Source organism: Alnus glutinosa, chromosome 6, assembly GCF_958979055.1.
Source record: "Alnus glutinosa chromosome 6, dhAlnGlut1.1, whole genome shotgun sequence".
NCBI classification, from domain to species: domain Eukaryota; kingdom Viridiplantae; phylum Streptophyta; class Magnoliopsida; order Fagales; family Betulaceae; genus Alnus; species Alnus glutinosa.
Genome location: NC_084891.1, coordinates 24,045,144 through 24,106,091, shown reverse-complemented (window position 1 = coordinate 24,106,091; position 60,948 = coordinate 24,045,144). Strand labels below are relative to the sequence as shown.

The following is a 60,948-nucleotide window of genomic DNA, read 5'->3' as shown; positions in this document are numbered from 1 at the left end:
ACAAAAATAAAAAAAATAAAAAAATACCCCCCTTCCCTTTTACCATTTTACGCTTTCACGTCTGTCGTTTTGGATCCTTTAACCCTAAATCTAAAATTATACACTCAAGTCTCAAGCCTCACTCCACTCTTCGGTCTCTTCTTCTTTGTGTCCTGTTCACTCGACTTCACTCATCTCCGATTCTCCATCGCCGCCGTTCAACTTCAACGCCCCCAAGCCATCTCCGTGAAGGCGTGAATCCGCTCAACTCCAACGTCTCCGTGTTTTTGGATCAGTTTGATCTCAGTTTAGGTGAGTCTCTCTCTCTCTCTTTCTCTCCATGTGGGAAACTTGTTTTGATTTTTGGATTCATATTGCATCCATGTTATTCAAAGATTGAGGGTGCTTAATGGAAGATTATGTTTGGAATTGTGGAAGATTATGTTTGGAATTGTGTTTTGGTCTTTGGATCACTGCCCTTCTTCTGGTATTTGGAATTGTGTTTACATGATTGATTTTTTGACGGTTATGTGTCTTCTTGTTTCTGGCTAGTGGCTGAATGTGTGGTCTGATATAGGGCTTGTGCGCTGGAGTGGGCTTGTAACCGGAATTACCCGGGTCCGGTCCCGGTTATTGAAAATCCAATAACCGGGAACACGGTTCCGGTTCCCGGTTTTGGCCAAAAACCGGGAACCGGGACCGGGTTTTCACCCCTATGTTTGAAAATGTTGTAGTTGGCTTTGCTCCCTCAACCACAAAGATTTCAAGTCAACCTTCAAAACCAAGGCATTAAGTCAAAGTTAAATTGATACACACACTGGAATGTGGATGATCTTTATAGTGCTTGAACCGCTTGAAACTAGGCATCTAAAAAAATTGGGAAAGAATGGTAATTACTAATTAATAACAAAAGTTGTCTAATGCTGTGATATGAAATCATGAAGTCCGTATTAACCAATCGTCTGCATTAACTGAATAGAAATTATAAACCTTAGGGATGCAGTACATTTCAAAAGATAAACTCAACCTATGTAAATTGATCCAGATGGCAATAAAGACCGTGGCTTCTCAAATGGAAACTTGCAAAGGAACCGAACCGAAGCACTATACAAGCGATGTCCTTTCATTTTTCTTTTTCCTGTTCTTTTTCGTTGCTTAGAAGTGTATAACAAAAAAGTCTATGATGTAACCTATGTGTACCTAGAAGCCAGTCAATCCAGCAAAGTGCTTACTCATGGCACGGTCCTTCCTGTAATGATTGCTTCTACCCCCTCCCCCTCCCCTCCTTCCCCTGCCTCTGTGATTCCCCAAATCCCCCCTCACTTCCACCTCAGAAGCATCAGACTGCTTATCTTGCTCCTCATGAGACTCTCTTGGTCTTCCCCCTCCCCTTCTTCCCCTGCCTCTCGGGTTCCCCACATTTCCTCTCCCTTCCCCCTGAGAAACATCAATCTGGTTATCTTGTTCCTCGTATGCCTCATTCAGCTTCCTCACTGCACCAAGAGGAAGGTTGCCACCTCGTCCAAGGCCATAAATCAATTCTTGTTGCGCCTGAGACACTAGAGATGCTTCGCTGCTATTTGCAGCTGCAACTGAACCTGCAACTTTGTAACTGTAGTTCTTACCATCCTTGACAAAGAATTGGGGCTTCTTCCTGGAGCCCCATTTTGAACTAGAAGCATTTTGAGCAGAGCTTTCAGTCTGTGTTCCCCAAGATTTCCCCAAATTTGAGCTCATTTTATCACCCAGTATCTCATTTTGCTCCACTCCCGTCTCCCCTACATTCAGACCCAGGTCATCAAAAGAGTCATCGTATTCATCTTCATACTCATACTGTGAAACAAAAGCACCAGCAATTGCTGAATCCTTTTCATTTCTGGTATCAAGGATATTAGAATCAGGCAACTCAGCTCGAGACTTCCTAACATATCTTCCAAGAGAAGACGAGGATGAAAATGAGGGGCCCTCAACTGGTTGCTCCTTAATCACAGACACCATGTTAGTAGATGATAATGTTCTAGATTCAATCTTCCCTTTTTGTGATGTAGATTCCACTAGTTTCCCTTTCCCTTTATCATTTGAGCTCACAGTTGAAGCAGACATGGGCATTGGGATTGAATCTAGTGAAGTGTCCAAGGACTGCAGATCTTCATGGAGAGTTCCTTCTAGAATCCTCTGAATCACTTCTTCTGGATTCTGGTTATAGACTTCAAGACAGGCAGAAAGAAACCCTTTACCATAATCAGGGAAGAGGTCCTTAATCTGACAAATTTTGGAATCCATTATTGCAGCATCTTCATCCATCTGCACTTTGTTGTTCGCCAGAGGGGTTCTTGAAGAGGGTAGCTCCTTAATAATTGCTTTTGGAGAATGCATCAACCCAGATAGATACTGAAACTGTTCTTCATCCATGAAAATCCATCCTGCAAAAATTGTTTCAAGGAGTGCAATCAAACTTGAAAATGGCCCAAAAAAGAAATGCTGGCAGAAATGAGAGAGATGAAGCACGTATGGTGAAAAAAGTTGTTATATACACAGGATGTGTGCATCAAAAATATTCCGAGTGAAACAAAAGGGGCAAAAATGTTACACCAAATGTATATATGATATTGGCAAATGGGGCAGGTTCTTTACACATGTTACAAAGAAAGCGGAAAAAAAGGTATGAATTGCCTACAAATTATCTAAATAAAAGACCAATAATTTTATTATGTGAATTGAATCAAACAGGGGAAAAGAAAAAGAGTATCATAGTTTTGTGAAGAAGGAAAGAAAATGTGTTGTGTATTTTGCAATAACATTGATAATGGGGCAGGTTCTTTACACAAGTTACAAAGAAAGCGGGAAAAAAGGTATGAATTGCCTACAAATTATCTAAATAAAAGACCAATAATTTTATTATGTGAATTGAATCAAACAGGGGAAAAGAAAAAGAGTATCATAGTTTTGTGAAGAAGGAAAAAAAATGTGTTGTGTATTTTGCAATAACATTGATGAAGGTCAGATTCTAAATAAGCAAAGAAATGATCTGCAATCAAGCACTGAAAACATTTGCCCAGCAACCATGTCAAAAATATTGCCCATTCGTTTGGAATACACTTGCAGAAATGGCCACATGCAAGCCAGCCAAGTCAATTCTTATGTATTTTGGACCTTCCCATACAATGCACAGCAACTTAATTTATAAATTGTCGGTCAAGAAAGTTCAAACAATGTCTATGCTCCCTTTTCCACGAGTCAGTCTCCTTATAAGGCAGGCGAACAGTACATTTGAATTTCTCCCATATCAGCAGGTTCCATGGTCTACTATCTCCCTCATTAAGGTGCTGTTCTAGAATCATCATCCCATCCAATAATTGGAATACCCACTCCCCCATGCATTCTGTTATATTTTCTGGTGAATACGCCAGCTAATCCAATTTGAGGAAAACCCAACACTTTTCGTCAAACAAACAAATACAGCAACCACTGGACACTTTCTGTGCCAGTAAGTTGGTGTACCTTCAGTTAAAATTTAAGTTTGTAGATACATGTTTGCTGCATAATTCCCTTTCTCATCAGAACATTCTCATACGAAAATGTAGAACCAAACAAACCAGGATCACAGTTAGTCCCATCCTATAAAACAAAAAAGATGAGGAGATGACAAAAAAAGAAAGCACATTTACAAAGTCATAATATCACCAAGACTCTTACTTAGGTAAGTCCTTGTTCCATGACAGATTAGTTATGTTTCAAACTTAGTTATATGCATAGCATACACTTTTGTTGTCTGGCCCTATCATCAGCAGTTAAGCATGTTCGTCTCTGTTATCTAAACCAAGTAATTCTAGATTAATAATTAGTACACATTGCTGCTAGTAAAACAAAGGTGAAAATATGATTTTAGCGTTTTGGTAGGAGCAGGAGTTTGGTAATGTGAAGAGACAAGACAGGCTTCACTTGGATGAATTATGAGTGTTTGATGGTTTGGAGGAAGAGAGACCTTTATCTGTTGATGAATAGTTGAGAAAGGACATAGTTATTAGTGATTTGGAGAGGACTATTTTGTTGGAGGAGATGAGTTGATGGCTCTATGGTTGAGAGAGGGTGACAGATGCACTAAGTATTTTCATCAAGTGGCTAACTCAAATAGGAGAAACAACTCCATTGAATCATTGTTGGCAAATGGCTCAGTTACTTTCGATCATTCTGAGATCAGGGAACATATTGTGCATTTCTATGATAGATTGTTTTCCAAACAATTTAGTTGGCGATCCAAGCTGGATGGCCTTCCATTTGATTCCACTGATGAGGAGGAAGGCCACTTGGTTAGAAAGACCATTTGAGGAGAGTGAGGCCCGTGAAGTGCTAAATGGTATGAACGGGGATAAGACGCTAGGCCCTGATGGTTTACTATGGCATCTTCCAAGCTTGTTGGGATGTGCTTAAAGAAGACATTATGAGTGTATTCCATGAGTTTCATGCCAGAAGCAAGTTTGAGAGAAGCCTTAATACCATGTTCATTGCTTTCATTCCGGAAAAAAAACTTGAGGCTATCGATGTTAAAGATTTTCGCCCTATTAGTGATGTTTACAAGATTATTGCCGAAGTTCTGGCTAACAGGTTAAGAGTGGTTGTAGAGAAAGTTATCTCAAAGCCCCAGAATGAGTTTGTCAGGGGTAGGAAGATCCTAGGTTCCATTCTTATAGCTAACGAATGCTTGAATAGTAGGATCAAATCTGGTGAGCCAGGTGTGCTCTGCGAATTGGATATTGAGAATGCTTATGATTATGTCAATTGGGGTTTCTTGTAATATTTGTTGAGGTGCAGTTCTGGGGAGAAATGGCGTACTTTGATAGCGCATTGTATCTCTTTGATGCTTTTGGTAAATGGCTCTCCATCCGGCTTCTTTGGTAGTTCCCCTAGTCTAAGACAGGAAGATCCTTTGTCTCCTTTGTTGTTTATCATTGTTAAGGAAGCTTTAAGTAAAATGATTGCTGCTGTTATTGGGAGTTTCCTTTCAGGCTTCTTTTGTGGGGTCTAGGAATGCCGGTGTGCTTAACATCATCTAACCTTCTATTTGTAGATGATACCTTGATATTTTGTGGGGCAAGCCCAAATCACCTCCGCTATCTATTTGCCTTGTTCTTATGCTTCAAAGCTGTATCCAAGTTGAAAATTAATCTGGCTAAGTCAAAATTGGTTCCCATGGGTAATGTCAATAATCTTGATGATCTAGCTAGTATTATGGGCAGCGGGGTTTCTTCTTTGCCTTTGAAATATGTTGGTCTTCCATTGAGAGCTTCTTTTAAGGCCAAATCTATTTGGGATGGTATAATTGAGAAGATTGAGCGCCATTTGGCTTGTTGGAAGATGATTTATTTGTTTGAAGGTGGTAGGCTTACCTTGATCAAGAGCACCATTTCCAATTTGCTTGCTTACTTCATGTCTCTCTTTCCCCTCCCTGTTAGTATTGCCAATTGTTTAAAAAAGTTACAACATGATTTCTTATGGAGTGGGCTTGATGAAGAGTTCAAATTTCACATGGTAAGTTAGTCCAAGGTTTGTTCACCAACCTCTGAGTGAGGGTTGGGGGTGTGAAACTTGCTTTTGTTCAATCGTGTTGTTTCAGGAAAGTGGCTATGACACTATTTGGATGAGAAAGAAGCCTTATGGAGGGTCGTAAAAGGAATTTAAATATGAAAGCTCTTGGGGTGGGTGGTGTTCTAATGAGGTCCATGGTACGTATAGGGTGGGATTATGAAAAAAATATTAGGAGGGACTGGGGGGTGTTCTCTAGTCATGTCAAATATGTAGTAGGTAATGGCTTCAAGATTAGATTCTGGCATGACATATGGTGTGGGGATCAAACACTTAAGGAAGCTTTCCTGGATATGTTCAATTTTGCTTGCGTTAAGGATGCTTCAATGGCAGATCACTTGGAGTTGTCTAATGACTCTTATCGGTGGAATGTAAGATTTATCAAAACGTCTCACAATTGGAACGTGGATGTCTTTGCTTCATTTTTCAATTTGCTATACTCTGTTAGATTGAGATGTGGAGGTGAAGATAAGCTTTGCTAGGCCCCTTGCAAGATAGGATCGTTTGACATTAGATCGTTCTATAATATCCTTATTCACCATGAGTGCAATCCTTTCCCTTGGAAGAGTATTTGGTGAAATAAGGTCCAAGAGTTGCATTTTTCGCTTGGTTAGATGCCCTTGAGAAAATCCTCACAATAGATAACCTTAGTAAGCAGTGTGTCTTAGTAGTTGATTTGTGTTTGGATCATCTTCTTTTACATTGTGAGATTGCCATGGCCTTATGGAATGCTTTTTCAGCCGCATTGGGATATCTTGGGTTGTCCCAAAAAGAGTAGTAAGACCTTTTCGCTTGTTGGAGAGGGACGGGTGGCAGACTGGCAATCTTCAGGGTGCAACAGTGTGGAAGATGGTTTCCTCTTGCCTAATGTGATGTCTTTGGAGAGAGAGAAACAATAGAAGTTTTGATGACCGCGAGCGGATTGTGGCGGAATTAAATTATTTCTTCTTCAACGCTCTACCACTAGACAACTGCTTTAGACTATATTAATATGCCTAATTTTCTTTCTCAAATTGGCTACATATTTTTCTTGCATACTTCATGTGTACTTGAGTTGCGCCTTAACGAAAAAAAGGGGGGGGGGGGGGGGGGGCATTTTGGGCCACATGCTGACATGGCATGTTGGACTTTATGCTTGTCTTATAAAATCAAAACAGAGGGAGACACCTGACATGCACATTAGGGACCACTGTTTTCTATTTATTTTACAATTTCTTATATCCATATATTAGACTCACATGTCTACATGTATTCTAATTTTGTGAAACCAAGATATATCACGTCAACAATACAAGGACATATGTACAAAAAGTGTCTGTCACATCAGAAACTATCATTTGATAGGGATAGTAACATTGAGGCATATTTAAAACTTCAGGTATTAAACTAGACTAATCGAGACTTCATAAATTAAATTAGTATCTGACACATATTTAAGGACTAAAATCATGTATTGATCCAAAATAAACTTTGCAAGTATAAAAAGCACTAACCAGTATTTTGTAAACTCTCAAGTTTGCTCATTGCATTGTGAACCTTCTCAACATTTTGAAGAAATGTTTCCTGGTGTTCATTCTCCTGAAATTGTAGGGAAACCCCATTTATTTCCCTAAAAGTCTGAACTATAATATCTGCTCTTATGACAGGATCCTCCACATTGGCTGGAAACATCTTTGTGGCAGGAGGAATGGGGAAGCTATCTTCAAACACTTCTTCACTTAGATGGCAAATTTCCAATAAATTCCAACCGAACTTGACTATTCTCAATGATAACATCTTCAAGCTTATAGCAATGTCAGATATCATTCCATCTTCCCTTGCTTTAAGGATGATTCTGAATCCCCGTTGTAGAGATGGTAGCAATGAATCATGCAATCTCACAAGGGTGTTTAGCAATTCCTCATTCCCAGAACTGCATGAACAGATAAACTTTGTATTAGAAGGAAACAGAGCTTTCTCTTTCTTTCTTTCTTTTATCTTTTCTTTTTTCAAGATAAGTACAACTTTCTTGGAACCATTCTCCTCAATGTAGAAACTATGACCAGAAAACAGATCACTCAAGGAGATTAGCAAGGAACGGAGGAAAAAAAAATATATGTATATATATAAAGAAAGTGTAGCTATTACCCTTGATATTAAAACCACTAACAGCATAGTCTTTTTCTTTTTTTGGTACTATATTAACAGCACTATCATTCAAGGAAGAAGCTACCATATAATCTGTTAGAATGATGAGGTATCCCCTTCTAGAAGGTGGTTAGGTGTCTCTATGAGGTGTCATGCTGTTTTTTGATGAATAATAAGTTTAGGGAAGTAATACATGCACTACAAGTGCACAACTCCAAGGTGCATTGGGGTGGGGCCCATGTGGGTCCCCCCCAATGCACCTTGGAGTTGTGCACTTGTAGTGCACTTGCTGTAATTCTAGCATTTCCCATAAGTTTATTGAAAGAAAAGGGCAAAGTCCTCGTACACGAAAAGTACACGAGAGCCAAACACGCTATAGGCTTCTACAATCTTCTTCTTTTTTTTATAGGTAATTAGAGAAATTAATCAAATCTACCAAATCCACTAAGGAAAAGTTAAGAACATGTACAACAGCCCAATCCAAAAGAGATCAAAGAAAAGAAGATTTTTGAGAAAGCACGTTGGACGTCCTCAAAGAGGCGCCAACTCCTTTCTCTCCAAATGTTCGACATTAAGAAAGTAGGAATAACTTTCCAGATTGCCACTTTGGGATGTCTCCGCCCTTGGAATTTCTAGCAATGTTCATTCCAAATGAGATCAAAGAACAGAAGATTTTTGAGAAAACACGTTGGACTCGTAGTCCTCCTCAAAGAGGCCCCAACACCTTTCTTTCCAAATGCTCCACATTAAGAAAGCAGGAATAACTTTCTAGATTACCTCTAGGATTTTTTTTTTTTTTTTTTAATAAGTAAGAAAACTTTATATATAAGCGTAAGGCGTCCCTAAGTACACCAAAATATACACAGGAACAGCCAAATACCTCTAGGATATTACTAGGAATCACCCAAGAAACCTCGAATAAGTTAAGAACCAAGTGCCAGAGATCACTATTGTACTCACAATGGATGAGAAGGTGATTTAGTCTTCTCATGCAACACCAGTTAGCTAGAGAGAAACCCCGCCTTCTAAGGTTATCAACTGTAAGGATTCCACCCTTTGTTGTTGTCCATAAGAAGAAAGCAATGCGAGGAGGAGCCTTAACCTTCCAAATACTTTTCCAAGGGAACGAACAATGCTCACTTGTCCGTAACGTTTTATAATAGCTCTTCACTGTGAAACTGTGGCTGCTTTGGGGTCCACAACATTCTATCCACTTCTCTCGGATGAGTTTTCGAGAAGTATAATAGATTGGGAAAGGAGTTAAGAGATTCTAGTTCCCAATTCTAGGCAGCCCTAATGAACCTCAGATTCCATTGGATAAGAGAACGGAAGAGATCCAAGTGGTCTGACACAAAGGTGTCTTTGTTACAAGCTATAGAATGAAGTTCTGAAAATGAATACGTTCTTAGGGGGTAAGATGGTCTCATGGGAAAAGTAAAAAATAGATTGTGGTAGCAAGATCCAACACACAAACAGAGTACAGAGCAATGGCTCACACAACAAGTGAATTAACATGCTTACAACTAACAACACTTCCTCCAAGAAATTGGTTTTCCAACTCCTACTCCTATGCTAATATTTTGTGATAACAAAGCTGCCTTGCATATTGCCTCTAATCCTATGTTTCAAGAAAGGACTAAGCATATTGAGGTTAACTGTCACTTCATCCGAGAAAAGATTCAGAATGGAGATATATTTTACATCATTTGTGAAATTTGGGAACCAACTTGTGTATATATATATGCTTTGATAAGTAATCGAAATATCATAAAAAGCGAAAAGCGCTACCCAGGTACACATAAAGTATACAAGAAAAACACTTAACTAGAAGGAGAAAAAAGAATAAGAAAAATCATGAAAACTAAGAACACTAGGACTTGTGGATATATTTACAAAGTCTTAGGTGTTTCGAAGACATGGAGAATTCCTTGGAGGATATTGTTGCCTCGTTTCTTCATATGCTGTATCTTTGGACCGTGGCCTTTTTGTCACTCTTGTCGATTAATTATTCTGATTTTCTTGTTCGTTTTTCTTTGCCTTCTTAGGCGTTTCCTTGTGTATACTTCCAGTGTACTTAGGGGCGCCTTACGCTTTCAATAAAACTTTGTTTACTTACAAAAAAAAAAAGATGGAATTGATTTGTTCCAAGCTGGATTTATATCACACCCCAATCCCACATTGAAAAGATTAGGTGGTTTATAAAAACACTCATGGGTGCTAAATCCTACACTGGTTCCTTACTAGTTGAGACTGGGCTTTATAAATGATTTTAGGAAACTTCAATTGCAACTTGACTAATCCTTTAGAATGATAGCACAAATATGCCTAGCGCTTTCCTTGCGTCGTTACAGCATATATGATATATATGCTCCAACTTTTAGTACGAGTATTAGAGTGATGAGGTTCCCCATCTAAAAGGTGGTTAGGTCTTCCTATAAGGTGTCATAGTAAGAGGTGTCCCATTGAGTTGTCCTAAATCTAGAACATTATATTTACTCCTATAAATACTAGTGTACTAATAGATGAAAGAATGAAGGATTTTAGAATCACTTTTCTTCACATAATCAACCAAATAAATAGTTGTACTTCCCTCATTCAAAAGGTTTCACCATCAGATGCATTGCCATACAAGACCAAGTGAGGAGACAATCACAGTTTTTCCTTTCCTCTAACTAATTGTTGACTCCATCAACACTTTGCATTGGGAAAACTCAAACCAACCCCACACAAAAACCATAGGTCTATGATATAAAATATTCATGATCTTTCACACACTTAAAAAAATATATATTAACAATTCTAGTAGTAAAAATGTACCTTAACTCAACAGGGCAAGAGAAATATACAGCCGCTGGTTTGTATGCAGTTACAAAAGCATCCATGGATACAATTGCATCATTTATGAAGTCCATCACCTATCAAGCAAAGAAAATAATTGAGTAGCATATAATCATGCACCTGCCCTTTTGTCACAAAAAGTAGAAAGAAATGGATAAATCTAAGGCTCTACTTGCTGCATTGGAAATCAATCTGTGACAAGAAAAGTATATTTTCCATCCACTTACTTTACTAAATGAGCAGCTAAACCTTGTTTCATAGAAATATTTTAACATATTATACAGCGTATAAAGCTGTGACAACATTTTCAATTAAAGATTTGAGTGGCAGTTAATTTGACCCCTTTGTCTAGCATGAAGCAAACTACAAGTTAAATACATATGGTTTGAAGCTATGTTTTATTCTGCATCTCTTCAAGGATTTTTTTTATTTTTTTATTTTTTATAAGCATCTCTTAAAGGAAATTATACAGCTCACAAGAAGAAGCTACATTCCCTTAAAGATAGAATTAACGAGAATCACCTCTAAATAATCAGCATGAAGTTGACTGGATCCCTGGTCTTCACAGCTTCCAGAGGAAAATAGGGCCTGTTGTAATGTTTGGCAGAAACTTTCCATCATGAATTACACAGATATCTATCACACTTGACTTAAAGATACACTAGTGAGAATTCCCACGAGGAAAAGAGATCATGGCAAACAAAGATGTCCATCTACATTAGCATAACTAGAGCAGTTTAAACAATATTTGTTGTGCAAAAGTATGAAACCTGATCATGGAACACTAAAATTCTGACCTACCAATTTATATTGCATTTACCTACTGATAACATTGAAGAAAGAGGGAGGGAACTATGGACTCTACTATTCAGCCAACTAGTAAGCATCTTTTGTAGTAAAATACTTATCTAAATCCTAAAAGATATATAATTCAAGTAATTGAATATATTAATACTCCTACCATTAATCAGCCTACAAGGTAAGAATCCAGAAAATCAGAAAGAAATTTAGCCCTAAGAGGAATTTAAAAATAAAGGCATCTGACATGGTTTTTAAATGATAACTACAAAAAAATTAGTATGAGTGAGATTAATACTATTAACATTTTTTTCGTGCCACAAGGGATAGTAGTAGAATTCAGATTAAAGAACGCCATGCAGCAGGACTTATTCATGCTGATGCTCAACCACTTCAATAGTGTTATTATTTAGCTCAAATATTTGCATCATTATACCATAAGAAAGTCCAGGTGGATATAAAGAAAAATGATGTATCTAAAACAAGAAAATTCTATTTCACTGAAAAAGAACCTTCAAAATTTTCCATGATCTTTTCCCAAAAATTACAAGAAAATAGAAACAACAATGGGTCAAATGAGCTTTATAAGTCTGATGATATGTTTGAACTTTTCATAGGCATACAAGCTTAGAAATTTCCTGAACACCATATCAACCTCTAAAGTTACAAAACTAACATGTAACTCATGACTGATGAGATATATATGCAATACATACAAGAGCTCAACAAGTCTGCAAGCACAGCCCACAGCAAATTATACACAACATTAAGCAAAAGATATAACAAGTTTGGGAAATTCACTTTAGAACCTTGGCTGATTTGGAAAGAATACCTGCAAATGTGAGCTGCAGCGTTGATTCATCGTGTGGACAATGCTCAGAAAATGTGACATCACTGCAGTTAAGTTATCATGGATCCTAGGCTGGGCTTTCAAAGCATTTGCAACCTGGAGAACATAATTATAACAGACTATTGAATGAAAAATTATCTTTTTTATTTCTTTAACAAACATTATGTTGAAAGATCTCCAGTCAACTCAGATGCTGGAGGCTTCTCAAGCATAAAGTCTAGCCCAGTTGACAAGTTTAGAACAAACAAGACTTCAGAGTTTAACTGACCTTGTTGAGGGCAATCGAGCCAATGTAAATTATACTCATTCAATTTGAAAGCAGCAGGCTTTTCAGATATATATCCCAGCCCAGTTAAGATTTTTCTTTTGGTCAGAACAGTTGACAGGTTTAGGGCAGCAAGAGTTTATACCAACCCTAGGACATTTCAACACATTGAGAAAGATTTCTTCAGTAACTCATCATCTTTGGAGATTTTCACACTTAGTTTAATCAACCAACCAATAAAAAACCCTACGTTGGCAAAAAGAAATGGACTTTTTATTCATATATAACCCTATTATTAGCAACCAGATGTTATTCACATCGTGATGGCTTTGTTGTATAACTTTCTCTAACTTAAGGATCTGGTCCATCGCTCAGAATTTCTCTATTCTTGGATATAAGCACACACAAAAAAAAGGTCTTAACTAAGACTATATATATTTATTTATTTATTTATTTTTAAAGCAGGAACAGAAAAGACATAGCAGTTGACGACATTATTATTGTTTAACATCATTAAACATTTAAGGCAATACTAAGCAAGAAAGGGTTCGATGCAATAGAGTATCAAAGGAAAGGCAAGCAATATAACACTTTTCCTGGTCAAATCTGGTCAAAACTTTGTTTTCATGTGTATAAGAAAGCAACATACTGAGCAATCTTCTGGTCAAATGCTTACCAATATTCTGGTCAAATCTTCATTTTCATGACCATAAATGGCACATATATCTAACAACTTAGGCAAGTCCAGCAACTTCTTTTCCTGCAAAATAACTACATGCAGAATTAGTGAACAAATGTGTATCTCAAAACAACATCGAAAATAGAAAAATACAAATAAGAAATCACACCCTAGACATCCTTAAATGTTTTCAATGAAATATGTTAGTTATTAGAAATAGCATTACATACCCAAGAAAAAATTAGAAATAGCATTGAAGCTTTGGCATTATTAGTTTATTAAAGAAACGATACTGCACAGTTATTTTGGATGATACGACAAAACTGGATACGGATAAAATGATTTATAGACATCAACATACTGAGAAACTCCAACTGATTCACAGAAGTATTTAGCATTACATGCACATAGATTTATATATTGACGTAGACATTAAAGAAATATGGGATATAATAACCAAAAAAGAAGATTAAAAAAAAGGGTTGTGTTTTGATCTGCATCTGGGTGCACCTTGTTCATGAGTAGAACCAGGTGTGTGTCTCCATTGGACTCTTCGGCACTACAATGCTCGACATGCCAAATCACATCATTCAATGAAACTATAGAAAATGGGCACAAAGCATACTGCATAGGAATCACCTAACAAGGCCTTGTCCAAATGATTAAAGGTATGCTAAACCCACCCTCTCTCACCTAACTTTTCAGTATCTTTGTCAACTAGAAAACAGTTGACGTAAAAATTTCAAATTATAAGAGAGAGATCCACCTCCATGATCTTTTGGACTAAGACTATCAGCAGCCCGAGCACCAGGATCTCTATTGGAAGATCTGCAACAAAAATAAATTCCAAATAGTTGATGATAAGAACAGATAATGTGGAAACAAACAAACAAAAAACATATACAATGATCCAAAAGAGACCACTTAAAAATTGAAACTTACATTCGATACAATACCATAAAGACACGGCGGCTTAACTCGAGCTCTCCAACAATGACCCCTGCAACTATTCCCTTGGCTCCATGATGGGGGAAATCATGCCATCTGCTCCTAAACTGTAGGAAGCTATCAAGAAATTCATGCAAGGAAGTGTCCCTAGCCACTGAGAAAAATAGGGAGGGAAAAAAACAGTGAGATTTACCCAACAAGATAACAAACAAGACCTTCATACTGATTATTGAGACCCAAACATATTTCTAGGTGAAACAACATAATCTCTTCCAGAGCATGGAGCCACAACACTTAAATATTCAATATGGTAATGCGATTGCAGTAACTGTTACCAAACGAAGGCAGATAATACCCTCCTTTTAAAAGCAATCAACTCCAAATGCAAAACAACTATCGAGTAGAACGTAAATAACAACCAATTAATAAAATGACTCATAGCCCCATTAGGATTTTCAGTACAAATCAAAACACCCAACCATGATCGATTGCACCAACTTGAGAAGTAGCACTTGCATCAATGCCAATATTAGTATCAATTTTAATTCAAACACGCACCATTTCATCAACTATACATCAAGAAACAAATATTGTACAAATAAAAACAAACGAAACATACAAACACAAAGTTGATAGAATGCAAAATTTTCTGAAACTTCAAAAAACGCAATGACAATAAGCGCTACCTTCTGTCCAGAAGTTCCTAGGGCTCAATTTGAGCAACCGAGACAACTCTCTGTTCAAAAGATCCACGACTCTCTGAGACTCCACGGGGTCCAATCCACCTTCGTTGGCGCCGAGCCCAGCCGCCACCGCCTCGTCTTGGGGCAAGTAATTTACGAAATTGCCACCCTGAGCTCTGCCGGATACCCACTCTCCGTTCTCCCCCATCCGAACCCTGCTCGTCGTCGGCGCCCCGGCGCTGGAGCTCGCCGTGGCGCCATCCGATTGATTCGAAAGCGATTGTCTCAGAGAAGTTGAGAGTGTGGGATTGGAGTTGGGGTTTGGGTTTGGATTCGGTTCTTTTGTGCTTGAGCTCTGATTTTTGGGTACGAATTTCTTCTGGGTTTTGCCGAAACCCTCCTTGTTTCCCTCTTGCCTGTTGCTACTGTAACGATTCGACATTTTTGCCCGATCAAATTCAGTCGAGAGAGAGGGACGGAGTGAGCCGGGAAAGGCGCGAAGGGAATGCTGAAGCCGGTGAATATGGAAAAAGGAGACCGTGTGATGACCAAAATTTTGATTCTTTGTTTTGCGAGCCACCCCAAACCTCCTTCTTTTTTCTTTTTTCTTTTTTTTTTTAAAAAAAAAAAAAAAAAAAAAAAATTTGAAGTTTTTAATTTTTAAATATATTTATATTTTTTTATTAAGACCGACACATGTCGCGTTTTTATTGGACTGACATAGCAAATTACGGTTTCTGTTGAGCTTGTGGATGGAAAACGACTTTAGGAAGTAATTTGTAATTTTCGTCTACCACAAGAACCTTATAATTATTTTGTATACTATATGGAGTGATTTGTAATTTAAGTCAACCACAAAGACTAATGGTGCAATGTTTCTAAAAATAAACTTAAGATAAATCCTAGTCATGTGCCTCCTTCCATGAATTTATCACAAATTTAAATTTGACCATTCTATGAAATTTCTAACCATATTTGAAACGTTCGTCATGCCAAATCATCAAATTGCCACGTATGTAGTGACAAAGCACTTTTTATGCGAACATCCACTTTTAAAATCGATCCCATTTATCACCCTTGACATCAGGGGCGGAGCTACCAAGGGGCTTGGGAGGCCTACCTCTCCCCACCAAAAACAATAAAATAAAATTTTATTCCTAATTTTTTTTTTTTTTTTTTAGTTTTACCCCTCAAATTTTTTTTTTTTTCAATTTGGCCCCTCCAAATTCCAAATGCAGGCTCCACCCCTGCTTGACACATAAGCCTCAAACGTGTGTTTAGTGAAAAAATGAGACATTTGAATGAAGAATCTTATTGTCTTTAGTTTGAGTCGAATGATGAACATAAAGAAAATAATGTTGGATGAAAGGAGAAAGAGAAGAGAGTGTATCTCCAACGGAAAGTCGAAAAATGTAGATGAATTTTTCTCTATATTTCGTTTACGTTTTATGTTCATTGTTCAACCATGCAATCACCGTCACAGGCATCTTCTCCAATATCGTTGGTTAGAAGGAAATGGATGCAGGGCAATGCAAATGGGCTTGTTTGGCAAGTGACATTACAGAACAGAACAGGATAGTGGGTTGTTAATTTTTGACATTAGTAAAAAGTGATGATGTGATATAAAAAGTGAAAAAGTTTTGTATTGTAGTGAATTTTTTTTATTTAAATAGTAATAAAAAATTATTGATGTGATATAAAAAAGTGAAAAAAGTGAGAATGTTTTGATGTTGATTAGTAGTGAAAAATATAAAAAAAAAAAAAAAAAAGAGAAAAAAAAAAAGTACATGAACAGTACTGTAATGTATTGTTCATGGACAAACAAGGCCGTAGACTTCGAGCCCCGTTGAGAACTACCTGAACGGAGGCCAATCCTAGGAGACGCTTCCTTGGATGTGCCAGGTCCGGCAAAAAAAAAAAAATGATAAGTGAAATACTTTTTTATGTTTGATAAAATACCTGATTTACCTCACCACAATCTGTACACAAAAATAACAGTAAAAAAAATGGCGTCAACACAAAATTGAACACTCATAAAAGCTCAATACAGATCACAGCAGGAGATTGAAGTGAATAACTGAATTTCATAAGCTTCTAGTCAAATTCTATATGCACATATGACTTGCTTTCCTAAGTCAGAACTCCATTCTGAAAGTGTTGAAGACATCATAATCTTTGGAGATGAACAGCTCTGCTCTAAGCTTCCACCCAGTCAAACTATGAATGTTATGCCCATTCCAAGTTTGTTTCCTTGGGCAAAACCAAAGCAATGAGGCAATCAGACGGATTAGGAGCTATCGAGAGCATGGAACATATATCATGCGAGTAGGGGAGTATGAAGAGAAGCCTTGCCCATATGGACTTCACAGCTGGAATCTTGATTACTCCTGCACATTCCCTCTGCTTCAAGTATGATATGAAATCCTGAAACTGCAGAACAACATTTTTAAAACTAAAAAGTTTTTGCACCTACATCTATCTAACTCGTATTACAGAATCTGGGTTTCCATTATGCTTCATACTTAACAACACATTAGATCAGGACACTGAGCAAAGCTAAGTAGCTGACTGAGTGCTTGGTGAATGAATGCAATATAACCGATCTCTCCTAGCTAAATAGACAGTAAATTTAGGAAGGCCAATTATGAAACTAGGAGTTGCAAAAGTACAATTAGGACTCTGATTTAAAGTTTTAAGAGGACAGATCAGAAATTCTATATGTTGACTGTTACCTAATTTTGGTCCTCGGGTATCAAAAATATCTTAAAAGATCCCCAGGGTAAGCTATTTGTCCAAAATGGTTCCTATCTTCAACCTTTCAAAGGAAACCATTAGATGCACACGTGGATCCATGTGACAGCCAATCATCGATTGACATATGATATAGCTGATGAGTCGGCCATGGCTGGGGAGATTTGGATATGGTCTACTCCTACCTTCAGCATTTCTGCATGAAGTGGCCACTCCCAAGAATCGAACCCTTGGACTAATGCTTAAGACATTGGCAGCCTATCATAATCTGAGCATCATATTTGGCAAGAGCTTTTATTGTCACATTTGGTTGCTCTTTGGGTGATTCACGCAGTCTAAATTAATTTGACCAAAGTAACAATTACAACCGAGTCTCCATAGACATGATTTAATTAACCACTAGACAGAGAGAGAGTCGCTGGCTTCAAGGTCCAATTACTTTCATCAAAGAACCACAGAACCAAGATAAATAATCAGATAACTTACGCCTTTATGGTCGCCTGCAGAAGATGGGATCAGCTGACATACCTCCCTCTGCATCACATGTCAAAGCCAAAATAAATTAAAACTTAAATTATAAAAAGAAATTAACGAAATCAAATGTGCACAACAGTTTACTCGACAGGATTCCCGAAGTTTTGAATATTCAAAGACTCACTTTATGTGGCGGGGTACTAGTAAATGTTGATTTCACATGCCGGAAATCTGTGCGTTTGGTCATGTCTAATTTAGCAGGCCATCTGCGCCAAGCATTAGCAAGAAAAACTATTATTATAAATTAGTCACGGTTCAAACAAATTCATCCAATCAACAAGTAGATAATGGGAAATGAAGTCCTTACTCAGCTGGCTCAGAAATGGGGTTTGAATATTTGCAAAAATCGGAGTCCAATCTATGTGAATAAACTGTGCAGTAATGAACCCCACTTTTACACAATGTACCTTGCCACTGATATTGTGGACCCTGTTCAGAACTTTCCATATTGGACGGTTCTGCGACAGGTGGAAGTGGAGGGGGAGAACTGGGTGGAGGAGGGACTGAAGGTGGCTGTGACTGAGGCAAAGGAGGTGGAGATGGAGGCAATGGAGGTGGCAATTCAGGCTGAGGAGGTGGCAGGGACGATAAAGGTGGTGGTACGACAGGCAAGGAAAACATTTGGTCAAAATGCTGCATTGGAGTTCCTTGTATCTGCGCAAGTGGAGTCACAGAAGCAGGTACAAAAGGAGCTGCAACAGCATTACTGTGAAAATTATTAGGCATTACACCTGGAGAGACTGGGTTCAAAGGCATATGATGACTTAGACCCCGTGCATCCCAGGAACTGTTTGGAGGTAGGTAAACAGGTCGCATAAATGGAGATGACTGAATTTGCTGTGGTGGTGGAATAGGAGGTCCCTGTGTTGCTAAGGGTATACATGGAATGTTCACTGGAGCAGAATGTAGCTCGATTTCAGGTTTCTTATACATCCACATTTGTTCAGCAGAACCAGAAACAACATGACCACCTAAAATAAAACCATTCCACAAAGAATCCTTCAGTAATATGGGGGTAAAAATGAGAAAGACCGACTATTTTTAAAAAATCTATCAATAAAATATCACCTCCTTGAGAAGGATCCAGCACCATGTTATTCTCATAACCATCGACTTTTCTCACCCCAACTTCAGACATCTCTACACAGCTAGAAACTGCCCATTTTGACTGAAACGAATACCCACCCTGTGCTGTGTTTGCATGATTATCGGGTTTTATTCTGGGGGATACAAGTTCCATAGAGCTGCTCTCATGTTTGATTGAGAAAGGATGGTGCTTCCCTGGTTGACTGTTCAAAGGAGGAAAATTTACTAGGGCTTAATGAAAGTATTGTCATCTCATTGAAGAACTAAAAGGGATGTAACAGGAAACATAAGCATAATTCCAGAAGTTCAAACAATAACTCCTAGCAGATCTACATACCATGCATTGCTTACAAAACCATCAAGTTTCTGAGCAAGACAGAAATAATCAAGGGAAATATAAGAAGAATGTATTCCCAACGCAAAATTCAATAAATATTTGAACTCTTAGGCATACTTCAGCACTTACCTCGGTTAGCTAAGGCAGGGAACAGGATAAATTTAAAAGGGGAAAATAGCAAAGAAAAACAGCATTGAAACAAACATACCAACTGAAACGTTGGGGTGCAAAACATATTAGAACAAAGGAAAGCAAGATACAACTTCCATTTAATATTAAAGCCTAAGGAGGATCAACAGGAAACAACAGATTCCAATTGTAACTGAACATACTCAGGATTTTGGTTTTTTGTTTAAATTTAGTATGTTACCCGTGCACTCAGTGGATCTTGAACCCACAACCCCATCCCTCATCCCATTTTTATGGGGGGAGAAGTTGCCATTCCGGCTAGGTCTCATTGGCTGCACAGAATCAGGAATTAGAAGAAAAAAAAAAATATATATATATATATATATATATATATATATATATATATATATATATATATATATATATATATATATATATATATATATATATATCATTCAGTGTCAAGAGACCAGATTTGTTAAAGCTCCTTGGTTCTTGCCCAAAAATTAGTTTTTAGATTATAATGTTGCCATCTTTCAACCCATAAGCATCTATGACAGCATGACCACCTGGGCAGCTAATCCCCAGAATAGTCCACAGTTTACGAGAATGAAAACTGACAATACAGAGGACATAAACATCTACTTCCACACAAAGGATTTAATGTAATTATTCCTTAGATTAATATAGTTTTTTGATTGGTAAGTTACACACCCGGTGTTCTTGAAGCCACAATCTCTCACCTTCCAAAAAAGTGGAGGAAGTACCATTTAAGCTTAAAGCTCGTTGGCCATAAGTGAAAGGAACTATGGACATGCATCACTAACTTATATGACAAAACAAAGGCACATGCTAATAAAGGATAAGGAAAAACAATAAAAAAGTATTCTACTTAATTCTGCAATAATGATTCAGTACTAAAAGATTAAAATGAAAGAACTGCACAGTGACTCCAAACCTGAATTCTATCTGAAAGAACACTCCAGGACAACCACGGAGATTCTTCAAAACTGTTATTGCCGCATCTACACTGCTGCATTCAACAAACCAACCACACCCCATCTGCATATTTGCTTGTGTCAGCCTGATCACAGACCCTACATTGCCGACAGCAAGACTACAAATGCCCATTAGGTCATCATCTGTGAGGAATGGGGAGCTAGTATTTGGAAGATTAATCCAGAGAGTACTTGATGGCACTTTATCTTCTTCTCTCATCATAGTAGTACGGCTGTTTCCAGATATATAATTGTCAAAATAGCTTGAGGTTTGATTGATATTATATTTTGTACGTAGCGATGAAAGTAAGGAAGATAAGTGAGACATCCTCGTCCTACAGCTGTCAGCAGGGCTCCCCGGTATGGTTCGAGTATGAGGTGATCCAATACTACTGCCAGACATGTTTCCAAGATTATTGCTTCTGATGTCAACATGGATAGACGCAGATCTTGGACCATCTACAAGAGGAACTGCAATGTTAGCTGGCCCCACATTTAGAGGCACCCGATAATTACATCTTTCCTTACGATGCTGTCTGAGATGGGCCATCACAGAGGCAGCTTCTTCAGGAGATTCAAATTCCATTAGTAATGCACCTTCACTACTAAGCTCAGTAACCATGTAAGGACCCTTATTATAAAGCACTTTCCTTGATTCATGCAGAATCTCATCCTTGGCCCATTGGCTAGAAATATTTCCTACATAAACATGCAAACTAGAACCAACCGCAACACCATTCATAGCACCCCTAGTTCCCAATCCTACATCCACGAACTTTATATGCCATGGATAATGCCGCCGCGTATACTCCCGAGCCTTTATGGCATCAATGATGTTTCTATACTCAACCAAGGCAAATCCTTTGATTGGAAAGAAAACAAATTGTTCTATAGGACCAAACCTCTCAAACTGAAACCGTATATGAGCTTCAGATGTATCAGGTCCTGAAAAACCCACCCAGAGCTCTTTAGAAGCAGAGACAATATCCATAGCTGCAGGGTCGCCGTCAGAGTACCAAACAATTTGAGTTGACGTGGAAGTACATGGTGTTGCCAAGCGATGTTTAGGAGATGCCAAAGCATTATGTATGCCTCCACTGGAGGACCTCATAGTAGGTAAACTGAAATCCATATTTGAAACCTGATTCTTCTCAACTTGAAAAAAATTACTTCTCCCATCAAATGAATTACTCCTGAAGTCTAATGGTGTTCTTCTGGCAGGTGAAAATATGTCCCTGGAAGACCTGCCATGCGACAAATCTCCATGCTCACCAGACTCAGAATCCATGGACCTCGGGCCTCCAATATCATGAGCAGAACCTGAATTTGAGTGGCGATCAGATCAAAAAGGAATTATTGAGGTGAAAGGTTTGAAATATTTATCTGAAGCTTTATCAGCAAAGATATCAACGCATTGCCAATCATGGACATTTAGTGTACCTTTTTTTCCAGATAGATCACTGGAGTGTTCATGTTGATTAGAGATCCTAGGCACAATATATTGCTGATTAATATACTTTGATGGATCAGGATCATCCTCATCACAATCTACCAGACTGTCTTCTATAGACATTACTTCTTTAAATGATTGAATGATTCCTTCCATAGCAGATGTAATTTCTGAAATAGTATTAGAAAATGATGAATTAGTTAACTTCTTGTACTTTGCGAAAATCCATCTCAGCAACGATCGGTCTTTTACCAGAACCTGCATAAAAGGAGCCCCAGTGAAAGGCATTATCATTCAGGAGCATAATTACAATGGAACATGCATACTACAAAGTCAACAGAAACTCCGAAAATTATTTAAATTGTCTTATTTTCAACCACAATTTGAAATAAACTGTGTTTTTCTCCTATTCAATCAACCGTACTGCAAAACCAAGAAATATATGATATGCACCAAAGCAAGGTCAATGAGTTTTTCCCTCAGAAAAGAAGAAGAAAAAGAAATAAGTTAATGATAACATACTAGTGGACATAGGGGCAAAATCATCATCTTGTCAATTGCAACAACAAGAAGCCAACTAATTTTCAGAAACCAATCAGATTTAGTAAAAGAAAATACCTTAGAAGTACATATAATTTATGCACATTAGAAATATGTAAACAATATATGAGACATCTTATCAAATAAAAGATACAAACAAATTCAAAAAAAAAAAATTGTAGTCATGAGCAATTCCATATTAATACATTTGTCCAAGCAAACATACTTCCTCTTTCAGGTAAATATGGAATTGAAGATCAATTATGCCTAGCTTAAGGTGCAGCAAATTCATTTTTCCATAGGATTTACCATCCATTATAGATACAAATACACATTCTCTTGAAGTCGTACAAACTCACATATGAATCACAACTCACATGAAGGATGTATCAAGCCGTGTCTTTCTATGAAAATCACTATATGAAAAAATCAGAAAGAGAAAGGAACACATGCAATGAACCAACAAATAAAGCTTTAATGAAGCCATCAAACTGACACTTAAGAGAAGACAGAGAGAGAGAGAGAGAAATCTAAAGTGCTACATATAGCAAAACAGTTGTCTTTACCTGTAGCAATTAGTTTAGATTCACTATTATTTTATTTTATTGTTATGACGAGGAACCCCTCCAAGGCATGGCCACTTCGTATACCCACCCCTGTAGGGTAAACCTCGGACCCGTGCAAAGCGCTATTTCCATACGGATCAGGTAGTACTCCGGTTTCGCCGGTGGGCTGACCCCAAGGAATTGTTTGCACCCAAGGGTATTCAAACCTTAGACCTGATGGAAATGACTCTAAGACCAAGGTTCTTACCACTTGAACCAACCCCTTGGGGTTTCACCGTTATTTTCCTTTGCTGAGAAAAATAAAAAACTTCTACCAGAATACTAATGTACATATGTTTATGTGTATAATCAAAGATTTAGGTAGTAAATGTCGGCTGGCTGTAAGTGAGGCATTTAAGACTCCCAGTAGGACCTATTATTTGCACTTAGCTTTTTTTAAAAAAGAAAAGGAAGTAATGGCATTTGAGGTGCGATAGCGCAAAGAAATGTAAGGTACATAACGAAAATAAAGCCCTAATCTAGCAGCCAAAAATATTTTTCGCATAAAACAAGAAATAAGAATTACCATAGCCAACAAGCAGTTCTTTGGAACAGGTGATGCATATCCTGAAACATGGTTGACATCTGATACTAGCTCCTGACAACTATACTCGCTGCCTCTGGTGCTTTTGTCAAAAGAACCTATGCATGATTTAGATTCATCACTAGTTTTATCCGATACAGGAGCCACATCTCCGACAAGCCTGCTTGTCACCTGACTCAGAAAATACTGGCCCTCTTTGTTAACTGCCTCTGATACACTGGAGTTGAGGGGCTCAAAAGAGGCAGCAAGCAAGTTTTTAGGGCAACAAAAGAAAATCTGTAGTAAACTTAGAACACGGAACTTGGATAGTTTTATTAATGAAGATACATCTTCATCTGAAAACTTTTGCTTTAGCTTAGCAAAGATGTCAGCAGAATCTTGCATCTTCAAAATTTCCTTATCAACAATCTGAAAGATATCCTTTCCCTCAAGAGAGGATATGAAGAAGGTAAGCACATTCTGAAAAACTGCAGAGCAAATGCCTCGGATGACAGATGATGTTGGTGCCTCTGAAGAAGCAGTGCAACAGATATCTACTAGACCAAGGATACAGGTTTTAGCAGTTTGAAATGCAACCCCATCAGAATCCTCTCCTCTATTTATCACTGCCAAGCACCAGTTATGCATGTTGATAACAACTTTTGCTGCAGCTTCAAGAGCAGTTGGACAATGTGACGCATATCGAGGAATGAGATCAGCCACTATACGTTGTACACTTGTACAACCTGCAAAGCTAGCAATAAACATAAAAGTAGTCAGTTTTTTTTCCTCTTCTTTTTTTATTGGTTTCTTTTCTTTTCTTTTTTTTTTGGGTGGGGGGGGGGGGGGGTTTGGGGTTTGCAGACATGGTAGATATATATTGATATATCAAAACCTCTAGTGCAAGCTCAGAGATTACTTAGGTTGATTTGGCTGAAGGAAGAATCATTTTCATAAAACAATGCCTAATATTTATTTTATTCAACCCAAGTGGGTTCAGTAGTCTATTCTCCCACTAACAGCTTGACAGGATGATAGACATGTGGGCCCCGTTTGGCAAACCCCCCTCTCCTCCCCTCCCTTTTTTTTTTTTTTTTTCACTTTTCTCAAAAAAATCTACTTCAAAACATTCTAACTTTTTTCACTTTTTATATCACATCAATCATTTTTTATTACGATTTAAATAAAAAAAAAACCCACAACAAAACAAAAGTTTTTCACTTTCCCATAAAAAAATTCAAACTTATTTCTACTTTATATCACATCAATCACATTTCATTACAATTCAAAAAAAAAAAAAAATCTCCCACAATGTTTACCAAACGGGGCCATGATGTAAGCATATTAATGCTGATAGATGATATAGGCAATCTAGCACCAATTACCACGCAACTCATTTGATATAATTTGATGCAAATTTATGCAAGATAATCTACAAGTACACAAAAAAGTCAACATAGCTAGTAGAGACAGCAGGTGAAATGGGCTTTGAGCAAAGGAGGGCCCAAGATTATAGCTGCAAACCAAGGTGGGAAGTAAATAATGCCCTTTGACAAAAATAGTTAAGTTACAATATTATTTAGAGGTTCTTAACAACTCAGGAGACTAGGGGCTTTTTTTATACACGATTTTTGTTTCTTGTCCAATTGAACCAAAGACATTGATGCTAGTTCATATTCGTAACAACGGACTCTAGCACTTCTCCAAATAATGTTTCGGATTATAAATGATAGCCAGCTTCTATTGTCCAACGCCTGAGGCCAAAACCCTGAGTTTCAGAAAGTATTAAAGACTATGATTTTGCAGGACACTTCCCTATTGAAAATTTGGCATCTCAGAAAACTGAGGACATAACACTTGCATCTACTTGTACCCAAAACTCTTTTGAACCCTCACAATAAAAACCACCATCATTGAACTAAAAAGAGCGCAAAACTTTGAGGATGCTATCCTTTTTATATAGGGGAAACTATATTTACCCCCCACTAACTACCAACAAATTTGCAATGTCCCCCCATTCTACCATTGAGGTTGTAATGTCCCCATTTTGCCACCCAAAATGACAAAAATACTCCTGATAAAAAATAAAAATAAATAAATAAATAAATAAAGAAGAAGAAGAAGAAGATTTTTTCTTCTTTTTTTTTTCTAATTATTTTACCATAGTTATTTTCGTCATTTTGGGTGTGGAAGGGGGGACATTGCAGCCCCAATGGTAGATTGGAGGAGACATTGCAAAAATTGAAAGATTGGGGAGCATTGCGAATTTGTTGGTAGTTAGAGGGAGGTAATGTACTTTCCCTATATATATATATAATTACTTGTCAGTATAATTGTGCAATATGTGATTCTTATGCATATAAACAAGTAAAATGCAGATACACAAATAAGTTTCATTTTAAATAATTAAAGTCTTGATTATTGGCTTTGCCACATCTGTGTTCAAGCATGAAACTCATGAGCATGTCTGCAACTGATAAAATAAGGCTCATGTGTAGAGGTACTACAACGGAAGTTAAAATTCTAAAAAATAAATTCTAGACCACCACCATCTTCCCAAAAGAGAAGCAGGCACCATCAACAAGCCAAATTCTAGATGTTAGCTTCCCTATTAAAGCAGGAAGGTTTGGAATTAGGAAACTAAGTACATTTAATTATATGTTGTTGGTTAAGAGCTTGTGGCATTATACAGCTGAGAGAGGTCATCTTTGGAGTTGCCTAGTGGAGTTAACTATGGGCAAGAACAGGGACCGTGGATGTCGGCTATTATTATGGCTACCCATGGTACAGTTATGGAAACGTATTAGAGGAGGCTGCAAGGAGTTCGCAAAATTTACAAAGTTTGAATTGGAAATGTGGGGTAGGTCCAATTTTGGCATAATGCGTGGTATGCAAATGAGCCGCTTAAGATCCTTTACCCTGAGTTATTCCAAATAGGACTTTTGAAGGAGTAGAACTGCCTCTCAGGAGGCTTATTGTATAAGTGATGTCTGTTGAAGGCGGTTTTTCTTCCACATTTTTGGACCCTCAGGGTTCTTTACATGTATATTTGTAATTCTTTGGGTTCTCTACCAAAAAAAAAAAAAAAAAAGAACTTAATCTTATTGAAAGAGGGTCTCGTCCAACTTCTTATAGTATGCAAAGCACAATGTGCAATCATCCAATTATTCATTTCCCAACAAATAATAGAGTTCCGTAGCAAAGTAATTTAGGAATTAAAGAGGTCAGGAGCCGAAGGGGTTACCCGCACATCAACAGAATCCTAATCATGAAAGTTTCAACAGAAAAGCTCCCTAATATTATACAAGGATTTATCAAAAATGAATTATATATTAACCCTCGGCTTTGTTGCTTTGGAAATGGGAAAACAAAAGAAAAAACAAAATGCAAATTAAGTCAAAATAATATGCTCACCACCAGTATATTTACTAACAGTAATGCGAGAACAACAAAGGCTGCCTCAATTAAGCTTCATCCCATCTAATTTTTATTCTCTTTCCTTTTATTTAGTTTCTCGGCAACCAAAAGGAGCATAATTGATACTCAACATTTCTTCCACCAAAACAAGCTCCAATGGCGAATTTGAAGCTTCACTCATTTGAAGTAACAATATCTTGCAACCAAATTCACAACAATAAATAGGGGAAGCAAGAGGGTAAAACCCTAACCTCTGGAAGCGGTAATGAGAGAGAGATAAGTCTGCTCGATGTCAGGCATGGAAGCAGCGTCTTTCCGCGAGAGGCAAATCCTAATTCGCTTATAGCATTCATAAACGCTTCGAATCTCCTCTTTGTTCCTCCGCCTGATCAGAATTTCATCCTGAGACAGCGGCGGTGGTGTTGGCGGTGGAGCTACGGCGATCTGCTGTTGCTCGTCTAGGGTCTGTTGTGGCGGTGCCTCCGACGGTGATGGATCAGGAGTTTCTGATAGGGTCTCGTACAGCCTACGTTTCTTCGGAGGCTGCTCCACCGAGGCCATGGCCACAGAGAGAATTTGAAAGATCGAGAGAGAGAGAGTTCAAGCGCAGTATAGGAAGATATAGCCAGAAATTTCTTATAAATTGATTTGGATAAAATTTCGTACGACCTATTCATAAGATTAACTTATGCCATTTACACATATGAGAAATATATATTTTTTTTATTAACATTATTAAAAAATGTTAATATCACTTCTAATAACAAAAATACATTTCATAAAATTATTAAAAAAACTAAAAAATTATTAAAAAAAACTAAAATAATAAAAGTTATACAAAAAATAAAAAACCGGGTTTTTATTTTTTATTTTTTTTTAAAAAAAAACGTTCTTTTTTAATTTTTTTTTTCTTAATTTGTTTTTCGTTTTTCTTTAATTTTTTAATTTTGGTCTTTTAAAAAAAAATTGTTTGTCATTTTTTTTTTTTTAGTTTTAGTTTTTTTTCACACTTTATAAGGACATTTTTGTCTTATTGAAAAAAATTTAGTCATTTTTATTTTTTTGTTGGTCTTATGGGGATATTGATATTTTTTAGTAGTCTGAGAGGAGATATTGACACAAATACACCACAATTGATAATTTGGAGGATATTAACAATTAAGTAGTAGTTTGAGGGAGATATGTATACTTTTCTCTTATTTTCAATTGAATTTTGTGAAATTTTTTTAAGAAAATATGTCACATGTTTTGTTCATTTTATTAAAATTATATGTAAAAATTTCATTCTAAAAACAATGTCAGTTTAAAATATTTTAAAAATAAATATCAATTTAATATACTAAAAAACAATAAAAATACTTCCCACCTTTTTTTAAAAAAAAAAAAAAATTAAGTAAATTAAGTAATAAAAGATTTTAGTAGAGAGAATGAGGTAATTGAAAGAGAATAAAGTTGGGATAGTTTTTGTATAGGGAAAACAATATCAATATGGATGAATGAATGACAAAAGGAGAGAGCCAACAACTAGAGCATATTATTCTTATGAACCAGTTTTGGGTCGCCGCAATTAGTCTCGCTGCTAATGAATGAACTTAAGTAAATCTTATACTCTTTTGAGAGTTAGATATGGAGCAACGTCTGATAAAGTAAACGTTACAAATTTAAATTATTTTTAGAACCAAATTTCCTTATAAAATAAAGTATAAATTTTAGGGTTAAATACGTTTTTAGTACCTGAGTTTTGGAAACTTTATTTTTTGGTACCTAAGTTTCAATTCACATCACAAATAGTACCTCTATTTTGGGAAGAGACCAAATTAGTACCTTAGTCAAGTTTTCCGTCCAAAAACTAAGGGTCCGCCATGTCATTGCTATTTAGCACCGTTAGGAACACGACACGTGTCCCTTGCGACACGTCAACACCTACATAATTGTCAAATCATCGACATCTTTAAAAATTAATTATAAATAAAAAGAGGGGTGCCTGAGCCACTCTCTCGGCCAGTATGGGGTGGCCGAACCACCCCATGGCTAAAAAAAAAAAATGAAGGGTTTTGGCCCTCGAGGGTGGCCGAAAAAAAATTTAGAGGGTTTGCCCATGGGGGTTGGGCCAAAATCCTTCAAATTTTTTATTTTTTTTGCCATGGGCCCCATGGGGTGGTTTGGCCACCCCAAACTAGCCAAAAGGGTGGCTCAGCCACCCTTCTTCTTCTTTTTTTCAATTTTTATTATTTTTAAATAATTTTTAAATATGTGGGTAATTTGGCAATTATGTGGGTGCTGACGTGTTGCAATGAACAAGTGTCGTGTTTCTAGTGATGTTAAGTGACAGTGACGTGGCAGACCGTTAGTATTTTTACGGAAAATTTGACTGAGATACTAATTTTGTCTTTTTCCAAAATGGAGATACCATCTGTGATGCAAATTGAAACTCAAGTACTAAAAAATAAAGTTTCAAAACTTAGGTATTAAAAACGTATTTAACCCTAAATTTTATTATGGACACAAATTTCTAGCAAACCAACCGTTGAAAGTGACACGTGTCTTGTTAGGAAATCTTCTCAATAGTTAATAGATGAGTTTATCTAATCCATACGAGCCCATCTACAAATATTAATCCTAAAAAAGCCTGCTACATTAGAAGGTTGAAGCCAAGGCCCATCAAGAAATAAATGCTAAAGCCCATCCAGGAGCGACTTGCGAGAAGCCAGGAGTATCTCGGAAATATCAAATCCCGAGATACCTAGATTGTACATGGATCTTGGATAGCCCGAGATCACCCCTCAGAATCAGAAAATCGGTTCCCACCGTATCTGGAGTTAACGATTAAAGTCTCCTTTATAAATATGTACAAGTTATCAAGTATTCTCCAGTTGAGATTGTTGATTATAAAGACTTGATATAAACTCTCCCCAAAGACTGACTTAAGCATCTGAGTGGGACCAACTGGCACCCTAGCAAGCTTCTTTGCTGTCATTACTAATATTTATTATTTTACAAAGAAGAATGAAGAACTTTCTAGAAGCTTATGCCATCGTACAAAAAATTGCATGTTTTTAAGTTTTAACAAGTGGAAAATACATTTTTTTTTTAATAACATATGCTTCTCACCTGCTTTTTTAATAGCTTAAACAACACATGTTGCCTTTAAAAACTTATTTTTATAGAAGCTTCTTACAAATCAATTTGTATAAAATTTCTGTCAATTTATTATTGTTTGTTCTTATATATATTTCTTTAGTATATATTATATCCAATTAAGTAGTTTGGAATAATTTGGATATGTACTACATGCCAAGCTATTGAGTTGAAATTGTGACACTAAACTCAAGGTTTCAAATGTATATAATAAAATAGAAGAGTCAACCTTAAGCTTTTTTTTAGTGAGCTTAAACTCAGTTATAAAGCTTAAATTAAAGTCACATACACACAATTTAAGTTTAAGACATTTGATCTAACTACGTATACATCATTTTGGACTGTTAAGCATATTCTTAAAACTAGACAGGAGTTTGTAAGTTTGTCCATAAGTCTTAACCATGAGCTTAAGCAACTTAGGTTTGACTTTATTTTATGAAAAAAAATATAAAGTCGGTGAAGCAAATCATGTGGTATAAAAATGCTATCAAAGCGCATAGTAAATAAGTCTCTATTATCAAATAATGTTCAAAAACTTGACAGATTTCGTTATTGTGCCACGTCGGACAGGTGTCTAATTTAATTACTGACTTATAAAAAAAAAAAAAAAAAGACACATAAGAATTTCCATGTCACGTACCTACACCACCTATCTTTGCCATGTCATATATTCTGCCACGTCAGCAAAATAAATTAAAGGAGAAACAAAAATTTTCAAATTTCACCTCGCCGTACGTTCATCTTCTTCGCCTAGCTCTTTCACCCAAATCACGGTTCTTCACCCAGGGACTATGACTTGTTGGGTGAATGGTCTCCGTTCGTCCTAATTAATGGCAGCTTTTGCCTTGCCGACCATCCCGATATATCACCACCCGTATTCTAAGTTCCATTTTAATGGTAAAAAAACTATGGTTAGTTATGGGTCCAGTGAGGGAACTCTTTGAGATGGTATCTTCGGCATGTAAGGGATCTCTTTGAGATGGTATATCTAGTGCACTGGTGCAATGTCCCTTCCTTTCATCGGCCGCCCCGTGGATCGTCTATGAAGTATTGTCGTTGTATACTTGTATTCTTGCCTAAGATGAAATGAGCTTGAGGCGTTTTGTACGTACCTTTTACGTACAATTAACAAGATCTTTAACCCAAATATAGGTGAAGAAGATGAACGGCACGAAATTTGAAAATTTAGGTTTTTTTTCTTTAGTTTACCTTGCTGACATGGTGGAATGGATGGTGTGGGATAGATAGGTGGCTTAGATACATAATGTGGAAATTTCTACGTGTCTTTTTTTTTTTTTTTGAAGTCTATAATTAAATGTGTTGTAATCTCATTAGATCCGATGTAGCACACTAATGTAATTCGTCAAGTTTTAAGACAAAATTTGATAGTAGAGACTTATTTGTTATTTTTATATATGACATGGAGCTCTCGTAATTAACATTTTTATACTACAATGAGCTTATTGCAAATCAGTAAAATCAAAGGAACTGATTTTACGTTTTTCCCTTATTTTATCTTTGTTTATTGCATTCTATGTTATTGTGTCATCCTGATACACAATATTTGGAAATAACTAATTTCAATATTTTGGTGTAGGCTTGGGATAAGCAATTAAAAATTATTACTTGGCTAGAGTACCAGCCTTTACCCAAGAGATTTCTTTTTTAATTAATTATTTAGATTAACGTTGTTTGTACAGTGAAACAACATTAAATAGTCTCGTTTCCCTGTTCAAACAACATTAACAGTTTAGTGTCTTTTAAACAATCAAACGACCACTAAATTGTTAGTGTCGTTTGAGCTCAAACGACTTTAATTATCACCGTTTGAACAGTAATCGGCGCTATCCATGAATTCTCAACCCTATGTTTAGCAAATAACATTATTCAAACGGCACTAAACGAATAGTGTCGTTTTTTTGGCCATAAACAACATTATTCAAACGACACTAAATTACTATTTTTTTATTTTTTTTTTAATTATTATTTTGTTTTGGTAGTGAACTCTTAAACATTGGTTCTCAAATCTTCTTTTTATAATTAGTTATCAAATCTCTTCTTCTTTTTTTCTTTTTTTTTCTTTTTTTCTGTTTTTTCTAATACACATATTTGAGGGTCAATTGGGGATCATTCATTTGTAGATGTGTACGCTATATATTTTATAATTTGTTTTCAATATTAACATTTGAAGCAATAGTATTATATTTTACCAAATAAAATGGTGTATTAAAAATATTTCATTTCCTAAGATCTTGGATATATAGTTGCTTCAATTGGTAAAATAAAAAAATAAAAAAAAAATCATCTTATAGCCATATACTTTGATGTTGATACTATATATTAAAGATGTTTTTAAAAGTTGGTAAGTTGATCTCCTAAAAGGCTGAAAAGATATTTCTTTGGTTCTATTCATCTTTTGTGCTAAATATTAATTATAAATCATCATTTAAATTGTTTACTATATAAATGATCATTTAAATTGTTTTCAACTTTTGAAGTTAGAACAATTGTTTGTAAAGTCCATTTATTAGAAAGTTGGACTTGATTCCACTTAGTTTGTTAAGGTATTTGTATGCTTGACTTTTGTGTGCTTGTTTGTTAAAAGTGTGTGACAGATTAAAGCTTATGGTTCTAAAGTTGTTTTCACTAACTTGTGTGCTATATATTATAAATTATCATTTAAATAGTTTTTAACTTCTAGAGGTGGAACAATTGGTTGGAAGGTAGGGAGTTACACTTAATTGATTCCATTGGATTTGTTTAAGAATTTGTATACTTGAGTTTTGTGTGTTTGTTTGTAGTAGAAGTGTGTGCCATTTAGGACATTCGAATACAACTTTTTGTTTTGAAATTGTTTTCATCAACTTTTGCACTATATATTTTTAAGCATCATTTAAATTTTTTTCAACTTTAGAGGTGAACCAATTGGTTGGAAGGTCCATTTATTAGGGAGTTGCACTTAATTTATTCCATTGGATTTGTGTTTATAAGAATTTGCATTTTTGAGTTTTGTTTGCTTGTTTATAGCATAAGTGTGTGACATTAAGGACTTGTGATTAAAGCTTATGGTTTTGAAGTTGTTTTCATCAATTTTTTTACAATATATTTGTATACTGTTGAGATAGAGAATGATGCAGACAATTGACAAGTTGATCTCTTAAAATGTTGAAAAGATACTTTTATGATTCCATCCATCTTTTATGCTATATATGTCAAAATCATCTTCAACTTGAGGTGGAACAATTGTTTGTCTCCTAAAAGATTAAAAAAAAATATACTTTTATGATTCCATCCATCTTTTGTATTATATATGTCAAAATCATTTTCAACTTTTGGAAGTAGAATAATTGTTTGTGAAGTCCACTTATTAGGGAGTTGCACTTGACTCAATTATATTGGTTTAAGACTTTGTATATGTACTTGAATTTTGTTTACTCATTTGGAGCAAAAGTGTACGTATGATCTTGTAGTTCTATATTTATTTTCAATCAGGTTGTGGCAAAAATTAGGCATTTTTTGCCTTCCAATAAGAGTTTTGACATGTCAGTTTATAACAAAAAAATGAAATAAAACCAAAACACCTGATTATCTTATTTCTTCAACGTCTGCTACAAAAAAAAAAAAAAAAAAAAAAACCCCTTGGTCATCTCCTCATATTTTCTCACTCTCTTCATATTCTCTGCTTCTTCCAACTTCTTCCATGGTAACAAATCCAAATCTTCTGCTTCTTTCAGTTGTTTTGTCATAAATCACCTGCCAAAAAGGCAATATTTCCAAGAAAAAATTTAATCAAAAAAAAAAAAAAAGGGCAAACCACTAAATCCTGCACCCAAAAAAAAAAAAAAAAACAGTGGGGAAAAAAGCCAAATTCGAGAATCAATACCTCGACCATTTCGACATTTCCAGCGCTTTCGAACAAACCGGTGAGTTGAGGATTGTCCACACTGAAAGGAAGATTACCCACGAAGCAAAAACGGAAATGGGCTTGCAATGAAGCTTGAGAGAAGACAAGAAGAGGGAGAACAGAGAAACCGAAGTGGGTTTGGGATTGCAGAGAAAAGCAGCTTTGGGGGTGAGCGAAGGAAGAGCGAGAGAAGACACTGTGGTAGACATGGTTTTCACAACAGATAAGGTTCGAAGGAGGAGGAGAGTGTTGGAGTGTTTTAAGAAAGGGAGACGAAGCTAGGGCGATAAATGAAGAAAGACATACAGTTGGGGTTCGGCCTGGGCGTAGGCGGCGTGGTCCAGTTCGGTCGGTGGCGGTAGCGTTCGGCCTGGGCAGTGCCACGGTGGGGCTGTGGATTTGGGGTAGCGATGGGTGCAGATCTTCCAGTGGGGCGCTGATGGTGCAGATATTGTGATTTCTTCAACATCCAGTATCGTGATTTGGGGGTTTTCTTTTTGAAAGCCCCTTCTGTCCGGTCTTGGCAGAAAACATGGTCTTTTGCCCACCAATAATCAGTCGACAAGTCAGCTTAGCACACCAAAGCACCATAGTTTGAAAACACTCAATCACACCCGCTGAAACCCATCCCCGTTCTCCATCACCGCCTACCCAACCCAACCCGCCACCACAACCGGAGTCGCCACCAATGGGCCGACCGGTGGAGTCGGAGTCGACCTAGACAGAAGGGCCACCCCCAGGTTCGGGCCAACCCCAGACCCCGGGGGTGGCCGTGCGGCCGCCCCATGGACCGGGGGTAGCCGCGCGGCCACCCCCCAGTGGCCGGGGGTGGTGGCGCAGAGCCTGGGGTGGCCATCGGGCCAGCCCTAGATGGATCTAGGGTTGGCCCGAAGGCCACCCCCTTAACCCCGGGGATGGTCGCGCGGCTACCCCCGACCAACTTTGGGTCCAAGAAGAGTGGACGGGACTACCCACCTCATTCGGCTCTGTCACATCGTCCGTGGAGTTGCCGATCTCGGGTGTCCGACGTAGCTGTGGAGTTGCCGATCTCGGTGTCTGGTGTGGCCGCGTGGGGCAGTGGCTCTGTGGTTGGGAGGAATTTTGGTTTTTGTTTATGGTGAAAGGAGGGATGATCCGGCGTTTTGCCAACATTTACCTTTTTTGTGTTTTTTTTGTTCCATGTTGATATGTCAACCTCTTATTGGTGGGCAAAAAGGCATTGGTTTTTGCCACCACCGAATAGAAGTTATACTCTTTCTTTTTTGTAGAAGGGAAAAATAGGAAGATGTGGGAGGAATTCGGTGCATCAGCAGCATTTCATTTTTGGTATTTAGCTGACGTGTTGACCCGTTATTGGTGGGCAAAAAACTCATGTTTTTTGCCCTGACTGGACAGAATGGGCTCTCTATTTTTTATACTATTAAGAATATTTTGGATAGTTGATAAGTTGCAATAATCCCCTCAAATATTAACAATATATTATATCGTTCCATCCATTTCTATTCTAAATCACCTTTCAAGTTTTGAAGGGGTAACAATTATTTATAAAGTCCACTAATTATGAAGTTGCACTAGATTCCAATGGATATATTTAAGAATTTGTACACTTGAGTTTGGTGTGCTTGTTTGCAACAAAAATGTGTAGCCTTTAGGACTTGGTGGTTAAAGCTTATGATTCTAAAGTTGTTTTCATCAACTTATAATATTATTGAGAATGTTTAAGGCAGTTGACAGGTAAATATCTTAATAGGTTAAAAAGATATTTCTATAGTTCCATCTCATTATCAATTTTTAGAGGCAGATGGAACAATTGTTCATAAAGTCCACTTAGTAAGGAGTTGCATTTGATTCCATTGGATTTGTTTAGGAATTTGTATACCTGAGTTTTGTGTACTTGTTTATAACAAAAATGTGTGACCTAGCCTTAACGACTTAGGATTAAAGCTTTTAATTCTATATTTATTCTCATCAACTTATAATGTTTAATGTAGTTGACACGTTAATCTCCTAAAAGGTTGAAAAGACATTTCTATGGTTCCATCCATCTATTTGATTATATTTTCTAAATCTTCTCAAGTTTTGGAGATAGAACAATTCTCTTATAAGTCCAATTGTTAGAGAGATGCATTTGATTTCACTTGATTTGTTTAAGAATTTGTAAACTTGAGTTTTGTGCTTTTGTTTATGGCAAAAGTTTGTGATCTTTAGGACTTATGATTAAAGTGTGTGGTTTTAAAGTTGTTTTCATTAAATTATAATATGATGTATATTATTGAGAATGCTTAAAATAGTTTATTCGATCACCAAAAAGGTTGAAAAATATTTCCATGTGTCCATCCATATTTTGTGCCATATATTCAAGATTACCATTTAAATTGCTCTAAACTTTTGGAGGTGGAACAATTATTTGTATAAGTCCATTTATTAGGGTTGCACTTGATTCCATTGAATTTGTTTAAGGATTTGTATTATTAAGTTGTGTGTGCTTGTGTTGTAACAAAATTGTGTGAATTTTAGGACTTGTAATTAATGCTTGTGATTTTAAAGTTGTTATCATCCACTTATAAAATATTATGTATACCATAGAGGTTTATCACCTAAAAAATTGAACATTTATTTCTATGTGGTTCCATTCATTTGTGTTTATATATATAAAGGAAAATTTTCATTTACCACTCGTGATCTTTCATCATTTTTGTAATTATACTTTTATACTTTAAAAAGTGTCAATTTAGTGTATTCATCTTCCATTTTTTTTAAAAAAATAAAATAAAATAAAATACCAATCCGTTAGGATTTTCCGTTAAATCCTGATCAACGCTTAAATCCTTGGAGGTTTTTTTCTTTTTCTTTTTTTCCAATAAAAAGCAGGGGTATTTTAGGAATTTTGACACCCATATGTTAGGATTTAACGGAAAATTCAAACAGATTGGTGAAATTAAAAAAAAAAAAAATTAAATATGGATAAATTAAATTGACACATTTTAAAATTTATGGGTATGATTGCAAAAGTAATGAAAGATCAAGGGTGATAAGTGAAGTTTTCCTATATATAAATCATCATTTATATTGTCTTTTACTTTTGGAGGTGGAACAACTGTTCGTAAAGTTAATTTATTACAGACTTGCTCTTGATTTTATTAGTCTTGTTTAGGAATTTGTATGCTTAAGTTTTGTGTGCTTGTTTGTTTCAAAAGTGTGTGGCATGTAGGAGTACTTGTGATTAATGCTTATTGTTTTAAAGTTGTTTATAAAAACTTCACAAAACCTTCATGAACGTCCACTCGATTTGAAACTACCCCCTCAAAGTTCAAAAATTCACAATTTCACCCCTCAAACTTCTAATTTGATGCAATGTCCCACATCCGTTAGGAACTTAGGACTTGACATTAAATCAAATGGCAAAAGAGGTGAGATAACATTTTATGCCCCTGAAACTTTTATAAAATTTTAAATTTACCTTTATTTTTTTTAAAAAAAATATATATATTTTTTAAGAATAATAGAAAAAAAGTTGACGCCGTTACCCAACGTGGGTCCAAGGACCCTGCCGTGAGTCTGGTCATTCACACTATATATTATATATTATCATTTAAAATGTTTTCAGCTTTTGGAGGTAGAACAATTGTTTGTAAAGCCATTTGATAGGGAGTTACACTTGATTCCATGGATTGGATAAGGAATTTGTCTACTTGTATTTTGTATGCTTGTTGGGAGTAAAAAGTGTGTGACCTTTAGACTTTTGATATATGCTTGTGGTTCTATAGTTGTCTTCATCAACTTATAGTATATTCTATATACCAAAGTCAATGGTTGTGATCATTTCATTTTTATTCTAACATGCTTTCACATTTAAATTAAAGGACAGAAATTTCCTATAAATCAATCCAAATAGTTTGCATGCATTAACTTAAGGACATAAATTTCTTACAAACTGATTTGTAAGAAATTTCATACAACCCACATATAAGAGTGACAAATGTCATTTAAACATATGAAAACCACATGTTTTTATTTTTTATTTTTTATTAATGCTATTAAAAAAATATGTAAAAAGCACATACTATTAAAATAACATGTGCTTCTCACATGCCAATTGACACATGTCAATCTTATATATGGGTTGTATGAAATTTCCTACAAACCGGTTTGTAGGAAATTTCTGTCCTTAAATTAATGTATGCAAAATATTTGGATTAAATGTATACAATAAAAAATTTGGATAACAATTAAATAAATTAGTCATTCATATAAACTAGAATCTACCATATATGCTTAACATGCAATGAGTTATGAAAATTATAATGTCAATTATGAGTGCGTTTAGGATTGCGATTTCGTAAACAATAAGTACGATTTTAAACCAAATTGCATAACATAAATTGTTTGGGAACTACATTTTTAAAAATTATGATTTGAAAACGCAGAAAATCTGCTTTTTCAAATCACAAGTAAGATAATGCTTTTTTGAAAACACAGAATTTTAAAAGCTAATATGCGATTTTAAATGCTAAACTGCGATTTTGTCAAACGTTTAACTGCGTTTTTAAAAATTACTTTTTTTAAATTGTTCATTTTAAAATCGTGATTTTAAATCGCACTTTTTGAAATCGCAAACCCAAACGGATCCTATCTCTTAAACAAAGTAAAACATTTGTGTTAATCCTTGCATGTTTAGGTAATGGTTTTCCATAATTAATGCCCAATGAAACTTTTAGAAAATAGATGAATGCTTTCATCTTTATTTTGAAGAAATTATTTTTTCAACAGTTTAAATAGTATAATCACATAAAAATGATAAATTTGAAGAGAAAATAGATTGTTTGTAAATTCGATTAATTAGCTGGAACATAGGGCCGGGGTATACTTCAATTAGGAAGGTTTCTTATACCATCTAGTATATAAATTATTTATTATTTATATTATTACTAACATTTGAAGAAGAAGATCGAAGTTGAATTATTGGATCTACAGGACATGGTTCTAAAAAGGGAATTCATTTTGAATCATACAAACATACTCATTAATTTAAACTATAGAGATAATATTAATCATTTGCACGAGAACCACCACCAACTAATTAAGAATAATATTATCATAATCCTTTAAAGTCGTTAATTTATGACATGCAATTCAAGTTACCCATCTGATCCATTGAAAAGATGCCTTTAATAATTACTCAAAAATATCAATTACAATATTGGGAAAAAAAAAGAAAAAAAAGAAAAAGAAAAACTTGTAAGCTTTTAAAATGAAGCAATTAATTTTTGGTAATCACATACCCCACTCTAATTATCAAGCCTTGTAACTAGTTGTAAGGGTTTGATTGTATTTGCAGTTTCAAAACATGCGACTTATTAAAAATAAAATAAAAAAAATCAAAATTCACATTTTGAAAACGCGATTTTTCAAAAATTACAGTTAAATGTTTGGTAAAATCACAATTTGGCTTATATATAAGACTATATAGATCGATAAGTCAAACCCCTCATCCTTAACACTTTAATTTTGTATTGAATTCATGTCGGGTTTGCGGGTTATATCAAAAATTATCTACCATTATGTCGTGTGTCAGGTTCGATTTGTGTCAAGGCATGTGTATAAAACTATATAGGTCAACTATAACCCGACCCATTTAATTAAACGGTTCAGATTCCTCAAACATAACTCTTTAATTTCGTATTGAGTTTGTATCGAGTTCGCATGTCGTGTCAAAAAATACCAGCCCTAAGTTTAAGTAGCCTTTAACATTGTGCATTTTAAAAATGCACCACCTTGAGTGCGATTTGAAAATACAGATTTTTCTATATTTTTAAATTTTAATTTTTTAAAAACGTACTCAATTAATTTCTATGATTTTGTTTAAAATCGCAATACTTTTACCTACGAAATCACAAGGCCAAACGAACTCTAAATTATATATGACTCACTCATATGTATATTTTCCTTTGGCTAGTACAGGTGCCATATTTTAACTCTTTCAAATGAGATCCATATATATATATATACCAACCAATACATGAATTGTTGACAAATTTAACGTTTTTGGATGTTTACTATCAAGGATTTTGCTATTGGATATTCCATATATATATATATATATATGCTCATATTAAAATTCTATGAATCTTGAAGAAGACCAACCTGAGGCCACCTGCTTCAGTTTAATCACTACACCACAAGATCGAGCCAGGGTAGACATGATTATAATAACAAAGGATTCTCCTCGTGAGCGAACATGGAATTTATAATTATTGGGATAAACTTACAATTAGTAATTAACGACATATTTATATATATAGCCTTTCTGATCATTTTGTTATTGTAATTAAGTAACAATAATATATTAATTGAATACAACAGCTGCTAGCTGATCGATCCCTTCAATTAAAGTCATAGTGGTGGAGAAATCTTCTGGCTGATCAGACCAATATCCATTCCATTGTAAGCGATGGGAGCATACATCCACATATCATCGGAGCTTAAAAGCTACAAATTAAGACAATGAGGAAATTAAGCGGTTAGCCAATCCGATTTAATTGCTTCTTTTGGCCGGAGAAAGAAATTAATTTAATTAGCATTTTAATATAATCGATCCACATATATTCGTCCTTAATTACCTTGATTTGGAGCTGCAAAAACTTCACATAATGGACTGCCTCTTCAAGCATTGTGCTGATATCAACCTGTTAAACCATACATGATGAAGATATCAAATTAATTAGGGTTTCATCTACGTTAAAGAGACATACAAACACCAATATTAATGTACTTGAAATATATATATATATATATATATATATATATATATATATATATATATATATATATATATATATATATATATTACTCACCTTTGTTCCATTAGGGACTAGACCTCGTAAGATTCTCAATCTCTCGTTTATCCTTTCCCTTCTTTTCTGCAAGATTTGAATAAATAAAATTTTAGTTAGTTCAACTATTAAAGTATTAATTAAATGGTTAAATTTTATTCTCTTTTTTATCAGTTTAAGCTCTGAGGATAAATTGCGATTTAACATGATATCAAAGCCAAAAGTCTTAAGTTCGAATCCAACTTTACTTATTTCAGTTATATATTTCACGTATTGGGGTGTACATGGCTGCGTAAGTTTTCTTACTCTTGCATAAAGGCTTTGTGGATCGGCTGCTGATCCCCTAGTGGCTCTCATTTTCCCACTCAAGTTAAGAGCTGCAGAATCTTTAGACTCTGAATGTTCTCCTCCATTAGTCTCCTGGGAAGCATTATCATCATCGGAGGTGCAACCACTAGAGCTCTGTCCATCACGTCCGGCATTACTCTCTTCTTCCTGACTAGGCTTCTGGTTCTTCTTTGACTTCACATTTTTCTTACCCTTTTGTACCTGCAAAGCAGTAGCAATGGAAATTATTACAAACTGTCAAAGAAATCTACTCCACTGCTGAAAGTACGTAAAGATCTAATAGTGATTTTCAAGAGATCGAATGACAGAATGACAGATCGAAGGAGGATGTATATCACATATCTAATTAATTTCATTTCGTTTCAAGGACTTACATTTCTTGAAACCCGAGGTTTCTTCTTCGTCTTCTCGGATGACTGATTGTAGTTAGTTTTGTATTCTTCTTTTGTGTGAGACTCGGACACATCAAACTTTCTTTTCAGCAGCAACTCGTTGCCGGGAATATTAGCAATGGCTTCTGGCGACGCCTCATGAGGACTCATATGATCTTCATCGATACAGACCGTCTCACCCATTACAATGTCGGGAAACGCAGGAAAAAAAGAGCCAATATTTTTCTCATCCATCACACAAACATCATGATTTGCTACTGGAATATGCTTAGCATCGCCGAAGTAGTAGTTGTCATGGCTGGGATTAGCAAGAAAGAAGCTGCTACTACAATTACTACCATTGCTTCTTTCTTGAGAAATATATTGAAGATTAGAGTTGATATTCCCTAAAGAATAAAGTAAACTATCGGTAGCTTCAGAAGTTGGGAAAAAAGTTGATGGGGCTCGAGGGTCGTAATTCAAGCCCTCATGATGATCATGCTCCAGAAGAAATGAAGGCTGACCAAGAAATTGTGGTGTGAAATCAAGCTCTTCGGCCGAGAACATCTTGCTAAAGGACTCCCATTCTCCATCAGGAAAAGCTTCATGGCCAAGAGACTCCATTTTTTTTTTTCTTGAGTTTTCTTTCTTCTGTGTGTTTTTGTGCTGTAACTGCTAATAGAGGCTCTCTGTTAACTGCGAGTTGGGACAAGCTGAAGGCTGGAGACACAATATTTATACTCAAGCCTCATACATAGAATGTTAGTAAGGATTGACTTCATTTGTATACTGAATATTTAATGCATAATCATTGTCACGGCTGGTACCCTAATTCTATGCAACTAATCTGAACAGTCTACAGGGTGGGCGATACCAGGCAAAGTACAACTCAGAAGGGGCCAAGTTCATGCAATGATGGAATTAAATAATATAGTAAAAATTAAGAGAAATATATATATATAAGAACTGATCATTTTCACAACAGATAATCCCAGTTTCTTAAATATCATTACTTTGATAAATACAATGCTTTAATGGCGTTCTAAACACCGTGGATTTACTAAAAACGTCCCTGATGATAGACAAAAAAAGGGTCAAAGAGCAATCATGAGAGGTGTTTAAGTGGTCCCTAATTCACCATTTAGAAATTAGGTAAGCATGTATGCGTGGAGAAAACTCAGAAAAGACTCGTGTATTTGATAAAGTGAGAACGTGGAAGTTTTCTTGAATAGAAAACGAATAGAGAATGTTGTTGGCATATTAAACAAAGTGCGCGCAACCAAAAGGCGGCCAGATCATGGGGATGATCTGAATTCTGACATTCTTTTACAAGTACTGATAGCCCGGCCGACAGGGTAACCGCATGGCTCGCTCCTTGTCTCCAATGGATTGAATATTTCTAACAGGTTTTCATTGGGCTGCAAGTCACCGATGGATTTGGCTAAGATATTGTAAAAAAAACAAATAATAAATAAACAAATGAATTGTGTAATTTCTTTAACTGTTCATATTTAATTTTTTCTTTCAATATAAATTTGGAAAAAATTGAAAATAAATATAGCACATAACTTTTTTATAGCACCTAAGCCAAATTCCACATTGTGATCTACCATTAAACGGTTAAAAAGGGTAATTCATGTACACCTCTAATCAATAATGCCATGATTCATTTGTTGTAGCTTCTTGTGTGGTTTTAGTTCAATGATATAGAAGACTTGTATGCAACGGTGTAATATGTTGGATTCTCCTATTGATTGGATAGATTTGATTGAGGAAGGATGTAGCAAATGGACTACTAAATCCATGTTGGGGGATGTTTGCAGACTGGTTTTAAGCTCTGCCGTTTATGGAATCTAGAGGGTTAGATATGAAATTAGATCTGGCAGTCATCCTAGAACTGAGGAACAGATTTTGAAGTTGATATTTTGGAAGGTTCGATGCCGAATCTCTGGAAAAAGGAAGGTTTAAGAAAAACTTGGAAAATGTCAGGCTTTGTCTGAATTAGAATGTTAATGTTAACATCTTGATTTAGTTTATGTTTTGTTTTGCTGGTTTTTTGAGTTCTCAGTTGTTTTTTCTGAGTTAGTTTTGCTTGTAATGAGCTTTGATGTGTAGTTGGTGGATTGGGTTTGTACATTTGGTTCTTTGTTAATAATATTGTTCTACTTATGCTCCGTTAATTTGTTTCGACGTAAAATGATTTCCGTCGTAAAATGATTTCGACGATATCATTTTCAGAAAAAATGATTTTCTTGAAAATATTTTTCGGTGTTTGGTTCGCACGAAAAAATTACGAAATGCAAAAATAAGAGTTTGGTAATTGTTGCCGGAATCCGGCAACGTCCGATCGCCATTACCGGATTCCGGCGAGAAAGTTTGACCGGATCCGGTCGGGATCTTCCGGCTGGAATTTGGTCTGCCCGCCTGATTCCGGCGCCGGCAAGTTTCCGGCGACTGGATGTTTTCGGACTCTGGCGCCGACTGGATCCCGATAACCGACAATTGCTAAATTTTAACAATCGGATATCAAACATGCGTGTAAGGACGAAGAGCTTAATTTCGGAAAACGATTTACGGTTTTAAAAATCGTAAATCGTTTTCCGAAAATTAAAGAAGCTTTTACGGTCAAACCGAAAATGATTTTCGTTGACTGTTATTTTCGCCCCAACCAAACATTGGAAAATACCGAAATCATTTTCCAGAAATCATTTTACGCCAAAACAAACGGAGCATTATTCGTCAAAAAAAAAAAAAAATTCCATGCTTTTGATTATGTTAAATTATTATTGAAATCATCATTTACCTTAAAAGCAAAACATAATAATATATGGAATATTTAATCGAAATAATAATGAACTATAGATCGATCAGTTAAGTGTTCGAATTCAAGATTAATTGGTGTTCTAATATCATGTTAAATACTATTTATCTCAAAAGTTTAAGCTAATGAAAAATTATATTAAATTTAATCATTTAATTAAATATTTTAACAGACCATGTCTAATTAGAAAGACCACACTAATCCTTAATTTTCAACCATTTAACCCATCAACTATTTATCACATAATTAATTATAGATCATATATCTTAATATCATTATAATAATCCCATCGCTTTCATGCTTGTCGTATTATATTCTTGCCTCTAATAATTAGCTTCTAAAGGTTTTGTTCGATCATCCTACTAACATAAATGGATCATATGGGACAATATTCTGATATTGGCATCGTGATGCAGTACTGGAGAAAAGCAAATACACTATTAAACTTCTAATGACACCTTAATTAATTTATAAAGAACAGTACTCTACTCTGGAACCCACCCAAAAAAATAGAAAAATCTCAAAAAGATATATATATATATATATATATATATATATATATGTTATTAATTCCATGAAATATTAAAATTTGATTAATGTTTTGTTACAAAAATATAGAAAGGGGGAAAAAAATTAAGAAGTATATATAAGTACGACCTTCCATTTTATATATAGTAGCTCTACTTGCATTACGAGTGTGGTGAAATAAAATATTCTAGCTACTTCTATTATTAGCATTTTAGAAAGAAAAGAGTAATATATATATATATATAGAGTAATATATATATATACACACTACAATTAAATGCTCAAATAATTAAGATAGTTAATTACATCTTAAAAGAGAGGATTATATTAATATATACCCTGATAATAATAATAAAAAAAAATGTGTATTTGTCCAAGTTAGAAGAGCTGTCTCAACTCTCAACTAAACTTCTGCATGAAATTGATAGCAGGAAGAGTATTAATTTGGGTATATATAATCAAATGGCTCAAGCTTGGTAGACTCTCATGACCTTCTTGGTAAAGTGGAATATTCTGAAATTAAAGCTAACAAATTAATGACAACAATCACTTTGCAATGTGAGAGCTCAACAGAAAATAAGAGCTTTATTTTGGCTTACCGGGCCGGGATATATACATGGAGGTAGGTAGAAGAGAGATTTTCGTCGTTTATGGATCATTTGTCTTTCTATATAGCCTTATTCGCATAGGACATCAATTTTATTTTTTTTAATTCAGTCTATAAAACTGCCATAGCATGTGAGAATGATATACATGTCCGTTCAAGCCAATTTATTAAGGGATAATTGCACCGTTGGTCCCTGTGGTATGCCATAATTATTTTTCACTCCCTATGGTTTAAAAAGTTCATGGGAGGTCTCTGTGCTATGCAATAATTACAAATCGATCCCTAGCGTCAAATTCTGTTAAATTTTTTAACAGATTCCGTCAAATGCCACGTGTCGCCAATAAGATGGCGACACGTGTCCTTCTTAATAAAAAATATAAATTTATTAAAAAATAAATAAATAAACTTATTTTTTTAAAAGAAATTAAAATTAAAAAAAAAAAACAAAACAACAAGGGGTGGCGCGCGGCCACCCCCGACCATTGGGGTTGGCCGCGGGCCACCCATGCCACCCCTGGGGGTGGCGCGCGGCCACCCCCAGTGGCCGGGGGTGGCCATCGGGCCATCCCTGGATCTTAAAGGGGTGACCGCGCGCCACCCCTGGCGGCCACTGGGGGTGGCGCGCAGCCACCCCTTGCTTCACGTTTTTCTCTTCTTTTTTTTTTTTCTTTTTTTTTTTTTTTTAAAAAAGTATTTTTATTTATTTTTTAATAAATTTATATATTTTTTATTAAGATGGACTCGTGTCGCCATCTTATTGGCGACACGTGGTGCTGACGTATAGAGCTAACAGATTCCGTCAAAATGGTGGACGGAAAATCGACCCAGGGAGTAAAACGTAATTATTGCATAGTATAGGGACCTCCCATAAAATTTTTAAACCATAGGGAGTAAAAAATAATTATGGCATACCACAGGGACCAACAGTGCAATTATCTCATTTATTAAACTAACCTCTGTTCTTAGAGTATTAAATTCTTTAATTAAAATGGAAAATGTTAGATTTACAACACCAATACAACAACTGTACAACAATCCCTCACATGAGGGTTGGTCCCACATACTGGGGCCCACCCTCATGTGAAGGGTTGTTGTACAGTTTTTGTATTGGTGTTGTACAAGAATCAAATCCCAATTAAAAAAGCATATGAAAATCCTCTACTCTAATTAAGAAGAGATATGATCAATTCCTCAACCCTAGCTAATTTAGCCAATATATAACTTTGTCCAATTCATATGATCATTATTAATATTCATCCTTATTATTATTTGCCAGCTGTACTCACCACTTAAACCTCGTTTAATTTTTCAGCCCGCCCAAATCATTGATCTTTCTCGTTAATTAATTAATTGGTTTCATTATTTCACTTGCCATTAACTTGTGAGCCGTTTACCTGTCCATCTTTATATTGGAGTCAATCTCCTGGCAGGTAGGAAAATACAAAAAAAAAGAAAAAAAGAAGGGAAGAAGTTATTATTCCTCTTGGCTGATCAGACGACTGCTTTGAATTAATTATTTAATTTGTGGAAAATTAGGTATTCGATCTGCTATAGTAAAATGGCCCCAAAATATATAAACAAACTAGATCATTCCCCAGATGTCACGTAGCAGCTATATAGCACAATATCTATGACAAACTCAAACCCCAGCTGTGATATCTCACTTATTAACATTCATAAAAATAAATAAATAAAAAAAATCCCACTTCAAAAAACACACAGCCTGAAATTCTCAACAATCCATCTAGATGATCTGAACAAAGCCATGGATGAAACACGCAGAGAACAGTCGCCTTCTTGCCCACCGGAGATTCTGCCGGCTCTTCCACTTTGATCCCACGCGTCAGTTAGACAGACCATTTCACACCCCCTTTTAGGATTTGGATTCTATACGGTAGTGAAAATTACCGCATATCTGCTGTGATATGTATTAAGGGTCCGGATGCAACCAAATGAGTATAAAGCAAAAAACTGACGCCGTCTACCAAAAAGTCACTCCGTGACTTTACTCCGTTCCTTTCTTAACCAAGCCTGTTTTTATTTTTTTTTTATTTTTTATTTTTAACAAAGCCACGCACAGACAAACTCCAAGCCTTCTTTTTTCAGAAACGCATACTAAATCACACTCTGGAATTACATCATAAACGACCAACATACACAATTTTGCACTCATAAGTCATAACTACAACAAAACCTCCCAATAAAAATAATAATAAAAAAAAAAATCCAAATCAAATATACATAGAGAGTGAGAGAGATAGAGAGAAATGTGATACGGTTGGGATCTTTGGCAATATTCACCGCTCGAGTTCTGGGTAGAGGGGATGGAGCTAGTATTTGAGATTTGAGGGAAAAAAAAAAATTAGAGGTAAGATTTTATTTTATATTTTTTTCTAGGAATTTTTTTAATTTTTTTTGGAAAACCTTGGGCCTTACACTCCTTAGCCCCAAATTAGCTCCGCCCCTACGTACAAGTAAAGTGTCAAGGTTTAGGAAAGAGAGAATTTGAGAAGAATGAAGAATTCTATTAATCTGAATCAATCGAACTTTACAAGACTTACAGAATATATACTGTACTACAAAACTTACATTGAAAGTCAAAGACTAGCTAAACAGACAATTAACAATAATAAAAACTGTTTAACAAACTAACAGAAAAAAAGAGACACGTGTCTATATAATTAAACACATGTAAAAAGGATCTAAACTCTGATACTCCCCCTCAAGATGGATGGTAGATGTCGCGGACAGACATCTTGGACAACAGAGAGTGAAAAGGAGCACAACCAAGAGGTTTAGTCAGAATATCGGCGAGCTGATTGTGAGAAGAAACATGAAACGTCTTGATAATGCCAAGCTGGATTTTCTCCCGAATCAAGTGACAATCGAGCTCAATGTGTTTTGTTCTTTCGTGGTACACAGGATTTGCAGCAATATGGAGAGCTGCCTGGCTGTCACAGTAAAGGAAAGCAGCTTGTGGATGAGGAACAAGTAAGTCCTTGAGTAAGGAAAGAAGCCACATTACTTCACAGCAAGTAGAAGCCATAGATCTATACTCGGCTTCGGCTGAGGAGCGAGAGACGGTTTGCTGTTTCTTGGACTTCCAAGAAATGAGAGAACTCCCAAGAAACACACAATAACCAGTAATAGATCGCCTGGTGTCCACACACCCTGCCCAATCTGAATCGCAAAATGCCTTGAGATGGAGATCAGCATTAGCAGGGAAGAAAAGACCTTGAGCTGGAGCAAATTTAACATATCTGAGCACACGATGAGCAGCATCAAGATGAGGCTGCCTTGGTTGAGCCATATATTGGCTAAGGGTTTGAACTGAATAAGCTAAATCAGGACGAGTGATGGTTAAGTACAACAAACGACCAATCAATCTCCTGTACTCAGAAGCATCTGAGAGAAGAGCACCATTATCCCGGGAAAGCTTCAAGTTTTGCTCCATAGGAAACTGAACTGGCTTGGAAGCCAAGAGACCAGAATCCTCCAAAATTTCTAAAGCATATTTCCGTTGACAAACAGAAATACCACTGGATGACCGAGCAATCTCCAAGCCAAGAAAATATTGTAAAGAACCCAAATCTTTGAGCTTGAAAGTGGCATTCAGCATAGTAATAAAAGAAGATACAGCAACAGTATCATTGCTAGCAATGGCCACATCATCCACATAAATGAGTAAAGCAATAAAGGAAGAACCTTGTAAGCGAGTGAACAAAGAATAATCTGCTTTAGATTGAATAAAACCAAGACTAATGAGAGTAGATGAAAACTTAGAAAACCATTGTCTTGAAGCCTGCTTCAAACCATAGAGGGACTTGGTTAATCGACACACTTTTGACTCCCCCTTAACACCAAAACCCGGGGGCATTTTCATATAAACTTCCTCATGCAAATCGCCATGTAAAAAGGCGTTGTTGACATCTAATTGGTGCAAAAACCAATTGTTGGCAGCAGCAAGGGCTAAGAAACATCGCACAGTAGTCATCTTAGCAACCGGTGAAAAAGTATCATGATAATCCAAACCCTCACATTGGGTATACCCCTTTGCTACTAACCTAGCCTTATATCTTTCAATGCTCCCATCAGCTCTAAACTTGACCTTATAAACCCACTTACATCCTATGGGACGTTTGTTGGGAGGAAGATCACAAACTACCCATGTTTTATTAGCCTCAAGAGCTGAAATCTCAGCTGACATGGCATCACGCCAATGACCAAAAACAACAGCCTCATGATAAAACTTAGGTTCAGGTTGAGAAGTGATAGAGAGACAAAAATGTTTATAAGCAGAGGACAATTTATCATATGAAACAGAACTAGAAAAAGAATAGGGAATACCTGACTTTTGTGCAGTGGAGGACAGCATAGAAGGCAGGGAAGAAGCCAATTGACAGTGATAGTTCTGCAGATATCGAGGTTTAGTTTTAAGTCTAGATGATTTACGAATAGGAGGCTGAGAGGAAGACTCATCTGAAAAAGAGGGTAAAGATAAAACATGATCTGAAATAGAAGAAGAAGAATGATTCGGTTGGGAAGGAGAAGAAGAAATGATAGGAGAAATAGGAGAAGGAGGTGTAATAGGAGAAAAAGAATCAAAAGACAAATCAGAAATTGGAATAGGTAAAGAAACAGGAAATTCTGGAGATGAGGAGATAGGATTAAGAAAAGAACCATCAGAAGATGTACGTGTGAGATTTAAGGCAAAAGGGAATATGTTCTCATGAAAAATAGCATCTCTAGAAGTGAAAACAGAATGTGTATGTAAATTATAAAACCGAAAACCTTTAGTGCCAAAAGGATACCCAATAAAAACACAAGGTAAAGCTCGAGTATCAAATTTGGTGCGATGTCTAGACAAAGTGGAAACATAAGCTAGACATCCAAAAACTCTAAGATGAGTATAAGAAGGAGAAACTTTATAGAGAAGTTCATGGGGAGTTTTGTGAGAAAGAATAGGTGAAGGAAGCCGGTTTATAATGTGAGCAGCGGTAAGAATACAATCGCCCCAAAAAGAAATGGGAACTTGAGATTGGAATTTTAAAGCCCGAGCTACATTTAGCAAATGTTGGTGTTTTCGCTCCACAACAGCATTTTGTTGTGGAGTTTCAACACAAGAGAGTTGATGAGTAGTACCATGTGTGGAAAAAAAATTATCCATTTTGAATTCAGGACCATTATCAGTGCGGATACATTTGATGGTGAGACTAAACTGAGTTTGAACAAAAGAAAAGAAAGATTGAACAAGAGAGCGTGTTTGAGATTTATGTTTCATTAAATGTACCCAAGTGAAACGAGTAAAATCATCCACAATGGTTAAGAAAAAAACAGAACCATTTATTGAAGTATGAGCTATAGGCCCCCAAATGTCACAATGGACCAAATCAAAAGGCATACAAGAAGTAGTTGTATGTACAGGGAAAGGTAAACGGTGCTGCCTAGCTAAAGGACATATAGAACATATGTCTTTAGAATTACAGGAAATATCAGGAACATTATTGTGAAGAAATTGCATTCGAGAAGCGGAAGGATGTCCTAACCTATAATGCCATACATCAGAAATGGAATTCTTTATTGAATTAAGGCAAACAGAAAGTGAACTAGCAACAGTACTAGCAGCAGATGAGATTGATAAAACCTTTGGTTGCTGCAGATAGAAAAGACCGCCTTCTTCCTTACCCACTCCAATCGTCCTCCAAGGGCACAAAGTCTGGATAAAGCAAAAACCAGCCAAGAAAATTAAGCAAACTTTGAGAAATTTTGTGAGTTTACTAGCAGAAATAAGGTTGAAAGTAAAAGAAGGCACACAAAGGACTTCAGTTAGTGTAAGACTTTCTGAAATAACAACAGTACCAATGTGTGTGACAGGAACAACAGAACCATTAGGCAATTTAACAAAAGTGGAAACCACCGCAGTAATGGTGGTGAATAAGGATGGGCAATTGATCATGTGATCAGTTGCCCCTGTGTCAATAATCCAGGAAGTGCAATTTGGATTAATATGAGGAGATTTAACTAAACAAGTGGCTGAGAAAACAGAATACTTGAAATCAAGATTGGAAAAAATAGAAGTATAACCTGACACTTGAGAAGAAGTGGAAACTGGAGCAGAGGAAGAAGCACGCATGCTACCTGCCATGTGCGCAGAAGGTTGCTGGACAAGTGATTGTTGTTGGAGGAAGGATAGAAGCTGCTGACACTGGTCTGGAGTGATGGGCAATTGAGGAACAGCATGAAGAGAATCAGTCGAAGAAACAGAATTAATATCTGCCTCCTGAACATGATTGGCAGAATGACTAGGTGCAGATTTTTTGATGTTCTTAGTGAATTTGAATCCTGGTGGAAATCCATGTAGGCGATAACATTTGTCTGCAATATGACCGGGTACTCCACAATGAGTACAAATGGGCTTCTCTTTGCGATATGGTTGCTTTGTGAAACGAGAAGCAGGAATAGAAGAATTTTCCAGAAGAGCTGTAGATTCCTGACCAAAAATCTGTGATTTAACAGAAATTTCTTGCTGCTTTTCTTCTTGTATTACCAAAGAAAAAACCTTATTTACAGAAGGCAAAGGCTCCATCAACAAAATCTGACCTCTAATAGAAGAAAACGATTCATTTAAACCCATGAGAAAATGATAAATGTACTCCTGATGAAATAATTCAGCAACAACTTTCATACTACCACAGGAGCAAGGAGGAATGGAACGATAGTTACTGAGTTCATCCCAAAGTGATTTTAGTTGTGTAAAATAGGAACTCACAGAAGAATCCCCCTGAGAAAGAGCCGAAATTGATTTCTGGAGCTGGAAAACTCTAGGTCCATTTTTCTGAGAAAATCGCTCTTTGAGATCAAGCCACATACCGTGACAAGTATCAATGTAAATGACGCTGGCGGCAATTTCTTTCGAGACTGAATTTAGAATCCAGGACAAAATCATGTTGTTGCAACGCACCCAAGCCTGAAATTCAGCGCCGGTGTCGATCGCAGGTTGAGGAAGAGATCCGTCGACAAATGCCAACTTATTCTTCGCAGTGAGAGCCATTGTCATGGAACAACTCCAGGTATTATAGTTTTCACCAACGAGTTGTTGAGAGACGAGAATCGCTCCCGGACTTTCACCGTGAGGAAGATAAAAAGGACTTGCAGGATTGGTGAAAACAGAGGATGAAATTGAGAACTGAAGAGGTGGATTGTCGGTGTTTGGTAAAGAATTGTTAACAGGTGAAGTATGAGAAGATGAAGGAGGAATTTCGGACTCCATGGTTGTACGCTCTGATACCATGTCAAGGTTTAGGAAAGAGAGAATTTGAGAAGAATGAAGAATTCTATTAATCTGAATCAATCGAACTTTACAAGACTTACAGAATATATACTGTACTACAAAACTTACATTGAAAGTCAAAGACTAGCTAAACAGACAATTAACAATAATAAAAACTGTTTAACAAACTAACAGAAAAAAAGAGACACGTGTCTATATAATTAAACACATGTAAAAAGAATCTAAACTCTGATATAAAGTAAAGAGAAAAATAAAAAGAAAGAGAAAAAAAAACAGGTCTGTGTGTACGTAGAGGCATTATTTAAAAAAAAAAAAAAGGCGGCCTTGTTACTTCCATCAATCTGAAATGGCAAGCATCATGTGAGCTTGTTGTTCATGAGAGAGCACCTGAAGAAGGGTTTCGTTAGCTTGGCCAAGCATTAGCATTAAAAGGAGACGTCTTCCGCAAGCAAAGATAGAAAAAGAAGAAGAAACAAATAAAACAGGTACGTCCGTTTGTGCATGGCTTTGTACAAGAAAAAAAAAATAGAGAAAAAAAAAAGGCTCTGTTAAAAAAGGAACGGAGTAAAGTATAAAGGAATGGAGTAAAGTCACGGAAAAGTGAGTTTTTGGTAGACGGCGTCAATTTTTGCTTTAAACTCATTTGGTTGTATCTGGACCCTTAATGCAGTTCCGCATAAAAGCTGGATCTCCCCTTTTATTATATCTTCTTCTCCTTTCGAGAAAAGTTCGTGTTTTGATTGAAAATTGCACCGGCCATTGCACGACCTTTGATGAAACGAAAAACCCTCCTAAATATTCCCGAACCTCCCAATATTAAAACCCATTAACAAAATGAATAAAATCTAAAAGTGCATTTGTAGAATGAAGATTAAAACCCAAGGAATCTGATTTTATTCCTCCCATCACAAACCTTAATTTTGTTAATATGCTAATAAGCTTTAGCTCTCTCGCGGCCGGCTGCCATGATTATCATCGATGGTTAGGGTTGTTTGCGTCGACTCTTGAGCATTAAAAATAGCAATTATCTGAAAATACAGCTACTCCTGTCTTCATCAATTAAACTACCAAGAACCAACTGTCCTTGTTGCAGCTTGTGCTAGAAAGCTACATTCTAAGGCACGTCTTTAACATAAAACAACAAAACAGCATATTATTAATTATATATATATATATATATAAGGTGCATGTTTCGCTTGCTATTGTGATACGTACATTATTAATTAATCTTCTTCTTTTTTATTTATTTATTATATTTTTTCAAACAATTTATTTTATTACTTTCAAAAGTGGAAGCTTCCCCGTTGGGATAACCATCCCCTACATTTAGCCTGTCCGAATAAGGCTAAACGTATGGAAACTCAATTTGTGACCGTTGGATATCTAATAATTTTACTATTTGAATTGTTAGTAATTCAAACAATAAATATTAGATAAGCTGCGTATTTGGGTCTGATTTTATTTTTTTTCTTTGTTTTTTTTCTGACTCATCAAACGATACCCAAGAAATTAGATTGATGGGCTCTGTGATTAGATTAAGGGTCTCGTGAAGCATGCACTTGCCAATTGCCATCTCATTAGCAAAGTAGTTAAGAAAAAAAAAAACGATTTTCATATCTCTTGTTCATACATCTCATCATTTAAATTGTTGATCTCAAAATAAAAATAAAAATAAAAATTAGCAACTACTCTAGTTGTAAGCCATTTAATAGAGTTCGTAGGACCTAGCTAAGAGCCTAGCAACAAATAAAATAACAATATTAAGTCTTACTCCGTAGCCTGGGACAGCATTATTAGGGATTAAAGCTACATTATTTGTGTTAATTTTTGGAAGAAAAAAAAAAAAAAAAAAAAACAGAAAGAGTTTAAGTAATGATTGCATTAATAATATATTAGCTCTTATCTATTACGTTTATTCTGCGGCTTCGAATTCCATGCTTGACTATAACTTCCAATATTATATATTATCGTCATAGTTATAAACATTTTTTTTATTCAGAATTCAGTATATTATATCATTTCTTCTGGAAAATTAATTTATTTTAATGGTATGTGCAATTAAAAAATAGGGAACCAAGGGACCAGTTCCAAACTCACCAAGAAATAAAAATAAAAAATCCGACGTCGGTAATAAGCCGAAAGAATGTTTCTATAAGAGTCGCTAAGGACAATTGCAGCTAGCTACTACCATGTTGGGCTTATGGTTACATCAAAATCAGCCTTCAAATAGCCCAAATGGGGGAGGAGTGCTGGGATTTATGTTTGGCCAAGCTAGTGAATGAGATCTTGCTGTTAATAAAACTTGTTTTTTGAACAACAGAAATCTCAGGCATTATTGCCTTGTAGATCAGCAGGTTCCTAGCTAGCCAAATTTTGGTCCAAATGGATGCTGCCAAAATTTAAAAATCTTGAGAATCCATTATTATGGAGATGGAGAGCCCATTGTGAGGCCTTAAAAGAGCCCTGATTCGGGTTTCAATAGGATTATTGAACATGATGTGTTTTTTGTTTAGGGGTCATTTTGTGCTCTTCCATATAATTCTAGCAAAAGAAAAATTTTACTTATAACTTTGAATTTTTTATTACTTTTTAATTAAGTACTCAAATTTTAAAAAGTATCAATTTAGGGTATCTATCTTTCAATTTTTTTCAATTTCAACTATCCGATAGAATTTTCCGTTAAATCCTGCAACATTCCAAAAAAAACCCTTTTTTTTAAGGAAAAAAAAAAGAAAAAAATTGCAAGGATTTAAATGTTGATCAGAATTTAATGGAATTCGTAAAAATACCCATGCCTAAATCTTTTTTTTTTTTATAAAAAAAATTATAAAAGGGGTTTTTTGAAAATTTTGATAAGATTTAATGAAAAATTTTAACGGAGGGTGGAAATTGAAAAAAATTAAAAGATGGATGCCTTAAATTGATATTTTTTAAAGTGTGAATATTTAATTGCAAAAATAATGAAAGATGAAGAGTTTATAAGTGAAGTTTTTCCAGAGAATAATTCAGAAAAATGTGTTGAATGGTTTATGGGAGGGTCTCTACGGATTGGACAATTCTAATCCTCCCTATTTCTTAAATGGATAAATCTGCCAGTATTAGAAAGAATCGGCAGGAAGTTCCACACTATTTTTCAAAGCAGGTGCTTTAGCTTGGAGTTTTAAGCTCCATAGCCCATAGGCAATCCCAATCCACAAGGTCTAGAGGGGAGGGTTTGGGGGGACCCATATCCAAAGATCAAGGGTGATATTTTGTAAGGGGAAATGATACATGTACTACAACTTCAAGGCACATTGAGGTAGAGCCCACATATGTGGGTCTCTTCCAATGTGCCTTGGAATTGTGCACTTGTAGCGCACTTGTTGTAATTATAGCATTTCTCTTTTATAAGAGATGACTGTTAATTTTGAGAACGATTTGTAATTTATGCCAATTATAGGGATTGATTTTGTATTTATCCCTTAAAATTATTACCAAACAACTTTCTTCACCATTCTCTCACAAAAAAAAAAAAAAAAAAAATCAAATATTTTTGCACATTTATCTCACATAAATAATTTCTTATTACTATTCAAATAAAAAATCCACTACAAAACTTTTTATCAAACACACCCAATAAAAGTTGAGGTGGATGGCAGGATGAGAGACGATGTGATTAGCAAAGCATTGAAAGATGATTGGAGCAGTGATAACCTTATCCGTGAGTACGCCATGGAACCAGAACCTGTGAGTGTTGACTAGGATAGTGTAGTGCTGAATAGGACATTTTTAGGTTCATTCATCGGGCATCTCTTTGCACCTTTTGCTGCTTCTCTTTTTCAAATATAGTAATGCTAAAAGAAACACTCATGTGTCTTATAAAATCATCATTAGATGTGTGATAATTTTAAAAATCACATCAATTTTAGGAGAATTCAAAGATGCATGTGTCTTCGTTTTTAACAATATTACTCATTTTCAAATATGAAGCATTTTCTTTTATGAAGAAGTTGGATATGTGTAGAACCTCATTTGATCGGTTAATGACTGTAAAACCTCGTTAGATGATATGCATAATTTATCTGGTTGATTATACACTATCTTTGTTGGCTCTTTGATAGATCAACAAAATCTTGTTTCGCAAATTTTTGATGATTAAATAAAAAATAAAGCTCTATGGAGCCTTATATTCCCTTGTTCACATCTTAACAGCTTCAATCCATATCACTTGTAGCCAAAGGAAAGGATGAACCATTCAATTAAAAAAAAAAAAAAAAGAAAGAAAGAAAGAAAAAGAGGAAAGGATGAATCAGACAAGGCCTTCTAGGAGTAGGAGGTCTGAAGTGAAATCCTCTTATGCAACTTTACCATGCAGAATACCCCTTAAACCAACTAGCCAAGGATAAAAGCTTTCAATCTAATTAAATAAGGCCTAGAATTCGTTAGGAGCTAGAGTGCTTGAAAATTAGGGAGAAATAGTGATTTATAGATCAAAGCAATGTTGCAATGTATTTTGTTGTGTTTTCTTTTCTTTTTTTTATTTTTATAAGTCAGTTCTATGCTTGCTTATGTTTTCTCAAAATAAGTATGTTCAATATTTATTTCTTTCAAAATACAACCAAATAATTTTCTTAATTAGATCCCACAAAAAACATGTCCTCAAATGTAGATCCCACCAAAAAACACTTTCACCCACCAAAAAATATTTCTCACCTTTAAACGATCAAACACATTTTCAAACCAAATCTAACAAACACTTTTCAAAACGGTTATCAGAAATACCTTATTTAACATCCCCTTTTCCACAGCAGAATGGAGTCGCAAATAGTCTTTGAAATCAATAGAAGATGTGACTCGGCTTCAGGTGCCAGCAGCATCAAACAGAGTTCTTGACCAACTGATGGTGGAAATAAAAACACCGACTCGATTCATTTAAAAAAAGAAAAAAAAAAAAAGAAACTCCAGTTCCTCAACCACAATTCAATTGTTAATCACTGGGAGAAAGAAGAAAAGGCTGAATTTGGTCATCCCCTTTACAGCAGGCGATGTAAATTTATATCCAAAATATAACGAAAAAATCCACAACAAATTTATTACTGCTTATATCATTCAATATCAACTGATTGCAGCTCTTCCACCATCAAGCACAAACAAACCCTTTATTACCCAAAAAAAAAAAACAAAAAGAAGAACAAACACAACTACCTCAGACACACTAGATCAAGCTGTGTCAACAAGAACGAACAATGGTTTGTCTCCCAACCGATCCCGACCCTGAAATAAGTCAATAATACATTAATTGAAACAGGTTTTGGGGGGGGGGGGGGGGGGGGGGGGGGAAGGAATACAGATATGTTTACAGTTGCCTAATGCACTGAAGCAGAGAGAAAGATAGTCTATGTAGCTCAGTAGTGATTTCTGACTGTAAATCTAGAAGCAGTAGATAGTAGTGATTTTTAATCTGAGTTTAGATTCCTGTGATAATCAATTCTATTAAAACATATAAAATATCCAAGAAAAAAAATCAAATCAAATCAAATTTTGAATGCTAACGCACTTCTGCAACATTAACCAAAATATGTTTTTTTAATAACAATCACAAAAGCTTTCGATTTTAGACTTAATTATCTTTTATGAGCTTTATAGTGATGAGGAGGTGAAGACCTGTGAGTGTGTAAGTAGAAACAGACGAGATAGAAGATGACAAGGGAAAGTTGGAAACTGGTGTGCTGGGTTGTGTTGCAGAGGAAGATGCGTTGGTACTGTTTGTGGCCATAGTTGGATGAGAGACACTAGTCTGAGACTCTGATACCATAAAATAATTCAAAACAACTCTGGTTGCTAAACGTTTTCCACACTGAACTGTGTGGTTTGGTGAAGTCTATTAATAGTCAAAGTGTGATGGTGTTTGTTATTCTCTGTCTGACCAACGTTATCTTCAATAAAAATTCTTATTCTTTCTCTTGTTTCACTCACCTGGTGGTGGCAAATTTGTCCTATTTCTCTTTTTCTCTATGTATCTCAGAAATAATTTTGTTTCTAGATTTTGGGCATTGAATCTAAATTTGGAGATCACAGATATTTACCTCCAGGTTCTAAAGATCAGAAGAAAAGTTCTAGAGACAACATTTTTGGCATGATTCTTCCCTGTGGGTTTCTTTGTCTTCTCCCAAACAATATACCTCTCTGCACACTTCCATTGCTACTTTCAATTCTCAAAGAGAGAGAGGGAGACAGACAAATGGAGTAGCAGGGGGAATGGGGAACCCAAGCGAAATGCCCGTTAGAGTGTGAGACATGATAATTTATAGGCCTTCAGATTTTTTTTATTCTACGTGGCAACCACCCCTTTTAAGGCTCCCTATTCAATATCGCAAGGGCAAGGAACTCCATTGGACCATTGCCAAAGCATCACAACATAGCATAACATGGATGAATCTTGGTATTATGGACGTAGCAACCTTGCCATAAATATGTCGATCAACATACTAAGATACTAAACAAAAATTGCAGAGTTTTTTTTCTCTCTTTATTTTGGCTTATAATGCAGTAAACTAAATTCCGCCTTTCAAAACCCTGAGTCATTCTTGATAGGCGAAAGTCCAGTCACAGGCACTAACTTTCACATCAACTTTATACCATTTTGGTAAGAAAACTTTCAAGTTTCTTTACCACTCAATTTTAGCATATGCTGGTTTTTCATCCATAGATGAAACTTAAACTGTGGTTTTTTGCAACTTGGCTTTCTTCTTCATTACTTCAAGATTGCCTCTCTTTATTCATTGCAAGTTAGAATCATAGGCATAAGTTAATTAATATATGGCTGATTGCAATAGGAATTTGATAAATTTCATGTTCATTAATCATTTCTTTACTTCTTTTCTTTTTTTGAACCCAGCAATTTTCAAAAACATTTTATAATTTCATAATTCATAGAAACCTTATGTTTTAGATATGGAACTTACTTCTTCCCCTCCCTACCGAAAAGAAAAAGAAAGAAAAGTTATATATCCGGTTATTCAATAGGGAGTAGATCATATTTCTAGCATCTTAATCATTTTAGTCAAAGGCCAGAAACAGCAAATCATATCTAACTTTAGATGGATAAATTTTCTAAATATAGCATCTTTGATATGCATGACTTTTGACTGCAAACTGTAACTCCTGTTTGCTTATTAGTGCCCCCTTGATATTTTCCTAACTACACCAAAAATCTACCACAGAGAAGTTTATTATTTACTAGTTGGCATTGAAACCTTGCCTGTCATGGAATGGATATGATTCATAATGCTTTTGATATAGATTCATAATTCTACAAATAAGGTTTAGTCTAGACAAAACTCAGCATAATTTTGAAGCTTCTAATCTCAACCAATCTTGACAGTCAGGTACAATAATTAAGCTAAATCGTTGTTTAGATAAAAGATATCCAATTATAACTAGGGACATACCTTCAGTTCTGGCAATTCGATGACACATGCACACTCAACCACATGCACTCCAACACGCTCTGCAACCAAAAAATTAGAATGAAGCGAATAGGCAGACTTAAGGCCGAGTATGAACAACACATACAATTAAAGACACTTCTTTAGAGGAATCACTTGAACTATATAGTGGTGACTAAACAATATTCTAATATTTATTAAACCAAAGTTGTCACATTGAAAAACCATGTCTCTCACTAAAAAATGTAAGAGAAAAGAACACTATATGCCTGTTGAAAGGTAGCTACAATCTCTCCCATCAGTCACATTTGAAACCAATTGCCATTTGTAAAGCCCCTAACAATGTCCATGAACCTGCCTGATCCACCATGCACATCATGAAGCAAAGCTCTCTGCTGATTGGCTTGACAATCATTATACTCAATATTCCTGTCTATCTGAAACACACCTCTGCTACAATTGTATGTAAAAAAAATTTGATAAGTAATTTTTTGTTCCTAAGGGGAGGGGGAAATGAAGATTCGAACTAGTGACTTCTACTTCAAGAGGCATGGCCCCTA

General features: G+C 35.8%; 3 protein-coding genes and 1 non-coding gene across 4 annotated transcripts in view; 1 reads left to right on the top strand and 3 right to left on the bottom strand.

The window, feature by feature from the left end:
* Positions 1-929: 929 nt before the first annotated feature.
* Positions 930-27,750, bottom strand: LOC133871644 (uncharacterized). Its single transcript, XM_062309073.1, has 19 exons — positions 27,372-27,750; positions 23,707-24,449; positions 22,026-22,293; positions 20,546-21,905; positions 19,104-19,324; positions 18,343-19,006; positions 18,160-18,241; positions 17,988-18,035; positions 16,983-17,180; positions 16,719-16,729; positions 14,754-15,340; positions 14,062-14,221; positions 13,886-13,947; positions 13,117-13,211; positions 12,158-12,271; positions 11,050-11,115; positions 10,507-10,604; positions 7,056-7,474; positions 930-2,402 (listed from the first exon to the last, which is right to left on the bottom strand). Exons 1-19 carry the CDS (start codon positions 27,679-27,681, stop codon positions 1,180-1,182), a joined length of 6,729 nt encoding a protein of 2,242 aa, XP_062165057.1. The 5' UTR covers positions 27,682-27,750; the 3' UTR covers positions 930-1,179.
* A 3,294-nt stretch (positions 27,751-31,044) lies between these two features.
* LOC133872123 (small nucleolar RNA Z43) lies at positions 31,045-31,145 on the top strand. Its single transcript, XR_009900968.1, has one exon. It is a non-coding gene; the product is annotated as a small nucleolar RNA Z43 (small nucleolar RNA).
* Positions 31,146-40,391: 9,246 nt separating this feature from the next.
* LOC133871860 (transcription factor RSL2-like) lies at positions 40,392-42,421 on the bottom strand. Its single transcript, XM_062309300.1, has 5 exons — positions 41,718-42,421; positions 41,302-41,544; positions 41,017-41,082; positions 40,783-40,848; positions 40,392-40,651 (listed from the first exon to the last, which is right to left on the bottom strand). The coding sequence occupies exons 1-5, from the start codon at positions 42,336-42,338 to the stop codon at positions 40,556-40,558; spliced, it is 1,092 nt and encodes a 363-aa protein (XP_062165284.1). The 5' UTR covers positions 42,339-42,421; the 3' UTR covers positions 40,392-40,555.
* A 15,586-nt stretch (positions 42,422-58,007) lies between these two features.
* LOC133870236 (adenine phosphoribosyltransferase 1-like) overlaps positions 58,008-60,948 on the bottom strand; it is an 11,822-nt gene continuing 8,881 nt past the window's right edge. The window contains exons 6-7 of the mRNA XM_062307321.1: positions 60,392-60,450; positions 58,008-58,214 (exon numbers count right to left, since the gene is read on the bottom strand). Of these exons, the coding sequence (XP_062163305.1) occupies positions 58,161-58,214; positions 60,392-60,450 (113 nt within the window). The 3' untranslated portion in view covers positions 58,008-58,160. The remainder of the gene's footprint in view (positions 58,215-60,391; positions 60,451-60,948) is intronic.

Bases quoted from the DNA above. Each gene is read 5' to 3' on its own strand.
- LOC133871644 (XM_062309073.1), bottom strand. From the start codon at position 27,681: ATGGCCTCGGTGGAGCAGCCTCCGAAGAAACGTAGGCTGTACGAGACC. The intron at 11,116-12,157 runs GTATTCTTTCCA...ACATTACAACAG, and splicing joins GCTGCAGCTCACATTTGCAG to GCCCTATTTTCCTCTGGAAG. The intron at 10,605-11,049 runs GTGATTCTCGTT...TTTGCTTGATAG, and splicing joins TTCATGCTGATTATTTAGAG to GTGATGGACTTCATAAATGA.
- LOC133871860 (XM_062309300.1), bottom strand. From the start codon at position 42,338: ATGGAGTCTCTTGGCCATGAAGCTTTTCCTGATGGAGAATGGGAGTCC. The intron at 41,545-41,717 runs GTAAGTCCTTGA...ACTGCTTTGCAG, and splicing joins AACCTCGGGTTTCAAGAAAT to GTACAAAAGGGTAAGAAAAA. The intron at 40,849-41,016 runs GTGAGTAATATA...ATGGTTTAACAG, and splicing joins TAGTCCCTAATGGAACAAAG to GTTGATATCAGCACAATGCT.